Source organism: Pogonomyrmex barbatus, unplaced genomic scaffold (assembly GCF_055798465.1).
Source record: "Pogonomyrmex barbatus isolate J1 unplaced genomic scaffold, ASM5579846v1 scaffold1, whole genome shotgun sequence".
Lineage (NCBI taxonomy): Eukaryota > Metazoa > Arthropoda > Insecta > Hymenoptera > Formicidae > Pogonomyrmex > Pogonomyrmex barbatus.
In genome coordinates this window covers 10,630,754-10,702,842 of record NW_028297098.1, presented here as the reverse complement: position 1 = coordinate 10,702,842, position 72,089 = coordinate 10,630,754, and the positions used below count along the sequence as shown (strand labels likewise).

The following is a 72,089-nucleotide window of genomic DNA, read 5'->3' as shown; positions in this document are numbered from 1 at the left end:
AGCGGTACCATTTCGTCGCGTACGAGGAGGAGAGAAAAAGAAGAGAGCGCGTTGACATCAATTAGCGCAACTAAGTGTGCGTGCATATAATTATGTACTATAATCGTAATATAACTATGGATTGTATATATGAATATGTATGAGATTAAAACTAACCGCGAGAGATGGAGTTCTTTTTTCCTCGTTCGTTTGCATATCGCGGAGACGAGAGGCGGATTGGCGACGCGCCGGAAGTCTTCAATTTGCAATATCGAGGATGACGTTATATTATCGGGAATGTATGAGAGACGAAAGGTGGGAATCGCGCGAGGAGGAAATCACTCGTCGTACGAGTGTTAATAATAACGAGAGAATATTTTATTATTTTATTACTTTATTGTTGTATTATCTTATTATTGTATTATTTGTATTATTGTATTATCTTTATTATTGTATTATCTTATTATTGTATTTTTTATTATTGTATTATTTTATTATTGTATTATTTTATTATTGTATTATTTTATTATTGTATTATTTTATCAGGAACGTAAAAAGAGGAAAGAAATATTTGTAGGATGCTGCGGTTAGGCGCGTTCTGTGTCTAGACATTTTCCGCGGGATCTAGCGCATCCTGTTTTCGCGGCGACGGGAAGGCGCGCATTCTGATTATATAGAATACCGCGCGTCGCCTTAGTGTTTTTTCGCGGGATCTAGCGCTTCCCGCGTCTGGGGCGTTTTCCGTGGGGTTTAGCGCATCCTGTTTTTGTGGTTTGGCGCGTTTTTTTTACGCCGCTTTAAAGTATTTAACTAGGAGTATGGACGATATAGTGTTAGTTTGCGAGATGGAGAGTCAGTCTAATATTCCGGAGAGTCAATTGAAGGATTCGGAGATAATAACGCTCTTAGATGAATCGCTCGAGTTCTCGAGAGAGATGGAACGCGAGATTGTGGAACGGGAGAAATGCGTGATGACGATGGAACGTGAGAAACGACTTACGATCGAGCGGGAAGAGGAGGACGAGATATCGGCGGAGGCCGAGAGTGACGCGGTCGACGCGTTCGAATTGATGTGGATGTCTATGCGTTCGACGGCGTATGATTTGCGGCTAATGACGTTTCTGTCTGGCGCTTCGTCGAGGAACAGAGCTGATCGCGCGTATACGCGAGGCCGAGCGTATGAAGAATGCTATACGTATCGTCACTGATGTGTGGAGTCGGAAGGGTTCGTGGAACTCGTACTGTTCTGGGGAGAGCATGGTCAAGAGTTCCGCGACGCCGGACGAGCGCGCGTCGCTTATATAGATCGAGATAACGAGAGAGGCTTCTTTGAGTTGGATACGAGATTACTGGGAGTACTGGCGCGTTTGAAAACGACGAAGGAGGATCTCAACGACGAGAAGTATCTTGTGCGTCTGAATACGGCGAGGAGGAATGACGAGAGTTGTGGCAGTGATTTAGATACGTTATTCGCGTCCCTATCAAGGAGGAGGAGGCTGACCGATTCGTTCAGTACGTGACGAAGTTGAAGGATGGACGACAGCTCGAGGCGAAATCTCCGGGCGAGAAGGGGACCGATTGCGAATTGGTTCGAATGTACGTGTACAATGTCAAAGATATAATCAAGAAGAAGAGACGCAACTAGTGGAAATACGCGAAATTGAGAGTTCAATTTTGGAATTCCGCATCGGATCGAAAGAAGGAGTTGATGCGACAGTTGATAGATCGAGTCGCCGATGATCTGGGGAGAGTGCCCGGAGTGCGCGGGGAAGCGAGAAGCGTCGAGTGCGACAGCGAGTAGGGATGTATCGCTTTGACGCTCGCGCGAATTATCGCCAATCGATTGTGGTAAAGAGTGCAAATTTGCGCGAGTATATATCTATGTAAAAGACTATATATTAATATGTATACTAATTATTGATATGAATATATGTATAAGAATATGTATACGAATATATGTGTAAGAGTATGTATACAAATATGATGCCGAATAATAAAACAATGAATATATGTACGAGATATGCTGAAATAAAAAAAGAACAATGCGAATCGTCATTAATACGCATCGTTGTTGCGACGATTAACTAACCGCAAGAGACGGAGGTTTCCTTTCCTCGTTCATTTGCACATCGCGGAGACGAGACGCGGATTGGCGACGTGTCGGAAGTCTTCAATTTGCGATACCGTGGGTGACGTTATCGGGAACGTATAAGAGAGACGAGAGGTGGGAGTCACGCGAGAAGGAATCGTCGTAGGAGTGTTAATAATAACGAGAGAATATTTTATTAGGAATGTAAAAAGAGAGGTAAAGAGTGATGAGAAAAAAAGGATATATCTAGATGATTGTGCGATGCGTCATTTTCGCGCTCGTTACGCGTGACTACAGGAAGTTTGACCGTAACGGTGATAAAAGATTTGTCTATCGTTTTGTTACGTCCGGGGGACTTCACGAATTCTTCTCTTTCGAAAAAAAAAGAGAACGGCTGCTAATCTGTAAACGAAGCGCTTCGAATGATCTAAGGAAACTCTAAATAAATAAACAAAAATTCCTCTCAAGATATGTCTCACTATCAAAAAAAAACTCTTGGGATAAACAGCTTTGTCGGCACCGACAAGTTTATGACCTACCAATAAAAAAATTAATATTAACAAAAGCAAATCCCTAACGGATAAGAAACGCGTCGGATCGTTCGAGGGTGATACTCCCCAAATTGGAAGGGAAACTAAGGGAAACGCCAATCAAGAAGAAACGATTAGCGGCCGTTGGCGGCCACACCAATGAATGATTGAGGGTATGGAATGGCGGGAAAATTTTTACTAACTAATTCCATCATTCGCTAGGAAATCTGGAAATATAAAAATAACCACAATTCACAGAACCGCTCCCCTCCTTCCTCTATACTCACAATTTTCCTAAACTATCATTCGACAAGTCAACGCGGAAATCCATCATGCTCTCAGTTATTCCCATCCCTTCGGAATCCTTTAAAAACCGCGACTTGGAGCGGATCGCTCTCTTCCCGTTTCTCATCGCTCCACGCCTTCACGGACGGGACCACCATCCGAAGTTGTCGACAAATCTTTTTTATCAGTTAGAATCTGTGCGCGATTCTTATTTTTCGTGTAATTCGATCCACGATCCAGCCTAGTCATTATACTTCTCGACCATCACCAGCGGCCGCTACAATAAAAGTAAGTCCATCTTTATCACTTTTTCTCGCGGTAGACTGGCAGTTTGGTTCGCGACCTCTACATATTTGTCTCATTAAAACACTCCAACATTCCAAATTGGCAAGTTGCCGATTAACTCGGTGAAGCTGCCTCCCCCGATTCCACAACATTCCAACCTGGCAAGCCGCCGATTGATTCGGTGAAGCTGCCTTATCACGATTTCTCAATTTCTCTTTCATTTGACTCTCTTTTACATAGTGAACCAAACGAACGCCATCCCGAATAGACGAACGAAATGGGCATTGCGATACCGTAGGGAGAAGTCTAATAAGCGGATTCGTTGCAAAACCTGCCACGTCGAAGAATTCGCAGAGCAATTGATAGAAGTAGAACCGAGACTAGCTAACATCACCTTGCAACAGTACGCCACCGCCCTCCGTTCCGCGGCAGATTTTGAAAGACAATGTACTCCCGAGAACTTCGACGTGGAGAAGTTCTTCAATCTCGTCCGCCAATTTCCTCGCTCTCCCACCCATCCACCTCCTGACACCTTCTTCATTAAAAGAAGATTCAAACCCGACAGCCAGTTTTGGGATCAGATCTCAAAACACCAAATCACTGATACTATCCCCATGTATATTTCCCGTGATACTTTTCCCTACCTTGTCCCAGTCAAGACTTTCCGCAGCGCTCACCCTGATCCCCCGCCACACCTGCAACCCGATCCCATCAACACGCTCGCGATCACCAATTTTTTACTCCAATTGGAACAATTGGGTATATAAAATCCAGATTTTCTTTTGTTTGTTGTTATTTACTATTCAAAATTTATGTATAAAATTTGTTTTTTTCCTTTTTGTAACCAGTATCTCAACCCTTTAATGTACGCAGAGAAATTTCCGAATAACATTGTAATTCATTTTTTATTATTATTATTAAATTAGTTAACCCGAATTCCGTCTCAATTTCTTTACCTTAAAACTTGACCCCGAGTCATTCACGGCTCCCTGAGGATCGCACGAGGTCCATCCCTGGTAAAAGAGATTCGGTTTTCTGATCAAAAAACGGACCACCGATAGCGCGGGTAAAGGTAATAACGTCACCGACGCTGATCCGATTCCTGCCCCCTTAACGCGCGTTCAACTCGCGGATCGACTTCACGACGTTCCGTGAGAACAGAAAAGGTTCCGTGCGTCCACCCGAGTTCTCCTCCTCCTGACGAGAGGTATTATCTTTCCTCAAGAACCACGGACGTAACAGTTTATTTCATCGTTCTTTACTTGTTTCTATTCTATCGCTATTCTATCGTTATGCTTTTACTTTTTGTTCTCTATTATGTACTTTTTAATGGTATTGCGTATGAGATCTTTAGCGAGATTGTCATTCGTTGGCGTGTAATCGCGCTACGAGAGATCTTATATTTGGGCTCGTTCGACGAGAATAATCTCACTATCGCACAATAGAGGATAGAAATTAAGCGGTTGAAATTTCCGAATCGCGATTCAGATCGATTCATCGCGTTGGTCTCCGCCCTCTCGCGACCGATGGAACATCGATCAAGCGGTTCGCGCGTATTTCGGTCGCGACGCGCAGTGTCGATTCGATCCGGGCGTCTCGCGCGATGACGCCCGCGCGCGGGATCGTCGTGATCGCGTGCGCGATAGTCGTTATCGCGGCGACTCGCGAAATTGGCGCGTTTCAAGGATATCACATTCATCGCTAAAGATACGGAGAATATCTCGAGAGTCATACGCGATAGCGATGCCTTCGATTGTAACATTATCGATTGCAAACTCGTTGCTCTGTACTTTGGGATGTAAGATTGAGATGAAATAAAGTGAGATATATATTGTAAAAAAAATGTTTTTTTTGTTATTTGTATTTCCCCAAGCATATATAAGTGTAGTGAGTGATAAAAGAATCCGATTATAGTATAAGCAATGAATCTGATTATAATATATAAGCAATAAATGATATATAATAGTGTAAAACAATCTAATATATGACACAATAATTGAAAACAATCTGATATATGATATAAATCGTTAACGCGATATTACAGTTCGGTGATACATTCCTGTCATTTCGACCACCAGTCGTACAGTTTGCACACGTTCTCCATAGCGCAATACTTCGCGTGACGCTCGCAGTGGAATACTCGAACATCCAGGGCTTAGGCGCCCTATATCCTCGAAATCCGCGTCGATAATCTCGACGATCATGTCGTGGTCCGCGTCGCAGCCGAGAATCTCCTCTAACCTTCTTTTTCTCCAAGCCTTTGACGTACACTCGTTCAGGCGCGTCTCGCGATCGCAAACGCCGCTTTGAATCACGTGCTTCGAGAATCTGTATGCGACGTCGCCGTCGCTCCACTGCAGGCCGTGATAATTGGAGATTATCCAGCATGCTTTAGATTTTTCTGTCTTTGTAAGAAGATTCCAGGGAATCGCTTCTCGAAACATTCGATGAATCAGCTCTTTTCCATTTTTTAATATCGCCACTTCTTTAACCATAAATTTCTCCCGAACGGTAAAATCTTGCAGATCGACGAAGATCGGTACGTTCGACATCGTCGCGAGAATTCGATATCTTTGCGCTTCGCTCTTCTTTATACGTTCGTTATCGCTATCGGGAATCACAGAGAAAACCACGCTTTCCTGTTTTTTTACGTGAGTTTACGTACGACGTTCGTCAGCGGATTATATTCTATAACTCTATCGAGAATGATGAGACAATAAGCCGTTGTGTTAGCCGGAACGTTCTCTTTGCATTCGAATTCTACGCGAACATCGATGATGGCGCTCTTGATCGATTCGTTCTGGCGGGAGCAATCGATGACCACGAGCGGACCATATTGCAGAAATCTAGTGACAGTCATGAACGGTTCGCAGGTCTCGCACCCGTAATACGCTTTTCGAAATTTCAGATACATATCGTACAGCACTGCGAACTTGTTACGCTCGAAATCTAGATTCATATCGTCGTAAAAATAGAACTCGGAATTCAAATAGAGTTTTACATTAGTCAGTTTGCAATCGTCGAATTTAGAAACATCTTCCGACGGTATGTTTTTCCATCCGATCTGTAGCGCAAAGATCACGTATCGCGGTTTCTCCAATTATCGCCGCTTTTACCGCCCATGAATGCTTGGTCGTACTTTGCAACAGTGGAAATTCGTACAGATCTCACGAACGAAAGCCCATGTTCAGATATCGTCCGCTGTCCAGCGCAGAAGCGACAGTTTGTTAACGTCATTCAGTATCACGTGTGGCATTCGCCACTGTATTCTCAACAACATGATCTTCGGTCTCTGATCTGAATGCGCCACGACGCAATTGTTATCGTTGCGGGCGCGTATCAGAATGAGTTTGTGTCGCGCGTTTATCACTATGCGTTTGTAATCCTCGCAGAAATCGAGGAGTACGTTGAGAGGTACGCAAAAGTTGAAATCGTCCAACGCTATAGGCGGTATTTCCCATCCGGTATTCTGTAAAGCTTTGTCTCTCTCATAGCTTAATGCATAGTTTTTTATCAAGGTCGTTATCCCGACGTTTTTGTTCTTATCGATCTCCATGCCATTGAGCTCGTATCGAATCTCGTCGAACATAAACGCGACGCAGTTGTTGACTAGCTTCGCTCTCGTAACTTCCTTCGCCGTACCTTCCTTTGCCGTACCTTCCTTCGCGCTCTCTCTCGTCGCGAACTTTTCTTCGATGTACAGAAAACTTTTGCATGGCAACGTGTACAGATCCTGTTGTTGTATAGGTATTCGTATCTCGTCGCTGTATTCGAACGTGGTGTTAGCGTACGGATTGTAAGTGTGGGTTTCTATTCTCACGATACGATCGTCAAAGATCGGAGTACCTCCGATACTTAAAATGTCGCTGGCCATGTCGATTCTTCACGACGAAACCTAAAGATCTTAAAAATGCGACATTCGCGGTGTTCAACCCGTTCGCTCTTCCCTCGCGTACCTTCCTCGTCGCGTCGTTTTGCGGTAGAATCGCGGATGTAGCGTTTGTGTCTCCTTCTCCTCTTGCGTACCACTCGTTCAGAACGAGCATCTTTCGCTCTCGCGCATCTCTCTAATGCCTTCGTCATCGCACGTGAAGTCGCGCCGTTATCTCTTCTCCGCGAAAGTCGATCGGTCGCCCGTCCTGATCCACGACTCGAAGCGTGATATCGGTAACGTTTCGCGCGATGATCGGAAAGTAAATGATCGATGTCGGAGTTCGACAGTTTATATCCCGGAGGAACGTTCGGGGAAAACTCGTGTATCGTGTGAACCGGTTCGTTGTTACTGTACGCACCCGCGGTGATATTGCACTCCACCCGAATGATATTCACGCCCATGATATTCACGGGTCCGTCGGACGTGTGCCATTTGTTCGGTCGTAACACGCGCGACGAGAATCCCAGGAGCGAACCGATGTTGTTCGGTTTCGCGAAATCGATTTGATGCTTGCACCTGATCTTGCTTCTCATGATGTTCTCGTTGGCGCGAATGAACAGAGACCGCGCGTCCCTCTCGCTCTCGTCGCTCTCGTCGTAGACAATGTCGTCGCTCTCGTCATCGTCGCTCTCGTCCTCTTGCTTTCGTCGATCCTTCGCTTTTTAGAGATAGCGGCGTTCAGATATTTGTGTATCGCGCTCAATTCGTACGAACCCTCGGGAATCACGATCGTTTTGTCGTTGTAATAGAACTTATTATTTGCGGAATTCGGTATAGCGTTGTACGTCACGAAATTCGTGAGACCTAACTCGTAATCGTCGTCGCTCAGATCTAAGGCGGGAAAATAGTACGCCGTGAGGATGCTACTTTTACGGTGAACGGCTCAGCAACATCGCGACCGATCCTCGAGAGAAATTGCAGGCACAACTGACTGCAGATGCTCGACGTCTGATACGATCCGCGATTGTACGTTATATTTACGCCGCCGCCGAGATATCTTTCGAGTTCCTTCGGCAGTCGAAGATTGTTGAAACCGTCGAAGTAAATTGCGTTGTTTCCTCTCTTCGCATAGGCGACCCAGTGAGTATCCGAACCCATCGAGTCGTCGAGATTCACGATGCCGCTCTCGTTGCGTCGCGCCTTCGATGGTAACGTGTCACGAATAAACACTCCTCTGAAAAAAGGCACTCGCAGACGACGCGCCGAGCGGTTCAGTTGTTCGTTCGTCGTAATGCCGGAGAGCGGTAACTCGAGCGATCCTAATGTTTCCTTCCACGATTTTTTTTTCGTTCTTCTCGTCATACCGCTGCCACGTTTGTAAGGCGCTAGGTGCAATCCGTGACCCTCCATCGCCCGATTGTGACATTGCAACTCCTCCAGTTGACGTCGTGCGGTTTTACCGGCTTTACCGGTTCACCGCTTTCGCGACGCTCGCCGCGTCACCGATCAAAGAACCGAGCGCGCCTAGGATCGGAAAAATGGGTAACAAACCTCCGCGTTTCACCATTGGAAGTATTCTCCTCCTCGTTGTCGTCGTTTTTCTCTTCTTCTTTCTCAAACCCATGCCTAGCTTTGTTTTTGCTTTCATAGCAACCCATCGCGGCGACTCTCTCGCCGAAGGTGGAATCTCCGACCGTTATACGTTCGCGCGCCTTCTCGGCGAGAGCTCGATCGGCGTCGTGGCGATCGGCGAGTTTCTTATTTCGCGAATAGGCGATGTCGTGCTCGCGGCACGCCGCGTCCAACGGCCTCGATCGCCGCGCGCCAATCGCTTCGCGAGATGGGTGCCGGGTCCGCAAAATTGATACCCAGAAATATGTAGTTCGAAGGGCGTTTATCGTCGTATCGAGTAATCCTGCGCCGCTAAGCATTCGTTACAATTCTTGATAAGAGACGCAGGACCGTCTATATGCGATCTATATGCAATCGTTGCCACGGACGATTATAATGCTCTAGACATACGCGACAACATTGCATCTCGGGATTCGCTGTCAGATGATCAGGTAGTCTGTTCCACATATCTGTCGAAATCGCGCACGAGAACAATCTTCGGGACAAGTCGCAACTGTTCGACGGATAGATTGAGAATATCGCGTTTGTTCGTCAATAGGAGAAACATATCGATCACTGTGCGCGATCGAATCGCCGTCGAGTATAAGTGGAGCGATTATGGGTTGCGTCTCCTCGAAACGAGCGCGCGTAAATGCGATTCGTTCGACGGTCACCGGCTATAGGAGTGCCCAATCTCGACCGTAAGACTCGACGAATCTCGAGCGACGCGATCGGGAGGGTGCGCAGACACGGCCCTCTACTATCGAACACGATACGTTGCATCATTTGCGGCCCCTCCAACTGCGATAAAACGAACGTGTTGATAAGCATGCTCGAAAGTCCGCATGGCGCGCGCTTCGAGAATGCGTACGTTTACTCGAAATCCCTGCAACAATCGAAGTATCGATACCTGGTGGAGCTCGAGTCGATAGACGAGATCGGCTATCGCGCGTTCTTAAACAATAGCGACGTCGTGCCATCGAGCGAGGCGCTTCCCGATTCGATATTCGTGTTCGACGACGTGGCCTGTGACAAGCAAAACGCGATTAAGGAATATTTCGCCATAGATCGACACTCGATTATTTCTATCTTTGTCAGACATACGCTAAAATTCCGAAACATCTGATACGCGACAACGCGAATCTCTTGATTCTGTTTAAGCAGGATGGCACTAACCTAAAGCACGTTTACAACGAGCACGTGAATACGAATATGTCATACGAGAATTTTTATGCCTTGTGTCGCGCGTGTTGGAAACGCAAATACGGTTTCGTAGTCATCGATAAGGACAGCGCGTTAAGGAACGGTAGATACAGACGAGGATTTAACGATTTCGCCGTGATGTAGAGCGATCAGTTGTGTGACGAGGATAGATATCAACGCTGCTGCGAGTATAGATGTCGCTCGGCGGGAAAAAACGGCGCGAGAGATCGCGAAGACTCAGAATTCTATACGTAAAAAGTACAGAGAGTTAAAGACCGGAGATAGAAGAGGAGATCGCGCTGGAGAGGCGACTCAAGCCGATCGTTCAGTCGTTGAAACGAATCGCCGAGAACACCGCGCGAAACGAGTCGACCGAGAGAATCGACTCGATTGCGTTTGTCGACGCTAAGAGGAAAGGCGAGACTGACGATGACGAGCTGCCATCGAGACCGACGAAGAGACGCCTCTCGACGAGATCGCCATTGATTGCGACAGTGAGTTCCGCGACTAGAAACGAATCGGAGAAATTGATCTCGAACGCGCAATGGAAACAGTTAAATCGCAAATATATGGGCGCGCTTCTAAGCGGGGACAGACAGAGTGAGATCGATCACGTTTACGGGGTGTACTTCGACTTGGATGGCTCGATGGCTTGGCGACAGGCGATTCGACGTGGCCGCCGACGACAGCGTGATCGTGGGCGACACGCGATAGCCGGGTACCCTGGGCTTATACGAATTGATCTTCAAGAGACTTCCCGACGACGCCATATATAAGGAAAACGACAAGCAAACGTACAAGAGTATATAGTACAATAGTGTTGACTACGAACGCCCATCGGCGTGGTCACAACTTGCTTACTGTCCATTCTAGGAAACAAAGGTTACAAATACAAGCATATTAAGCATATCGAGCTATTGCTCGATAGAGACAAAAGTGACGCTGGTACTGGTAAAGCGAGAAAAAAAGAGATCGACTCTGTTTCATCCGCTATGCGGGTGAGAGACAAAGGAATCGAGTACGTTTACTGGGACGATCCCAACGAGCTAGTCGATCGATTGCTCGATGCCTCTCGACGCAATGGTCACAACGACAATGAGATTCTATCGATACTCGAGGAGCTTCGCGAGATCGACGCGATCGAGTAAAACGCGGCGCGCGCTCGCGGAGACCCGAGGTATTCCCGTTATGTTGGTGAACAAGTTCGGAAGACCATTAGAGTCGTTCGGCGGAAGCGACAGGGCACGCTCGCGACTGTCGATCGATTCCCTGCGTCGCTATGTGCGTAACAACGCGCTTTGTCTAAGTGATGATTATTACGACGCGAGAGACAGAATCATACGGCATTTAGCCGCATCTAGAACCGATACCGACGCCGCGAGGAAAAGCTATGTGGACAGCGCGTTTCGAGACGCGGAAACGAGAATCTCCGAAACGAGCGAACTCTCGGCAAGCACTCGAACGTTGCTCGGAGATGAACGAGAGCACGGCCAGATCGATCGGCGAATTAGAGGAATCTATAGCGCGCGTAGCCAGATTGTTTCTCAAATACGCAGATTGCTGAGGTTACAAGCAGATTCGTCACCCGCGAGGGCATGATGTCCGTGAACAAATTCGGGAAGTCTCTAGAGAGGCAGCGCGGCGTTGACGATCATTTGACGATCGCATCCCTGTAGGCGTACGTGCGTTGCAGTGCGCTCTGCCTGAATCTGGACGACTATGATGTCAACAGACGCAAGATATGCCATTTGGATACGCCGATCGATGCCGACGACCAAGAGTTATGTCGACGACACGCTTCGCGTAAGGAGCGAGGAGTTGAAAGTTCTAACGAACGAGTTACGAAAACAGCTGAAAGATATGAACAAGCGAATTCGGAATATTCTGCTACAGTATTACAACGTAAAAACCGAAGTGGACGTTCTGTGACACTTCGAGAAGAAGAGAGAGGCCTCGCTCGTCGATCACGACAAACGAATAGAGGAGACGAGAAACGCGATGGAACGAGAGCTCAAGAAACGGGACGAATCGCGAGAGAAAGATCTGATCGAGATCCGAAGGGTCATTGAGACGCTCGGTGACGCTCAGGAGAAACGAACGCGAAATCTAAAGGAATCACTGCGACAGATCGAGGAGAGGAGGGAGGCCTCGCTCGTCGATCTCGATAAACGAATAAGGGAAATGGAACAAGCGCTCGTTAAACGGAACAACCAACGAATTAAAGACCTGTCTATGTTTCAATGTACACTAGGACGAACGGGGGAAAAATAGGACAAACTGCGAGCTAGAGATTCGAGCGAGATCCGAAAGACCATTGAGACGCTCGGCGACACTCAGGAGAAACGAACGCAAATCCTAGAGGAATCACTGCGAAATCTAGAGAAATCCCTGCGAAACGAGCTCGACGCGTCGTCGACGAGCCGTGAGAGAATATCGACGAACGTGGAGAATCTCGCGCGTAGCGTGACAGATCTGACGAAGATCGCAAGAGAACTAACAAAGTGGTAACAAGAGAGACGCTGGACAAGATGTTGGCCTCGTTAAACATGGATAAAATAGTGACTAGAGAAACGATAAACGAATTACTAGTCGCACTAAAAATGGATATTCCAAATACCATGAAACACGCGATTAACGAGCGATTTGGAACGAGGAACAGGAGCGAATGCGCGAAGCAACGAGCACAAATAAAACCAACGCGAATCGCGTCTCCTCGTAAATCAGCGATGAGCGTCGAGAAGAGAAAACTCGTCGAGGAGCTTCACGCGCCCACGCGAAGAAACTTTCCACGTCGTCGAGTCGTGGTGCGCGGTTACGATGACTGTGGCAGGCCGATATCGTCGAGATGCGTTCATACGCGCGACAAAACAAAGGCTATAATTACGTGATGACGGTCATCGACGTGTTTGTGAGCAAGTATGCGTGGGCTGTGCCGCTGAAGAGCAAGAGCGGAAGCGAGGTAGCCGCGGCGTTGTCCAAGATATTTCGCAACGACTCTCGACATCCGCGAAATCTACAAACGGACAAGGGCAAGAAATTCTACAAAAGCGGTTACTGATAGTACGATATACGTCACTACTCGACATACTCAGTGATGAAAGCGGTTGTGGAGCGATTTAATCGCACGCTCAAGAACAACATGTGGAAGCTCTTCACGCTCAACGGATCATACAGATGGCTCGACACTCTACCGCGTTTAATCTCGGAATATAACAACCGCGCGCATCGAACGATCGGAATGCGACCGGCGGACGTAACTCTCGCCATTGCCAAGAGACTCCTCTCCACAGTATACAGTCATTTGAAGATCGCAGCCCCCACAAGATTCAAGATGAATGATCTGGTACGCATTAGCAAATTCAAAACGATTTTCGAGAAGGGATATACGCCTAACTAGACGACCGAGATTTTTCGAATCGCTAAGGTGTAATGCACGAATCTCGTGACGTATCTGCTGAAAGACTATCGTAAAGAGCCAATAGCCGGAGGATTTTATGAACGCGAGTTTCCAATCCCGATATCTATCTCGTAGAGAAAGTGCTACGTAGATAGAATTTTCGTCAAATGGTTAGAAATGGACAATACACACAACTCTTGGATTCATAAAACGGCTGTATTGTAATGAATAAAGAGTGTACAGTATTACTTATTCTACATTGGTAAAAGTTTTATACTACATTAGTATCTAATAACAGTATCTTATAATGATCCCATGACAATGTATCGGTGGAAGGTATTAAGTATCGCTTGTCGTCGTGAGAACTCAAAGCTAGCTTTAGTTCGGATACAGTGTAAACCTCGTGCAGTATCGAGTGTACGCACGCTTGACGTCTCGATTGCTGCGATGATTCGTTCAAGCAATGCGCGAAATCCTCAAACGTTATCGTTTTCGCGACGGTACTCCTCTTGACGCCCATTATTCTCTTCGTATCGTTCTTTCCCAGAACTCTCAGAGCGTACATCTTCGCCCTGAATCCTACAAACTCCGTCATGACCGCTCCGTTGTTCTCGTCTTTCATCAAATCGAGAACCTTGTTCGCACGCGATATATCGTACGCATTGTCGTCGGAATAATCGCTGGTGTCGAATCTCGCGATATCTCGCTTCATATTCTCGTAAACGTTCCGGCATTTCAGAAAATATATCAAGCTATCGGTACATGATTTTGTACATGATTTGTACATGATTTTGCATTTAGCGATAAAGCGGCATCATATAATCGTAATAAAAATCGTACAATCGCATCTTGGATATCTCTAAAATGTACATACCAACGTAAATTGATTTGTTAAACTGAACCTCGAGTTTGCGCAACTCGACAGCCATGAGATTCTCGTCGAAGACACTCCTACTGTGAAAATTCGGTTTCACGATCAGTGCCATATCTTCCGTCCCAACGCGTCACGAGCCTTACGTCTACGTAATCGCGCACGTTCTCCATTGCCGAAAACCGCGTTGTTCATCAGCTTATACAGATTTCTCTCGAACTCGTTGCTCGTGCGAGTTCTCCGTTCCGTATTGAGCTCGATGTACGCGCGCAGCCAAGGAGATTGCGCGAACCACAACGCGCGATAGACCTTCGTCACGCGTAAACCGTATCGCACGCACTGCTGAAGATTGCGATAGTGCGTCACGTAACACGACTTGTCGTAGAGCGTGGCAAGTAGTTTTTCGTTTCGATTTCCCGGCGGTCTCTCGCGCGTTGGGCAGAATGGAAGATCCGCGTGGTCGTCGTGAAGATATCGCGAATACTAGAGATCGATTTCTAGAATATAACCGATATCGGAGTCAGGTGGGACGGACATAATATCGAGACCCTTGACATCCTCGATCCACCGAAATTCTGCATACGGTAAGGGTTCGCACATGGCCCAGCCGTAGAGATTGTTTACATCGTAGTACATGAGATACGACGACGGTTGAGACGAGTCGTATGACGATTCATATTGGTTGTTAGCTCGCGCGTATCTGTTCGAGCATTGGCTCAAACCGCCGCGTATACCGCGCTCTACGAACATCACCATATCGATATTGATAAGTAGATCGAATCGAACGTTCGTGTATTTCAACATAGCGTCCCACGTGTAACCCGGTAATGTGAAATAATGCGCTGGATCCAAATCGTAACTTTCCATACAGGTATCCCGAAAATTTTCGAAAATATCCACCAAGCAGAAGCACATCCGTTTTCAAATATACATCGCTGTACTCGCCGAGAGTTCTCACGCGAAAACGCTCCCATACTCTTCGCGCGTGTTCGTAATCGCTAACGCTCACAGTTTCGCCAGTTAAAGAACTGTGAAAGGCTTCGATCAGCGATAACTCGGTCTCTAACAGTTTATCAACACTATCGATGTACTCGTACGAAAATACGCGTGAGCAACTCGAAATCCTCCGCAACGAGATCGGAAAATTCGAATCGCATGATCCTCAATTTTTCTCGATTTAGATACGAAGCTACTTTTTCTAAACTGGTATTGAGAAACTTAAACGAATCCACGAAACGTAGCTTAACACAATTTTTCCATTTTCCGTACGCCGAATCGTTGACGATTTTCGAAAACGCGATGTAATTCTCCTTAGTCAATGGTAACAGATCGACTCTATCCTCGAAAGCGTCGCTACAGCTTTGATAATGAAATGCGCGTCGTAACCGAATAGATTGTGAAAAAAAACGGGAATAATGAACGCGTTCTGATAGTTCAAATTGCAGCTCGCGTGCGCGGGTCCTCTGTACCGTCCGATAAGATGACAGTGATCGCGCACGCGAATATCGTACGACCCAAAGCTCCTTCCGCACACGTGACAATTTGTGGCCTTTTGAAAAGCGCTCCGTTTGTCCGGGGTGAGCTCCGACATCAGTACGCTCGCGCACAGAACCTTCCTCACGCGACACGCGAGAGCGCGCAGCTCCTCGACGAACCACCAAACGCAGTCGTCACCTCGGCGAGATCTATACGCGGATATGATTCCGTTGTACGTGCTGTTGTAGCCAGATCTACAACTAATAATAAAAATAGTCCGCATGGCAACAAAATTAGTTCCGAATGAAATTCGGAAAAAGTGTTTCGAAAGACGACACAAAGGCGTGATCGCCAAAATTGCGATCAGTCTTTCGAAAGACCGCAGAAATGCATCGCGAGAGAATATTGCGAAAAGTCTATCAGCAAATTCCTCAATTTGCTGATCGAATCAGGCATGATTTTGAGCAATCAATATCACGCGAGCAATCGACGCAACCGATCAGAATACTGATCGGGCATCGACCAGTCTATACAATCGATCATACAAGGCAGAGTCGAGAGAGTCAAATACTACGTGTCGTCCGGAATCGGACTTATAATAATCGCACGAGATATTACCGAATCTCGTAGCGAAGTTCCCGCGAGCCGTACTATCAACATCTCAGGTGATATATTCAGTCGTCGGCCGCCAGAGTAACGCGATACGCACCGAGTCACCCGACGACGTTTAACCGTGTGTAAAATATAATCGTTAATATATCAAGCATCTGTGCACTTGTGAGAATAAATCAAATAAATCAAATAAATCAAAATTAAAATAAAGAAAGTGTGTGTAAATGAATTCAAGAAGATCCCTACATTCTTTTGATCCTGCTCGGAGTCCCAACTCCTTAGGCTTAACGAATCCGATTATCCCTAATATTAACGTTGTAACCCATCCGGGGTATAACAGTGCTACGCAAATAATATCCCACGCTGAACGCCTTGTGGTGTTGATAGACGAATCTATCATCGAGATTCCCAGTGAACCGTTGATCTCCCTTTTCTAAAACGCACTCCAGATCGGCATACATGACGAATCGTAGTCTCTCCTTTTTGTCGTGATTGCGAAAAGAGAGCAACTTGTCGTCCTTGTTCGAAAGAATAACGGCGCAATCGTTCGCTCTTCCACACTCGACGCGACCAATTTCTCGTTCGAGTAAAAATAATGTAGACATCTGAAAAATACAATTTATAATTAATACAAAATTTATCTCGCGACGAGCATAGTTTCTCTCTTACTCTTACCGGTCACAAATGTATTTTTTTTCTTTATGCTTGTTTATTTGCGACGTTAACAGTCAAGGTGCTTTATCCATAAGTGACCGACGTTATCACCGCGCCGCTCGTTCGACAGGTAGATCAAATTTACGTGCGTAGACTTCTTGTTCCCTGTGAGCAACAAGGGAACGATTATGATACCGTTCCTCTTCCTTTTCTTTCGAATGGCAAATACGTTGATAGACACATCGTTAAGACATTCCAACCTAGCGATGTTTCGTAGCGTCATAGGAAAGTCGATACCATCGAAATTCAGCATCAACGAATAGTGAGGATACGACGACGGTCTGTCCGAGTGTAGATCAACGAGATATAGAGCGGCCATTATCGCCCACGCGAAGCACGCGTTGTCGTTTGAATGTACGTTAATTACGGTTCTCTTATATCTTATCTTCAGAGGAAGTGCCATCCAACATCCAGCGTACATAGGATTACACTTGTTCACATTGATCATCAAATTTAATATCCGAAGTAACGCCCAACCGCTGTCATGTTTCTGAAATTCCAGCGACGTCAGAACAATATTCATAACATCTCCGTCGTATCATTTTCGTAGATCGGACATACGTATAGCTAACGATTCCTCGTGAGAATGCTCTTAACAGCACTCTTATTATTCGCGACGAAAAGAACTCCCCGTGAAACACGGTGTTGATCTTTAAACACTCGTGCATATCGAGATCGATTCGCACTTGCTCGAGCACCGTGGCCGTCGCGTCCTCGGGAAACCGTCGGGGTTCGACATACTCGAAGTTTATCACAGCACCCGTTCGTATGCGATTCGCGAAGGCTGTCTCGATATCCACCCATTCGAATCCCTTCGAACCGTCGTATCCTGCGCCCAAGTAATCAAAACGTCAACTCAAAGCAAGTCTCGCACCCTCCAACTGCGCTATTCGAGAGACCAGAGAATTTATCGTTCCGGTAACCGTAGGATCGACTCTATTCTCACATCTATCTCTCAGACTTCGAGACACTCGATACACTCCCGTTACCAAACGCGATAGGCGCACATCCCTTCAACTCCCACCGCGCGCTCGAGAAGATTGCGACTCTTCTCTATATCCCAACTTCGCAACTTCCCACACAGTGTTATCCCAACCGTCCGTAGGAACAACGAATTTAACGTGTCGCAATTTTTTCTCTCTCGTTGTTCTCTCGTAGATCACCGCTCTGTCGTTCAGAGCGAGCACCGTTTCGATCTACAGTTTCTCTCGCGGGCTCTGTGTATCGATTTCCCGTCGCAAGTGATACGTGGCCACGTTCCAGCGAACGTCTTCTCTCACCACGATCCACTCCTCATTGTTGCCAGGTGCGATAGTCTCGTGACACTCTAAACTATCGTCACTCTCGATAATCAACTCGCAACGATCGTCGTCGAGATCGCGATGCATCACGTTACGATCGAACGCGCGTAAAAGCGGATCGCTCTCACTCGAAGACGAGCCGCCGTTAAGCGCGACTTTTTCCATATACCACGATCTTAACAATGGAAAAAAAAATGCCTCTCACGACTAGATATATGCTCCGAGGCAGCGTCGAAAAAATCGCGACAACCGCGACATACTGAAATGACAAAACGCGCGGTATTCTACATAATCAGAACGCGTGCTTTCCCGTCGACGCGAAAACAGGACGCGCTAAACCCCGCGGAAAACGCCTAGACACACGCCTAAGGCGACGTAACAAACCGCAGCATCCTGCAAAACAAGACGCGCTAGACCTCGCGGAAAACGCCCAGATGCGGGAAGCGCTAGACCCCACGAAAAACGCTAAGGCGACATAACAAACCGCAGCATCCTGTAAAACAGGACGCGCTAGACCCCGCGGAAAACGTTAAGGCAGCATCGAAGACGCGCCCGGGGTTATGCAGGAGGTGCTAGACCCCGCGGAAAAGTCTCATCTCCAGTTATCATGCGTTTCATCTTGTCCTGATAGTCAGAAATCATTGTTTCACACACTTCAACGTGACGCTGTTTTTCCAAAAAATTGAGTGTTTTCGGAACTAAACGAGATTTGACTCTTCTCAAGCACAAATGATCTTTCAAAATGATCTGGACTGATCCAAATGAAATGTTTATAGTATCGGCAAGTTCTCTAATTGTCAATCGACGATTTTAGAGCACCAAATCCTTGATTTGCTTCACGTGTTGTTCATCAGTTGATGTTTTTGGTCGTCTTTGATGTGGTTCGTTTTTTACGCCATCTTTCAACATTTCTCGACCATTTTTCAACATTTTATACCAATTAAATATTCTTGGTCTTGATAGAGCCTGGTCACCAAAAGCCTTCTGCAACATTCTGAACGTTTCAGTAGCAGAAATTTCATTCCGCAAACAAAATAAAATATAATTTCTTTGCCCAACAGAATCATCGTAAAAATAAAAAAAAATACTTTTGGATATTCACAAAAACGAGCGTTCACTATTAAACAAATGAAGAGAATGACATGAAATTTCACACAGATGTCAAAGACAGTACTACCAACTTAATAAAAAAAATATTTGTCAGAATCGATGAACCCGCACAGTTTAAATTTAAAAATCTCATTTATATTTGATCACAATAGTACTTGTATAAGACGAAAGAAATATTACAGCAATTATGGCTTGTTTGTAGTTACAATTTGGGAATTGCATGTTGTAAAACTATAATTGCTATAACAAAATATTTATTTGTAGCTAATGAATACTTTTCTTGTTATATTCAAGTACATATATCTTAATTTTTAATTTATTTCAGAGCGTTTCAATTCAAGAATCTAAAAAGATGGTGAAAATTATATATGTAAGGAAATGGATAAAAACAAGGATATATGGGATACTTGTGTCACTATTTTCTTTGCTACTTTCGCCGCTTTTTTGCTACTTTCATTTGAAAGAATTTTGCAAGATTATGTGATAATAACTAATTGTAAGCCATTTCCGTCGAAAAATTTGAATATTGGATTTTATCGACAAGAGTCGAGAAGTTTGCATTATTATCCATCGATATATTTGTCGATTGGTAACATTGATAAAATAAATCGATTACCATTATTCGTAAGATAAAAATCGATGTAACAATGTGTAATAAACGTACACTTCTCGTATTTATTGTTAGTCATATTTTATACTTTGTTATATAATTATGTAGAGACATATACTATTGCGAAAGAAGTGGCGAAGGATTCCATAAAGAATGATTACTCTTCTATGGTCAACAGCAGATGAGAACGTTATTAGCATGATACCAAAACCTCTAGGAAAAAGAGTAATCACAAAATCATTCTTTATGGAATCTTTCGCCACTTCTTTCGCAATAGTATATGTCTCTACATAATTATATAACAAAGTATAAAATATGACCAACAATAAATACGAGAAGTATATGTTTATTACACATTGTTACATCGATTTTTATCTTACGAATAATGGTAATCGATTTATTTTATCAATGTTATCAATCGACAAATATATCGATGGATAATAATGCAAACTTCTCGACTCTTGTCGATAAAATCCAATATTCAAATTTTTCGACGGAAATGGCTTACAATTAGTTATTATCACATAATCTTGCAAAATTCTTTCAAATGAAAGTAGCAAAAAAGCGGCGAAAGTAGCAAAGAACGTCCAGTCCAGAATAAATTGAAAAATTGAGAATTAAGAATTAAAAATGGGAACGGGATACGAATGGGCTTGGAAGGACGCAAATAGCTGTTCTCTCGAAGACCAAGCATGGAAACGTGATCCCTCGAGTTCGAGCACACTGATGAGTCTCGGCTAGATCAACGATATGAGAACGCTATGATGCTATTCCATAAACGTGTGCTGGTCGGTCATTTTCTAGTCAAAAAACTTAATTCCTATTACCATGTAAACCTCGTGCGATCAGATGGGGGAAATGAGACGAGGGATTTTATGAGAAATGAAGAGAAATTAAAATTAAATTAAATGTTTAATATGGTTGATGTTGTATATGTTTTGAAAAACAAGAGAAATGATATAAGCGAGTAGTGTGCACGTATGTTATCGTAGGTGTTCGGCGGCCATCAGGTAGGATTTCTAGTAAGGAGAGTGTGAATGTAAGAATGTATTAAACGATGATCCTACTCGGTAATACATTACAAAATATGTTTAGGAATAAACTTAAATTAATAAAAACGAAAAATTGACATTATTTAATTAATATGTATGTGTGTATATAATGGAAAATTAAGGAGGGGAAAGGCTAGGCTTGAATTTGTTCTGAAGGAGAGGTTGAGAAATCAAATAATTTCAGAAAATCTATTTCAACATTAGGAAACAGGGGTTCTCCGTCATTGGAGATTAAAGGACTGGGAGATAGGTGCGAAGTCGATAATAGATTCAGGATCAAATGCATAATACGGATTTCCAGCGGGACCGATAGAAAACTTGGGGAAAAACTGGGAAAATGAGTCGAGAGGAGATTCAGGAGAGATTAATTGAGAGAAAAAAAGAGAGGGAGATTCAAGAGGAATAATAGAAGAGGTTGATGATAACGATTCGATAGATTGTTTCGTAGACTGATTGTTTTGTTTCTTTTTCTTTTTTCGTTTTTAATTCTGAATGGAACCGCCAGGTTCCACCACCATAATGACGACGGGGTCGTTTTAAGACTTCGACGGTCAGATTTTCGAGTTTTAGAAGCCGGTACTTCTATTTGATTCATTACGGAGGGAAGAAAAAAATGAAATAAGCGAAATTTTGCACATAAGAAAAGAAACTAGGAAAGACCGAGACAGAGAAATGTGTAGATAAAGAATCCAGAAGCCTTCGAAGGCCTCGAAGGCCTTGGGAGGTCCCAAGTAGTCCGCACCGGAGAGAGAGAGAGAGAGAGAGAGAGAGAGAGAGAGAGAGAGAGAGAGAGAGAGAGAGAGAGAGAGAGAGAGAGAGAGAGAGAAGGAAAAATAAGAGGGAGGATAAAGAAAGACGAGAGATGTAGCTTTAAATAAAGTGAAATGAGAATTTGAAAATTCGAAAATTAATCAGATTACTTCAAAATCAACAAAGACTTACTGATAATCGATTAAAATCGGGATTGCTGAAGAATGAGCCTGGATATTCTTCTGGAGAGTCGACTTGCTCACTGCTTTTAATTTATTAATTGAATAATAAATTAGATAATGTTAAGTTGTTTCTGGATTAAGTCCTTTAGAGAATAATGCTGAATGAAATGAATGTATTGGATGAAAATTTAGAAAATAATACCCCGATAAATGGGCCTCTGTATTAATTGAAAAAATGAAAATGACTGCTTAATGTACTGGATAAAAAATGAAAAATGAATGCTGCGCGCCCTGGAAGAGCCCCGTTTTTATAAGTTTATATTAATCTGGGGTAGCTAGGCGAAGTAAGACAGGATCCGAGCTAGACAGAATGTTTACATTAGTTTATATTGTGTCTCGCTCGTTGTATGCTTATGCTTAATATACAGACTTGCAACAGATCCAATCTGAAGATTTATAATATTTAATAATATTCCTTTTCTTATTAAATGAAAACTCATTCTAATATTCTTAAATAGTTGCAGCGGTTACAATTCTCTTTCTCTTGCTTTTTATCTGCTTATCTTAGTAATAAAAGATCGACATCAGTATTCTAGTATAAGAAAAATATTATTAATAACGCTTTTGGGGAAAGAAAAGAATCGTGGAATCTACTGAACGTAACATCTCCCACCTTAGACAAATGTTGGGGTACACTTGCATATAAAAATAAAACTGAAATGAAACGATTCTTTTCTTTCTATCATTAACTGATAGAATTCATTAAATTGAAGGACCCTTTTTTAAATCCTTTTTGCACGCAGCGTTTATATATAATAAGAATAAAAAAAAAATTATGGATAAAAGAGGAAAGAAATGGCTTCTCGACATTCATCAGCTGATTTAATTGAAATTAGTGTTTTGCATGTCATATCTCCGCATATTGATTTTATATAGATATAAAATCAGATTATGCGGCACTACCAGCTTGTATTGACCTTTTAATTCAGCTGGCACGTTTAAATAACAGGCATAGTCTTAGTGTTATCGATTCGCTAGTAATAGCGTTCCCCTGCACGAGTAACGCATCAAAGCTTTGTTAGGAAACGATAAGTGTGGATTGGATCTCTTACTGCTATATTTGCTCGAATCTGAGTGAAAGAATTATAACCTGGCATTTGATATTGTAATTTATAATTATATATTTATTTGATAAAATGCTTTTATCAAATAATAATAATAATGGAAATAAGAAAGGAAAGATGATTTAATAGATTATATTAAACTTGTTATTTATCTATAAGTGTCTTTAAATTAAATGTCTTCAAATAGTATCATTTTTTTGAAAGTATTAATGTTTGTTTTAAAAGTATATAATCATATTAATGATAATATATTTAATGATAGTATTGTAATCTAAAATTAAATGATAAAACAATTCAAGGAAGAGGATAAAATTACGACTAAATAAACAATGATTAAATTTTCTTGTTATAGATAGATATTGTTACGTTTGGCGAATTTCACGATTCTTCTCTCTTTTCGGAGCGAACGGGCGAACTCCGATACAGCATAAAAAAATATAATTCTGTAAACTATAATAAATATACTATAAACTAAGATAATTTTTATTTTAAGACCGTTGAGGGCTTGCTTTTCGAACTATGAAAATCCCAAATAAGAAGGGAGGGTGTACGTCACGGCGGGGCCCGACCACGAACCAGTCGTGAAAATTCATAATTATTTTGCGAAAAAATATCACCTCAGCCAGGAATCGAACCTGGATCTCCTGCTTACCGGGCAGGCATTTTATCCTTTCGACTACCGAGGCATGTGGTGATATTTATCGCAATAACGTGTTTAGAACAACAAGTCAACAATACAATGAAACACACACATATACATATATTACAATATACATATATATGTATATTCTCTCGAATCCCCACGACCGGTGCTCCAAAGCGATATTGGTCTCTCACTCGATGGATGCAGGTCGGACTGCAGCAGCGACACCCTCCAACGCCATTGGCAAATATACAAATAATCCTCCTGGAGCACGACAGAAGAGATTGATATGAATGCATTGAACAAATAAACTATAAAACCCGATTGAATTGCAACTAAGCTAAGATAAGACTTGAGCCATATGCCGAACGCAAAGAAACCCTTAGTACACTGGCGATGACAGAAAATCATAAATCGCCCGAGTAAGTATCTGTTTTCCCTCATGGGAGATTGCGTATTCGAATAGCCACCTTCGTGGCGGTTATTTAATCCGCCAATCATCTATTCGGCCACAAATATTTAGATAATGCCGTATGTTGATAAAGGCTCAAGTCCACTACCTAACTATTATCCCTAAAAAATTCTCCTCGTACCAATCAGACTCTTTTTCCAAAATCTGAACTATGATAGGCTAACTCCTCCCACATTCCTAATGACTCGCTAATTCCTATTCGTTAAAGACTCGCGAGATATTCTTAATTCCGAACCGAAGCTCCACTCCGCGACAGCTTTTTACCAGGATCCTCCCCGGAGGGAATGCACTTCAAAAACGCACTTCGCACTTGTTCTTTGACCAATAATCTTCACGCGCTCTGATCCGTTAGTTTTTTTTACGAGCAATCTTAAAATTTTTTTTGGGGGCATTCGTGTACCTGCCCGTCAGTTCGCATTCACTTTTAACTCTCGGTTTAGTTTGTCGATTCTCTCCGAAGTAACCGCAGATTTAGTTAATAAACGGGAGATATATAATATATTTTAAATTAAAATAAACCTGTAACTTCTTTTAATTATCACTTTATTAAATTTGAGCGGGAGTGTTTCTTCTGTGCGCCCTTGTTTTTCAACTTCCCTGCACAGAATCATTGGCCGCTGGTTCCGACCCCCAGTCCCGACAATCTACCTTCTTGTTATCATCACAGTAAGTCGCTTGGATTAATATGATCTATCCATCACGTAAATACCGATTGTTCCCCTTCCTCCCCTCCTTCTTACTTACCTCTTTGAGCCTACCGTCCTTAAGGTTTAATACTCTTACACTTACATAATTGTTTGTTTAAAATATTCATTTTTTTGTTCAATTCTTTATACTGTAAAAACCGGGCATGGCCAATAAATATTTTAACGTAGAGTCTTACCCCGAATTGCCATGCCCGACGACCTCCGCACTTTTGTAAACACTCGCGTGCTACACTTACATGTAGTTTTACTCCACTCTCATGCGCTCATTCGGAATGATATTAATCGTGATCATTATCTATCAAGTAATCACTAGGCGTATCATTTCTTCTATATATATGTTAAGTATTTGTGTTTTAATTCTGTACTTTCTTCGTTTCATTTTAATTAATTAAATGATTACTTTAACGATAAATCAATTTATTCATTAATAATTTAACTCTCTCGTCACGCTCGTTCCCCTCTCCGCTCGCTCTCGGGGCTCTCGCATATGGTCCTATCCCAGGCAAAAGAGATTAAATTCTTTTGCTTAAATTAACGGACCGACGGACGTATGTCACGCAGTCGGAGTCATAGCGTCTTTTTCAAGACGTTTAAAACGCCTTGTTGTAGCCAAGCCTACAACCAATAATAAAAGTAGTCCGCATGGCAACAAAATTAGGTTGCACGAACCTTGAAAAGTCTTTCGAAAGATTACACAAATGTGTGATCGCCGAAATCGCGACCAGTCTTTCGAAAGACCGAAGAAATGCATCGCGAGAACGTTGCGAAAAAGCTGATCAACAAATTCCTAAATTTGATGATCAAATCGAGCGTGATATTGATTGATCAATATCACGCAACCGATCGACGCAATCGATCAGAATGCTGACCGGGCATCGATCAGACTATATAACCGGCTATACAAGGCGAAATAGTCAGAGTCGGGAATCAATCAAACATTACGTGTCGTTCGGAATCGTTATTATAATTATCGCGCAAGATATTACACGAGCACAGCGAAGTTCACGCGAGCCGTACTATCAACGTCTCAGGTGACATACTCGGTCGACGGCCGCCAGAGTAACGCGATACGCGCCCGCCGACGTTTAACCGTGTGTAAAAGAAATAATATAAGCAATCCAAGAAATTGTGCAGTTGTTAAATAAATCAAGTATCCTAAAGAAAGTGTGTTAGTGATTTCAAGATTTCCTTCCATTCGTTCGATCCTGCTCGGAGTCCCAACTCCTTAGGCTTAACGGACCCGACTATCTCTAAAAATTAACGTTGTAGCCCATCCGGGGTACAACATTTTGGTGGCAGCGGTGGGATAGTCAAAACCATCCCCAAGAACAACTTGAGAGGATCATTGTTAATCAAGCCAGCAGAATCAAACTCGCAATAAGCAGAAAGAAATAAGACCTGCAGTAATAGACAGGCAGAAGAAACCAAATTCTCAATAAGCAGAAAAAATAAGACCTGCAGTAATAGACAGGCAGAAGAATCAAATTCTCAATAAGCAGAAAATACAAGACCTGTAGAAAACAGGCGGACGGAAAAGACCCCGTCAAAAAATAAGCCGCCTACGAAATTGTGTCAAGTGTACAGTGCAATATTAGTAGAGTGCCGACCTACGACAACGAGTGTCCAGTGGCAGCGGAGCAACGACCAGAGAGTCCACGAGCACCGAGAGCCAGCCAGCGCTGACCGTGTACAACGATACCAGGCAGCAAGGACGCTTCACCGACACGCACTACTACACGCAGCCAATTGACGCACCAGCACAAGCAGCGAACATGCGAGCGTATGCGATTTATCTACTAATGTAAGTCAAAGAAATTATATTTTGAAAAAGGCGAATGTCCGCAGCGAAGGACAACGTAGCAAATGCGACTTGGCCAAAATCTCGGTCAATAAATAATTCTGTAAACTTCCCGCATACTATCTCCGCGTTAAATACCGCGAGAAACGCATTAAAAGAAATACGCGATAACGTGCGCCGCGTACTACAATACGATAGTGACGAAGACGTCCACGTAATAACAGAACGCGAATTTCCATACGACGAAAAAGATTACAGCTTGCTCGAACCGAACGACACCGACTCTCACACTAACACACACATACAAGCGCGAAAAAACATACATACAAACCTACGAGACGGAAGCTTATTCAATTCTTTTAATATATATCAATCGCTAATAAACGAAATGGCTCACTCACCTGTCGAACAACAGAATGAAATCGACAACGAAATTTTACAATTACGACACTCGGTCGAGAGACATGGACCGCAAGAAAGTCGAACGAACCGCCGCGTCACAATCGACGCACCGCCCGATAACAGTCTCATTCGAGAATTAATGGACGAAATACGTGATCTCCGTGTGCAAGTCAACGGATTAAGACAACAAACACAATTGCCTATGGGCGAACGAACGAGAATATCTCAGGATTTTCTACCACACCCGTTAGATCTAACTTACGGACGTTCGTATCAAGATATACGAAACCAGCCGGGAAACGCACTGGCATTCCTCACACTGAAAGACGCGCGTAACATGATCCCAGAGATCGACGGCACGTCACGAGGACGCGTATACGAATTTCTAAACGCAAGTACGTACGCGATAAAAAATATACATCCCGCGGATGAACATTCTCTATTAGAAGCAATTCTTTGCACTAAATTCAAAGGCAAGGCCATGATGGATTTCCGTACGCGAGATATAATAAACTTTGAACAATTGAAACGAGAATTAGAAAGAGAATATTTGAGCAAACGAAGCACCGCACATTTGCAACTCGAATTCAACTCGCTCAAACAAAAAGCAAATGAGAATGCACAAGAATTCGGCAGACGAACCGAAAATATAGCCATGGAATTATACGAATCCATGGAAGAAGGAAAAAATCATACGGTCGAACAGCAACGCGCGATCTTAGAAAATATAAAAGAGCAGGCGCTCCACAATTACCAGAATGGTTTACACGAAGAAATTAAATTAATTGTACGATCGCAGCGATATCAAACAATACAGGAAGCAATCGCAGGAGCAACCGCGGAAGAAAAAACGCGAGGACCGAGCATGCGAACGCTAACTTATCGAAACCGGCCAGTATTTAAAATGCATACACCTAGTCCGCGTTGTGAAAAATGCGGAAAAATCGGTCATAACGGATACGATTGTAGGACTAGCCGTTTTTCAAATAGATATACTCTGCCTAAGCCAGAAAGGCAACCACGAATAAATACAATTGAAAAACAGTGTAGCTATTGCAAAAAGATAGGACATTTACGGCACGAATGTTGGACATTAAATGGAAAACCGGAAAACAGCAAAATTTCCGGAAAAATTTTTTCGAATTCGCGAAGAGAAAATTCCGCGAAGAATTTTAAAAATAAAAAGAGCGAAACCGGCGAAGATAAATCGACCGTCCCGCGTCCCGCGTCAGAGTATCGCGTGGCACACGTCAAGGGGACACCGCTCGTTAACACTGGATTAAATGCAATCACATTACCGATTGCAGAAGCCAAAGGTAGAAAAATAAATTTCTTGTTTGATACAGGAGCATCAGCAACAATAATAAAACTGAAACATGTTTTAGACCACGTCCTAATCTATGAAGAAAAAACTAAGCTAACAGGCATAACAGGACATGAAATAATAACATTGGGCAAAACACATATTACGGTGCAACTGTCGCGAGAAAAGATACGACACCCCGTATACATAGTGCGAGATAATGCGCCAATGGAATATGATGCAATCCTAGGAGCAGATTTTATTTGGAAATACATGACTGCGTTCAATCCAAGAATAAATTTAGTACAATTTCAAAATACGAAATTCAGACTGTACCCATACAGGCGCGTAACCTTAGGGCCGCGCAGCGAAACAATCGTGCAAGTCACGACTAACCAAAATATAATGGGATTGACAAAACCAGAGGAAATGATACCTGGAATTTTTATTGGATGTTGCCTAGTCGAACCATGAAATTATACGTGCCCAATAAGCATAATAAATATTACAGAAGAAGAAAAAATTGTGCAAGTACCACAAGTAATAATAGAAGAAATAAATACACAAGAAAAAATAATACAAGAATCTGTAAACGCAATACAGACAAAAAATAAAGAGACAAAATCAATAGCTCGAGAAGAGCAAATAAACAATTCCTTGCGCACAGAACATTTAAATGAAGAAGAACGAAAATCTATATTAAAATTATGTCACGAATACAATGACGTGTTCCACCTAGAAGGGGATACATTATCATGCACAACAAAGATTAAGCATGAAATATCTGTACGAACAGATTCATCACCAGTAAACGTACGACCTTACCGTTTACCGGAAAAACACAAAGACGAGGTAAATAAACAGATTCAAGAAATGTTGAAACAAGAAATTATCAGACCGAGCGTCAGCCAATGGAACGCACCACTATTAGTCGTGCCCAAAAAAACAGATGCGTCAGGAAAAACAAAATTACGAATTGTAATAGATTTCAGAAAATTAAACGATCTCACAATCGGAGATTCATTTCCGTTGCCCAATATAACGGATATACTTGATCAGCTGGGCAACGCAAAGTACTTCACGACACTGGATCTCGCATCAGGTTACCACCAGATATCAATGACGGAGCGAGATAAAAATAAAACAGCATTCTCTACACCACACGGTCATTATGAATTTAATAGAATGCCATTTGGTCTGAAAAACGCACCTGCAACCTTCCAACGATTAATGAATTCAATTTTAACAGGGTTGCAAGGAATTAAATGTCTAGTGTATCTGGACGATATTGTAATATACGGTCCTAGCTTAATAGAGCATAACAAAAGATTAAAATTAGTTCTCCAAAGACTAAGAGAGAACAATCTAAAGCTCCAACCGGACAAGTGCGAATTTTTAAGAAAAGAAGTGATTTATTTAGGACACATAATTACGGAAAATGGAATTTCGCCAGATCCATCAAAACTGCACGCCGTAAAAAATTTTCCTATGCCCAAAAAAGTAAAAGATGTGCAATCATTTATCGGATTAGCCGGATATTACCGAAAATTTATCGAAGATTTCTCACGAATAGCAAAACCTCTAACAAAACTCACAAAAAAGGGAGAGAAATTCGAATGGACCGAAAAACAGCAAAACGCATTTGATACATTAAAAAATAAATTAACGACGGCACCGATATTAAAATATCCAGACTTTACGAGAGAATTTCTCCTAACAACGGATGCATCGGACTATGCAATAGGAGCCGTCTTATCGCAAGGCGAGGTAGGTCAAGACCAACCCGTCGCGTACGCCAGCCGTGTACTATCGCGAGCAGAACAGAATTATAATACGACTGAAAAGGAATTACTCGCAATAGTATGGGCAGTAAAACATTTTAGACCTTATTTATACGGGACAAAATTTAAAATAATTACCGATCATAAACCGTTAATATGGTTATTTAACGTAACAGATCCCGGATCACGTTTAGTCAGATGGAGATTAAAATTGGAAGAATTCGATTACGAAATAATACATAAAGCTGGAAAAGCAAATGCTAACGCCGACGCATTGAGCCGTAACGTAGCAACAATAACAGAAGGGCAGCAAACTGACGACGTCGCGTCAGAAAAACAATATAAAGAAGAAGAAAAGAAACAAATATTATATGAATATCACAACGCACCTATAGGAGGGCACCAGGGCGTTGAACGAACAATAAATAGAATACGATTACACCACAACTGGCCAGGATTAAAAAGAGACGTTGAGCAATACATCTCAAAATGCGAATATTGCCAGAAAAATAAATTGCAACGACGCGCTAAAGCACCATTAATGATAACAGATACGCCAACAAAACCATTTGAGAAATGCGCGTTAGATATTGTAGGACCTTTGCCTATAACAACGATGGAAAACAAATATGTATTGACATTCCAGGACAGTTTAACAAAATTTAGCAAAGGAATACCAATACAAAATCAAGAGGCGACAACAGTAGCGAAAGAATTTGTCACAAAAATTATATTAGAATATGGAATTCCAGATAAAATATTGACCGACCAAGGAACAAATTTTACAAGCGAATTATTTAAGAATACGTGCAAATTACTAAAAATACACAAATTACAAACGACGGCCTATCATCCAGAAACAAACGGAGCACTCGAAAGATCACATCGGACATTAACCGAATATTTAAGACATTATATTAATAATGATCAGACAGACTGGGACGAATGGATACCGTATGCGATGTTCGCATATAATACGACACCGCACACCGCTACGGGATTCACGCCGTTCGAACTGGTATACGGGCACCAGGCACCACTACCTACGGCCCTAACTAGCTCACCGAAATCATCGTATACATACGATGATTATGCGCAAGAACTCCGAGAAAGAATACGAGCCGCGAATCAGATAGCAAAGGAAAATATAAAAGAAGAAAAACAAAAAGCGAAGGAAAGATACGACAGAAAAACAAAAATACGCACGTTCGAAATAGGAGATAAAGTCCTACTACACGACGAAACAGTTCGGCGGGGGAGATCAAAAAAGCTAGACGCGTTATGGATCGGACCCTACATAATTCTAGAAAAACTAAGCGGATTAAACTATAAAATAAAAATGGGCCGCCGAACGATAAACGTGCACGCGAACCGAATCAAACCGTTCGTGGAAAATTAAAAAGGAAATAAAAAGAAAAAGCACACAATAAAATATAAAAGAATATAAGAGAAACAAGAAAATAAAAATAAAAACATTGAGACTTACTGAAGAAGAATCTCAGCAGGAAAATAAGCCAACATCCACAGGTCCGAAAAATAATAATCCAAGAGTACGAAAACACTACACTACAGTACTACACTACACTAAATAACTACACTACAAACTAAAGTATGATAGTACGAGGCGTGCACCACATCAGGCCCCAGGACAGCGGTCCCTCGCCTGCACGGGATCGTCCGGGTCCTCCACCTCCTCGCCCTCCACCTCCTCGTCCTGAGCAGCTATTTCGACAGGATCGTCCGGGTCCTCCACCTCCTCGCCCTCCACCACCACATCGGCAAGTACGGCGTCGGGCATCGAAATAAGAAGCTCATATAGCTCCACGGACCAGGGCAGTTCGAAAATCCTGCCGGGAGCCTCATTGGTGACGAACCATATACATTCGTCACAAACATGCAACACACCATTACAATAAAAGCGGTTGACGATCATCAGCCACTCACGCACACGTCGGAAATGGGCCTGAGCGTCAGGCTGGCCCATAAATTCGTCAACGTCATCATCGTCAATCTCAACATCGAAGCCCTCGTCATCAGACGAGGCTTCCACCGCGGCATCGTCATCGAAAACTGGCGGAGCACGATTAAAATTCGCGTTGTGACCCATGATGTCACAAGGAAAGCACTTCGACAACTGACGAAATGCAGCCAGAGAGCTCATCGCAAAAATGAAATATTAGAAGGATCACACCGATATAATAAATAAGACACCAAGAGAAACGATATACGTCGTAAAAAAGCAAGCTAAACAGATTCACAGGAGAATCGTTTAACTAAGATAACAAATTCAGAATAAAGTAATATTACACCTGGGAACAGGATAAAAAAGAAAAAACGCCGAATTCGAGCATCAAAAAATTTTTCATGAGAAATAAGAATTTTTTTTAACATTGCAGAATAAGGATATGGATAATCAAGGGAGAAGAAGAGAAAAAACTACCATTTGAGGTAGAAAACTTCAAGCATCACCCCGGAATATACTTCGAGGAAATAGGAAAACTAAACATAATCGAGTCGTTCTGGAAGATAATTATAAAAACAGATATTTCGCCAATTGAAAAGCGAACAGAACAAATAGAAGAATACATTCAAAAAACGCAAAATATATGCACAATGTTACACCTCACAAACAAGGGGTCATGTCAAAACTATAATGTCATAATTGAAAACAATTATCAACGTTTAAAACACTTAATAAAAAGAATAAACGTTCTGTATAAAACACGAGAGACAAAAACGAAACGAGGACTAATAGATGGAATAGGAACTATTGCCAAAACATTATTTGGAACAATGGACAATGAAGATAGAAAACTAATCAACGAGCAACTAAGTATCCTAGACAACAAACAAAAAACGACAGAGCACATAATAAGGAATCAAATCAAGATTATAAACGCGACAATAGCGCACATAAATAACCACGAGGAAATAATTCAGAATAACGAAAACATTTTAGCCAATGCAATCAAAAAATTAGAAATGACGTTAACAACAGAAATAAGTAACGAAAACATAAAAGAACACTTTATAATCACCAACGCAATACTTGCAGCAGTGACACAAAACGCGGAAGACACGCTAGAATACCTAACGGCGATAAAAAGTGGAATATTACACCCACGACTAATACCGTTAGAAGAAATAATAAAAAATCTTAAAGAAGCAATCACGCAAATACCACAAGGATCATATTTCCCATTTAAAATAAGGGAAGAGGATTGGCAGACAATAGAAAAAGTAACGACAATGAGCGCGCACTGCGACAAAACAAACGTATACACAATCCTACATTTCCCATTAATTACACTTCCGCTATATGAAATATTAAATGTAATACCACTACCGGTACCATACAAACAAAATATATCCGCATTAATTGAGACGAACAACCCATTAATCGCTTTGGATACTAACAGACACACGTACGCAAAACTAACTCACAAAAAATTAAAACAATGTAAGCAAATAAATACAAATTACTTGTGCGAACAAATCTTTCCAATAAGAAATGTAAAAACCGACCCACTATGCGAAATAGATATATATACAGAAAATGACAACTGTTATAATAATTGTAAAACTAAGTATGTAACAATAAAAAATAGCATATGGATAGCCTTAAGCAATTCATATTCTTGGCTATATTCCACACCAGCGAAACAAACTATTACAATTTCATGCAAAAATAGTAAAGAAACGCGTACAACCATTACAAATACAGGAAAAATAACGTTGTCAGACAATTGCAAAATAGTCACAGCAGACGCGACAATAAAATCTACAAGCACCAATAAAGGAAAAGAAATAAAAACATATCTACCGAAATATAATATTACGCTACTAAGCGAAACGTTCAAGACAAATAAGACAGAGAAATTAAAATTAAAAGTTATACAAGACGCAACAGACCTGACAGAATTAACAAAGAAATTAAATGACATGAAAAACGAAATAAACAATAACGAGACACCCTTTTTTCAACAAAAACACTTTGTATATCCTGTATCAATTAGCAGTTCATTAATAATAGTCATCGTTATCGCAACAATAATAATTGTATTAAGGAAGAAAAAACAAAACGAAACAATAACGCACGCAATGTAAATCGCGCCGTTAGAATAAGCGAAAGTATTCAATTCTAAGCAAACGATTATACCAAAAAATGTATCGGAAAAAACAAAAATTATGTAAGAAGCGAAAACCTCGTACCTCCGTTTTCTTTTAATAACAGGGGGGGGATGTTGTAGCCAAGCCTACAACCAATAATAAAAGTAGTCCGCATGGCAACAAAATTAGGTTGCACGAACCTTGAAAAGTCTTTCGAAAGATTACACAAATGTGTGATCGCCGAAATCGCGACCAGTCTTTCGAAAGACCGAAGAAATGCATCGCGAGAACGTTGCGAAAAAGCTGATCAACAAATTCCTAAATTTGATGATCAAATCGAGCGTGATATTGATTGATCAATATCACGCAACCGATCGACGCAATCGATCAGAATGCTGACCGGGCATCGATCAGACTATATAACCGGCTATACAAGGCGGAATAGTCAGAGTCGGGAATCAATCAAACATTACGTGTCGTTCGGAATCGTTATTATAATTATCGCGCAAGATATTACACGAGCACAGCGAAGTTCACGCGAGCCGTACTATCAACGTCTCAGGTGACATACTCGGTCGACGGCCGCCAGAGTAACGCGATACGCGCCCGCCGACGTTTAACCGTGTGTAAAAGAAATAATATAAGCAATCCAAGAAATTGTGCAGTTGTTAAATAAATCAAGTATCCTAAAGAAAGTGTGTTAGTGATTTCAAGATTTCCTTCCATTCGTTCGATCCTGCTCGGAGTCCCAACTCCTTAGGCTTAACGGACCCGACTATCTCTAAAAATTAACGTTGTAGCCCATCCGGGGTACAACAGCCTGTATCGGCTGATCTGTACGGTACGTTCGACTCGCAGGCATGCTTCAGAGCGACCTGCGAGAGAATATTCGATACGTTCTTCCCATTCCTTCGACCTTTAACTAATAATTCCGGGGTCTGGACGTAACAATATTTTATGTTAGTGGTTAGTAAATAAAGGATAGATAGGTCATTTGCTAGAAAAGTAGAACAGAGTCAGGCCCTTTCTATCACATTGTTATTGTGACTAGATATATGCTCTTATTAAATTACGGTTAGTCTTAACCTATTGTTAATTCTATTAATATTAATATTATAATTATACGTTACGGAGTAGATACGTTATTTAATATTTGTTCGGTATGTTGAGCATATCCTAACTCGATGAGTGTCTCCTTCACGTTCTTCTATCGATCTCCGCATTCATTTCTTATCTCTAATTTTATGAGCGCGGCTTTATCGGTCATGCTACCGAGGATTGTCATCTATCCCTTACGTCTTTTAATTAAGAATTTCAATTGTTCTTTGGCTCGTCGCGGCCATGTCACTTTTGCTGGGTTAGTCCGATGTAGGCAAGCCCACAAGAAATGACTTGCCACTCAAGTTTTTGAAATTTATCCTCGAGATGATAAATTTTGACAAAGGACCGTATGACGTTCCCAATCTCTTAGGGTGATCAAAATGGTGCTATCTCTCCTGATCTTAGTTATTAATCCGCGTTGTCATTTTCCTCCTTCTTGGATTCATGGAATATGATTTGTCGATAGCATAACGCGCGTTCCTGGCGTTTTCATTTGACGATTTAGTTCATCCAGTATTTTTTCAAAATCTTCCTTATTATTGTGTAACTGCATCCAGAATCTTGCTGGCGAGTCCATCTTTACAACTTCTACCTCTAAGGACTGCGTGGAAGTAGCGAGTGTTTGTACATGGAATTTCCATTTTCTTCTATAATAGAATTATTAAAGCGACTTAATGTCTAATTATTAAAAGCGACTTAATGTCTATATATAAAACTAAGCATGAAGAACTATGACTCATTCTTCTTCTTTCTCTGTTACTTCTCACTTTCTCACTATGATTCTTCTATATATACAAATAAAAATAAATAAATAAATAAATAAATATATATATATATATATATATATATATATATATATATTAGAACTTTTTTGTACACCTAATATATATATATATATATATTAGGTGTACAAAAAAGTTCTGAGTTTTTTTTTGTAAAATTCAATCTTTATTCAAAAACAAACAAAAAAATATTAATCAGCGAAATATTGCCCGTTTGCATCAACGACCTTTTGCCATCTTTCGGGTAGCTTGCGAATTCCTTGACGATAGAAGCTCACCGGCTTCGAAGCGATGTCATCAATGCATTTTCGTATCTCTTCAAATCTCACGAAATGTGTATCAGCCAAATGATGCTGCAGCGACCGGAATAGGTAGTAATCGGAAGGCGCCATGTCTGGGCTATACGTCGCGTGCGGGAGAAGTTCCCAGCCTAACGTAAAGATATAGTCCTGAATCGCTTTCGCAACATGTGGTCGAGCATTGTCATGAAGCAAGATCACTTTACGATGTCCTTGGCCAGTAAATGGCCTCTTTTCTTCTAATGCATCGCTCAAATTGGTCAATTGTTGTTGGTAACGGTCTACCGTGATTGTTTCACCCGGTTGTAACAACTTGTACAACACACCTTTCCAATCCCATCAGATACAGAGCAAAACTTTCTTGGCGTGGATATTGGCGTCGATGTCGAAGGTTGACCAGGGTCACCCATGATTTTCTACGTTTAAGGTTATCATAAAGAATCCACTTTTCATCGCCTGTAATGATTTTGTGCAGAAAATCTTTTTTCCGCAACTTTGAAAGCAAAGTGAGTGCAGTGTCTCGCCGACGATTTTTGTTATCTTCGGACAATTCATGCGGAACCCATCTGTCTTCCTTCTGAATCTTTCCCATCGTATGTAAATGTACGGAAATGGTTTGCTAACACTAAGCTGTTCTGCAAACTCCTTTTCAGTTTGTGCAGAGTTTATATCCAACAGTGCTTGCAATTCGTCCGTTTCAATCTTTTGAGGGTGTCCAGCATGCGGTTCATCTTCAAGACTGAAATCTCCTTGGCGAAATTTTTGATACCATCTTTTACATGTAGTATGACTTACAGCGTTCTCTCCATATGCTCCATATCATATGCAGCACAAATCATTGCAGTGGCTTCAGCAGCATTTTCCTTCAGATGAAACACGAAATGGATGGAAAATCGAATATGCTCTTTTGTTATTGCCATCGTGAACACTATGATTGATTTTTGAGGTTATGTGCATCAAACATCAAACCGTATGGCATTTTAGAAGGTCAAATGTCAACGCTTTAAAACCGCAAAAGAGCGGGAAGATATATAAAATTTAAATTGTTATTTCGGTTGTATGAAATCTGTCGCGAGCGCCGAGAACGCAATCACGCTCACCGCTGACAAAGCGGATTGCGGCAAGCGATACTTTATCCGACGAATTATTATTTTATCAAGCGATAGCGATTACCAACGCTACCGTGCTAATCGCGCAAATATTGTGTAATCGTTCCACGTGAAGCAACTGTTAACCGGGTTGCGCGGCCCTTACGCGGAAAACCGCCGCGCAACCCAGAAATATACCGCGAACGCTGACGAACATGTTGATGACACGGCAAGGACCGGCCGCCTGAAACAGGATAAAAACGGAAGACCGATACTAGGAGAGGACTCGTCGAGATCCGCCGTGCCGTCACGTCTGTCGCGGTCCGAATTAAAAAGGACAAACTGTATCAAGTGTTAATAAAATTTATTGAAATTAAAACGAAGTGGTGAGTGCTTCCTCCTCGCCGACTCCTTGACCGATCCACCGAAACGACCTGCACAACATTTCTGGTGGCAGCGGTGGGATCGTTTCGCAGCTACACCTAGTCATCTGGAAGGAACAAACGATCGGAATTCAAGGAAAAGGCCGGAAAAGAAGTCGACATCCCTGCGATGAGAAAGAGTCACGGTAGAGCCACAACGCAGAGCATATCAGTGACACCGGAGAAGCCACGACCTACCACAACAGCCAGCGCCACAAACATGCGAATTGCGAGCGTAATGTAAGTCATAGAAAATTAAGCCAAGCGCATTAGATAGCGAGAGAAGCGTGTAGGTAGATGTCGAACGAGGGAGTTAACCAAACTCCTGCCCAAAGAAACACGTCGTGGCTACATAGTGCGTCAGCCAGCCGAGCGCTCAGCCCGAGCCCGCCGAGCCTTGAGCAGAAAATTCACGCGATCCGAGCGATAATGTACGCCGCGATTTAAGTAATTATTATTCCGACGATAGTCTGATGAGTCAACCGGAATTACATCCGAACATTGTAATTGAACGCGTGTTTTCGCTTAGTGACATAGATAATAGCCTACTACCGAGTAGTGAGAGACGCGACGACGCTCTATTACAACCAACAGACGCAAGATCTGACCATAGCGACGGCACAAATGCAAGTAATCCTAGCCGCGGAGAGTTCTCATTGACATCTTACGATAGTAGCGTGTTCGATCCAATCGAATTTTACACCGCTTCACGAAACATAAATCCAGCGGAAATGGCAAATCAACCCTCGGGCACACCGTTAAAATCGATCGCGGAAGAACAACAAGTAGTAAACAAAGAATTGGACGACGAAGTAAAAAGGATGAGAGCTACTTTAAGCCAGGCGCACTGGAAATCTGACCCGGCGGAATCTTCGCACGACGCGCGAGATGCAATGTTGGTCGAATTGATAGAAGGCATGCGAGCACTACAGGGCCGCATAAGCCAACTAGAAGTCGTTAATTACGATCGGAGTGCAGAAAATGACGAACCGATAGAAATGACATACGGGCGTACACGGGACGATGTCCGAAATTCGCGAGATCCCGCACATACGTTTATGAAACTGAAAGAAGCCCATGATATGATTCCGGAAATGGACGGATCATCGCGGAACCAAGTTCAAAAATTTTTAAATGCAAGTACGCGATGAGCGAAATAAATCCTGCCGACGAAAAATCATTATTAAAAGCGATCTTGTGCACGAAACTAACAGGGAAAGCCATGCACGATTTCCAAACAAGGGATATACGCACGTTCATGCAACTGAAGCGCGAGATCGAGATGTGCTATTTGGCAAAGCGTAGCACTACGCACATTCAGCGAGAGTTTAATATAATCCGACAAAAACCCGGGGAAAGCGCGCGAGAATACGGACCTCGCGTTGACAAACTAGCAATGGAACTCTATCAATCTATGGTAGAAGGACGCGAGCACACCGCGGAGCAACGAAAGGCAATCCTAGATACGATACAAGAATTAGCCCTAGAAAATTTCCAACTAGGATTACGTGACGAGATACAAACAATAGTACGATCCAGGAACTATACGAATTTAACAGCCGCGATGCTAGGCGCGACAGCCGAAGAAAAATTAAAAGGTAGCCAACCTATAAAAATGTATAATAACGAGAAAGCTAGAAGCAACCAAGAACAGTATAGAAACCGGAATCAAAAACTGGAATGCCACAAATGCGGTAGGCTAGGACATTTGGCGCGCGACTGTCGTTCAAGCCGATATACAAATAAATATTCGCTACCGCGAGCCGAACGACCGGCGAATGTAAATAATATCGAGAAATACTGCTCATACTGCAAAAAGGCAGGTCATAAGCGCGACGAATGCTGGTCACTGAACGGCCGCCTGAGAAAGGGGCAGCCGAGACGCACGAGACAGGATAATGAAAAAGGGCGACAAATAAATACCGCTGTAATAATAAGAAAGAATAAGCAGCAAAAGGGGAGCGATGACCTATCGTTCACAAACAGTGGCGACGACGAAGAAGAAGAGAAACCGAGAACGAAGATAACGCGAATCGTACGCGAGCATCAAGTGACACAAGTGAATACGCCTCACACAAACGCCACGTTAGACTTGATTATCCTGCCGATGCGAGAGACAAAAAAGGGAAAAACAAGTTTCCTCCTCGATACAGGCGCCACTTTGACATTAATAAAAGTAGGAAATCTAAAGGGAAACACACTAATGCGCGAAGAGCGTTTAGCCCTAACCGGAGTTACGGGCCACAAGATACACACACTCGGAAAGATAAGAGCAACGATAACGCTAGGAGACCGAGAGATACGGCACACTATGTATGTGGTAAGAGATGACTTCCCAATAAATTATGAAGGGATATTGGGACTAGACTTTTTGAATAAACAGCAAGCGAAATGCGATCATGGGAAAAAACAAGTCCGTATTGGCAACACAACTTTCAAACTCTATCCGTACAAGAAAACCATGCTAACGCCTCGCAGTGAAACCATAATTCAGGCAGTAACCGATCGGAATAGCATTGGGATAGTAAATGCAGTCGAAACCAAACCCGGAGTTTTCATAGGAAATTGTTTGGTCATACCAGAAGAAAACGTATGTCCAATAAGTGTGATAAATACCACGGGAGAATCCGTGGAGATAACAACGCCGCTAATCACGGTGGACGAGATAAAGACAAAAGACGCCGCACACATGTATACCATGGAGGTGTCAAGTAACGAAACAAGCGACGAGCCCATTCAAGCTCGTAAAGAAAAATTGCACAGACAAATGCGAACCGAGCATTTAAATAAAGAGGAAAAGAAAACCTTGCACCAGATTTGCGAAGATTTCTGTGATATCTTCCACCTAGAAAACGACCGCCTATCGTACACTGACGCAGTGGCACATGAAATAAATACGCGAGCAGATAGCGCGCCGGTGAATGTCCGATCATATAGATTACCAGAGAAGCACAAGGCAGAAGTAAATAAACAGATAGCGAAAATGCTGGACGACGAGATAATCCGTCCCAGCACGAGTCAGTGGAACGCACCCTTACTAGTAGTACCAAAGAAAGTAGATGCATCTGGAGAGCGAAAATTACGAATTGTTGTGGACTTTCGGAAATTGAATGACTTAACAATTGGCGATTCTTTCCCGCTCCCGAATATCACTGACATACTAGACCAACTAGGAAACGCGAAATACTTTACAACATTGGATTTAGCATCGGGATACCATCAAATCCCCATGCATGAGGAACACAAACAAAAAACAGCATTCTCCACACCTTACGGGCACTATGAATTTAATAGAATGCCTTTTGGATTAAAAATGCGCCTGCAACATTCCAGAGACTTATGAATTCCGTACTAACCGGATTACAAGGCCTCAAATACCTAGTCTATCTAGATGACATCATAATATATGGACCAAATTTGAAGGAGCATAACAAAAGACTAATTGAAGTATTCAAAAAACTAAGAAACTATAATCTGAAACTACAACCGAATAAATGTGAATTCTTAAGAAAGGAAGTGACATACTTAGGACACATTATCTCCGAAAACGGTATAATACCGGATCCTGCGAAAATAACGGCCGTAGCAAACTTTCCAATACCAAAACGGGTAAAAGTTGTGCAATCCTTCATAGGATTGGCCGAGTATTATAGAAGATTCATCGAGAATTTTTCGAAGATAGCAAAACCACTGACAAAACTAACAAAAAAGGATGAGAAGTTCGCTTGGACAGCAGAACAACAGAACGCATTCGAAACATTAAAAGAAAAGTTAACGACCACACCAGTTCTAGCTTACCCGGACTTCACTAAACAATTTATAGTAACGACAGACGCATCCGGATACGCCATCGGAGCAGTATTGTCGCAAGGGCCAGTAGGCCAAGACCGACCGATTGCATACGCAAGCAGAATTCTGAATAAAGCGGAACAAAACTATAATACAACGGAGAAAGAATTGTTAGCCATAGTATGGGCCGTCAAACACTTTCGACCATACCTCTATGGAACAAAATTTCAAATAATTACAGCTCACAAGCCATTGATCTGGCTATTTAGTAATAGACCCTGGTTCACGATTAATCAGATGGAGGCTCAAATTAGAAGAGTACGACTATGAGGTGATACACAAGGCAGGTAAAGGCAATACAAATGCTGACGCGCTCAGCAGAAACCCGATCGCGCCTGACACACAGATAAACAGCATCGAGCGTGACAAAGAAGAACGCGAATATAACAAAGAAGACAAGGAGCAAATAATGTACGAATATCATAATGCCCCCCTCGGAGGACATCAAGGCGTAACACGTACCGTAAATCGAATACGACTAATGCACAATTGGCACGGACTAATACGAGATGTGGAAGAATACATCGCCAAATGTGAATACTGCCAGAAAAACAAACTAAGCAAGAAAGCCAAAATGCCTCTAGTACTGACCGACACGGCAGAAAAACCGTTTCAAAAATGCGCCCTGGACATCGTAGGACCACTCACGGTCACCATGAAAGGAAATAAATACCTACTAACATTTCAAGACGACTTAACAAAATTTAGTAAAGCAATACCGATATCAGATCAGGAAGCAAACACGATTGCCAAAGAGTTCACCACAAAAATAATATGCGAATTCGGAATACCGGAGACAGTACTGACAGATCAAGGAACGAACTTCGTCAGTGAAATGTTCAAGGATGTATGCACCCTCCTAAAAATAACAAAAATTCAAACAACCGCGTACCATCCTGAAAGCAACGGAGCCTTGGAGAGATCGCACAGGACTCTGATCGAATACTTAAAGCACTATATAAATGAGGATCAAACCAACTGGGATGAATGGATCCCATACGCGATGTTCACGTACAATACGACACCGCATACAGCAACGGGCTATACACCGTTCGAATTGATGTACGGGCACCAAGCAACATTACCTACGGCCCTGGCAGCGCCGCCGAAACCATATTACACATACGATAACTACGCGCAAGAACTAAGAGAACGACTCAGAGCCACACAGAAAGTAGCAAAAGAACATATTCGCGAAGCAAAACAAAAGGCAAAAAACTATGCAGATAAAAATACGAATACTAAAACCTTCAAAGTAGGAGATAAGGTCCTCCATGACGAAGCAGTGCGCAGAGGACGATCGAAGAAATTGGAAGCACTATGGATAGGTCCATATCAAATAATCAAGAAAACCTCTGATGTTAATTACAGGATTAAACAGAAACGAAAAATTATGACGGTGCACGCGAACCGACTCAAACTATTCATCGAAGATTAGAAAACAACGCATACGAATAATTACCCGCAAAAAGCAAAAAGCAAAAGCAGTAAAATAAAGACATTAATAATAAAGACAGCATAAATTAGAGTTAGTAAAAAGAAAAAACTTGTCCCTAAACTTGCAGGATGCTCCTTATGTGGAGAGGAGCAGTACAAGCGACACCTAATTCTCGGCATGCTATTGACTGGGAATTGTTCTCACACCAGCCAGGAATCTACTACGAGGAAATCGGTCAGCTGAGACAGGCTGAATCGGCATGGAAATTAGTGATAAAACTGAGCGCAAAAGAATTAGAGATCAGACATCAGCAATTGCAAGACTATATGGAGGAAACCGCAATACAGTGCCGAAAAGTAATAAGCAACGCCCAGTTAGGTTGCCGAAACATTATGAGGATAATAGAAAGAAAAAACACCAAACTGATCACGCTGTTGACACAAGTAGAAACGCTATACAAAACGACTGACAAACGACGAGGACTGCTAGATGCGGTCGGGTCGGTCAGCAAAATATTATTCGGAACGATGGACGCCAACGATCAGAAACTAATAGACGAGCAACTGCAAACGTTACGAATAAACGGCAAGGTACTGCAGCACGAAGTAGCAAATCAAATAAAAGTAATCAACGCCACAATAACGCACTTGGACGAATTGGAAAATACTCTAAATTATAATGAAAATCTGATAATGAGTGCGACAAAACGACTAGAACAACGATTGACCGAGTCAACACACAGGCAGACGTAGACGAACACTTACTAATCCTGACAACGATAATGAACGATTTAACGAAGGACACGGAAAATGTAATAGACTACCTGACATACGGGAAAAACGGAATGATACCAACACGACTACTACCCATCAAACATATAATAACAGCCCTCAAAGAAGCGGCCACACAATTACAAATGGGATTACACTTTCCTTTTAAAATCCAGATTGAGCACTGGCAGACCATACACACATATATCACTTTTAGCGCATATTCAGATGGTCCATACATATACATAATCTTGCGATTTCCGGTAGTAGCATACCCTACATTTAAACTAGTTAAAGCAATAGCGTTACCAGTACACGATCATGCCAATGTATTCGCCTACATAAAAATAAACCATCCCTTGCTAGCTATAGATAAAGAGAATCACCACTACAAATTACTAGAGGAAGTAGAGTTAGAACGCTGCATACAAGAAACAAACACATACACATGCGAACAGAACTTCGCGACATATTATGCGGAAACAACAGCACCATGCGAGGTGCAAATATATACACATACACCGGGACAGCTCAATTACTGCGAAAAGAATCATATGATATCTAACACACCGTTGTGGATAGCATTGACGGAGGAGCAAGCGTGGCTCTACTCCACGGCACACAAGCAAGAAATTAGCATTAAGTGCGAAAAGCAAATAGAAGAGAAAATTATATTAGAAGAAACCGAAAAAATAAAACTAAAAGATAATTGCAAACTAATCACACCAAACGTAATATTAAAAGCACGAAAAATTGAGGGAATAAAATATATCCAAAACTACCTCCCCGAATACAATATAACATTAGAAATAAAAAATAAAGACACCGATAAGAATAAGCTAGCGAAAACCGACACGTTACGACAAATAATTAAGAACCCCGTAGATTTAACCAAGTTAAGCATAAGTCTAGAAGAAATAAGAGAAACTCTAGAAGATAGCGATTATAACTTACTCAAAAATAAATATACTGTATACTCTATGGGAACAGGTACCTGCGTAGTCATAATAACTATAATAGGATTAATAACATAGCGCACAAACAAAAACAAAAATAAAAAGCAGAAGAAAAGCGAGACCGCACAGAGGCGCCGCGATGATGCTATGTTATATTAGTCATAAGCACACGATTATATTACAGTCACGCGACAACATATGTAAACTAACAAGTAAGATCACCTTCCATCGAAGGGAGGGAGGGATGCCGCGAGCGCCAAGTAAGGGACACATGGAAGCCGAACCCCCCATGGTTCCCTTCCACCAAAGGGGAAGGGATGTCGCGAGCGCCGAGAACGCAATCACGCTCACTGCTGACAAAGCGGATTGCGGCAAGCGATACTTTATCCGACGAATTATTATTTTACCAAGCGATAGCGATTACCAACGCTACCGTGCTAATCGCGCAAATATTGTGTAATCGTTCCACGTGAAGCAACTGTTAACCGGGTTGCGCGGCCCTTACGCGGAAAACCGCCGCGCGACCCAGAAATATACCGCGAACGCTGACGAACATGTTGATGATACGGCAAGGACTGGCCGCCTGAAACAGGATAAAAACGGAAGACCGATACTAGGAGAGGACTCGTCGAGATCCGCCGTGCCGTCACGTCTGTCGCGGTCCGAATTAAAAAGAACAAACTGTATCAAGTGTTAATAAAATTTATTGAAATTAAAATGAAGTGGTGAGTGCTTCCTCCCCGACTCCTTGACCGATCCACCGAAACGACCCGCACAACAAATCTAAAGCTCAGAACTTTTTTGTACACCTAATATATATATATATATATATATATATATATATATATATATATATATATATATTTCAAGAGAGCAGGTAGTGTTTTCCTTTGGGAGAAGAAGAGGGTAAGCATGATTATGCTCGATGTCACACGCGGAGCGTGTTTGTAACTCGAAGAGTCTTCTTTGGTTATGATCGACTTCACTCGGTGCAGTTAGGCTTCTTACTATCAGGTTCTCTCTTGCCTAGATATATTAAGAGATATGTTAGTGAGTCATATAGCCATATAGCTCCTAATAAAAATATTGACCATCCATATACGGTGTGCAAAGCGTAGCCATGCACTAATGTATCTAATATTAATTTTATTGCTCTAAAAGAGAGATATATTCCTATCGCTCCAGCACTAATGTTTCCGAAAATCAGAATTGTCCCAAAATTTTTGCCAAGCGGAGGGGTTTTGTCATCTAGGTGCTCTTTTCGCATATTGAGTTATCAGTGCCTTTCGGGGTGTTATGATGGAACGTCGCGACGACTCCTCGAGTAACAGTGATAGCAACAGTGGCATTAGTAGTTGTAGTGTAAGTTCGGAGGGTTCTCCACCTCTTCCTAGGCCTTCAAGTTACATCCGGTTGTTATTGTTAGCTAGGCAAGCTATTGCGGCGAGAGCGCGGGACCGGGTTCCTGGTCCATCGGCGCGACCTGACAATTGGTGGCAGTGAATGCCCGGTGGTGATCGCGGAGTGAGGTGTTTGGAACCAACATTTTCTCCATTCGTGAGGTTGCGAGGCCGCGCGGACCTGGGTTGGTTGCCAGGGTCGCTTCTCGTTTGAGATTAAACAATTTTTCGGGCCTTCGCCCGTCTTTTTTTCGTCGGTTGGCAGAGGGCAATATCGATGAGGAGTTCCTGGCTAGGGAGATTCTTCAACATTGAGATTGACGAACGTCTGTGCCTGAGGGGGGGGGTGACGATAGGTCAACAGGATCACCACCGTTGTGACATCCGGGTCGGTCCTCCGGTTCATATCCGGTTCATGCATGATTCAGTCGATGAATCATGCATGAGTATATCCATTTATTATCATTCTTCTCGAGTTTCTTCTTCTTTCTTTTTATCATTATTATTATTGTTATTATTGTTATTTTTATTATACTATCACTTGTTTGTATATTAGGCGTCGTTTACTCTTATTATTATAATTATTATTATTATTATAATTATTATTGTTGTTATTATAATCAATTCGATTATATATATATATATATATATATATATATATATAATTTTGCACATTATAGCATTCACCGACCAATAAAAATTAGTAATCATAAGGAATTCTTACCCGAATTGAGGGACAATTTATAAGTATATATATATATATATATATACTTATATAAATTGTATATATATATATATATATATATACACAATATATATATATATATATATATATATATATATATATATGTGTTAATTGTAAAATTTGGGGACAATTTTTGAGGTGTTTTGAAGACTATTTCGAAGACTTTTGGTGTCATTCGGGACCGTCCCCAAAGTTTTATATACAAATCGTATATTTTGGGTACGTCCTCAAAGTCTTTTTTTTATAAAAATTGTATACTTTGGGGACATATTTTTTCTGTATATTTTGAGGACCGTCTCCAAAGTTCTACACACAATAATTTGGTTATGTTGGGGACATTACAACGAAATTTTTAAGTGTATTGATTGATTATAAAATAGAAGTTTGAGATTTGAAAACTTCATTATTATGTAACTAATTAACACTTAAAACGGTCTCGCTTCGTCGCGGGCAGGATAGTCTCGATCGGTTCGCCAAGTGAGGAAGCGAGGACGTTTGAAGACGAATATACTTAATAATTTGTAATGAACGGGTATTAGGCTTAAGAAACAAATATAATTTATTTAATAAAATAAATGGAACAAAAAAAAATGATAATATCGTCGGCAGTGAGATGTTCGACGCTAATATTATAATACTATATACGAGGGTGGATCAATAAGTCCGTGACTTTTTGAATGAAAGATAATTTTTTCGGCAAAAAACGTTTTGTTTCTCAACTCAATTCTCAATTCAAAAAGTCACGGACTTATTGATCCGCCCTCGTACTTAACCTTTACTTATCTAAATCTTTACATTTATCTTATAGTTTAACTTATAAATCTTATATGTTTAAAGAATTTGCATTCAATCAAGATTAAAAAATAACAACAAAATTCTGTATTGTGTGTTTAAAATTTAAGAAATTTGCAAAATAAAAAATAAAAAGCATTCTACAATGAGTAGCAAGAGCGATCACAATCGCAAATATTTATTGCAATAATCAATCAGATGTGTCAATAGTTATTATTATGTTATGTTATGTTATGTTATGTTATGTTATTATGTTAATGTTTCTGATTGACTGTCATAATAAGTATTTATTACTTAGTAAGAGTGTAACGGAGCGCATTTCTAGCAGAAGTCTGTTGAGGACTCTTCAACGCGCCAGATCCGTCTGGCTCCGCTAACACCTAATCCGATCTCTATACGGCACGCCGAGAGTTGCTGAGGTCTTCCTCAGTGCGCCGAGTTCGCCTGCACCGGCTACACCATTACATCCTTTCGGCCCGAGTATCAGGCCCGCCGAGTACTCTCAATAATTCCGAAGATCCGAATTACGAGTTTCACTCAGCCGGTCGAGTTCTCTCGACAATTTCGAGCAGAGATATCGGGGTACATCCCGGTCCGCCGAGTTCTCTCGACTTGCCTTCATCTACACGGGGGGAGCACACTCGGTCAACCCAATTCTTCGCGAATTCCATCCGCGAAATCTCTCTCCTTATGCGCTCAGCTGATTGCAATACACGACGGCACGTGTAATTTAAAACGCCGCGGATTTAAAGGTCCGCGTGTACCTATCGCCCGCGCCGCGCGTGCCCCTCGTTACCGAACCGCGCCAGTATCGCGCGACGCCCGACCGCCGAACGCGACTCAATTGCGAGAACAGTAGACGAAGGAATTTCGTAAACAGGCACCGCGTTTCGCCGAATCTCGTGGCTGCGAAATTATATTACGAGGGCGGATCAATAAGTGACTTTTTGAGTTGAGAATTGAATTGAGAAATAAAACGTTTTTTTGCCGAAAAAATTATCTTTCATTCAAAAAGTCACGGACTTATTGATCCGCCCTCGTATTTAGGAATTTGGAAGCTAAAATAAAACAGCTAATACAATTAAAGTTTATACATTCTTTTTTTCAAAATATGTTTTATTTGATTCTTTATCTTTTAATGCATTATAAGAATACAAAATTTTGATACATTAAACACAAAAAATAAAACAGTCACATTTAAGAAAATAAATGTGAATACTTTACTATTTCTTTCAGTAAATATAAAAAAGTACTATCGTCAAACTGTTATAAAAATGCATTACTATTGTAAAGTATTAAAGTATTAAAGTAAATAATATTTGATTGAAATATATATCAATTCTAATATTAATTTCTTAACACAAAAAGAATAAATTTCTATGACAATATGAAATATAAACTAAAATTAAATTGCACTAAGTTTAATTAAAACTGAATTAAAATGAACCAAAATTGAACTGAAACTAAAACATAAAACAAAACTATTTGTCATATAAAATTGCTATTACATTTTTTAACTTGTCTTGAAAGATATCTTAAATATAATAAAATAAATTGCATATTTTGCATAAAAAAATAAAAAATAAATTGTTTAATAAAATCAAATGCATTTTTGTAAAACTTTTTTTTTAATAAATTTATTTTATAAAAGAAGGCTCCTTTCGTAAGTTAAATTTTAATACTTTTAATTTAATAAAATATAATAAAATATTTTTCTTGAAAGTGGATTCTACTAAATAGATTCAATATACAAAAAGAAATTCAGTAGTAAATTTTAAGAAAACATTTTATTATTATATCTGATTAAAAATTAAGTTATAAGAAAAGCTTTTATAAAACAATTTATTTAAAAGAGTCTTACAAAAATGATAAAATAAACAATTTTATCTTTAAAACGTTTTTCAAGATAAGTTACAAAATGTAATAGCTATTTTATAAACAAAAATTACTTTTATGACAAATAGTTTCTTTTTTCTTTTCTTTTATTTTAGTTTCAGTTTAGTTTATTTTTCATGCTAACCTTTATAGTAATTATTCTTTTTGCTTAAAGAAATTTATGTTAATAATATTAAAATTGATATATATTTCAATCAAATATTTATTTTTAATAAATTTTGAAATAAAATTTTTTTTATTTATTGAAAAAAATGATAAAATATTCATAAATTGACTATTGCCAACAATTTTTGCGTGATACGTAATTTATTTTGTGGCTAACAAGTCTAGTTTAAACTATTTTATTTTGTACTTTTTATTGGTGAGTAAAAAAAGTAGATGAAAATTTCAGCGAATTTTCACTTATTTTAGTATTCGAGATTTTCTTTGATTGTACAGCCATGTTTTAATTTGTGGTGCTGTTCGGCTTTTCAAACATGGAGAGTTCTGTATTACATTATTAATCTCCTTTAAAGAAGGCAATTTTTCGTTATCAAAGTATGTGGTAAATGCCGACAAAACAATATTCTTTTCCTCTTCATTCCAACGAATTCGCTTTGTGGGACCATAGGGAGATGCTAACAATTTTTTAAAAATTTACATTATTGCGGATATTTGAAAGAAAATAATGAAAAAACAGAACAAAAATAAAATGAATAAAAAAATATTATTCCTTATAAATCGCCTATTTACATAATAAAAATATAATAAAATCAATGTAGTATTTTAAATTTAAAGACTAATGTGTTATTTTTAAATATAATGTAGATGTAATAAATAAAATATAGTAAATAAGATAATAAATTATCAATGAGATAAAAAAGGATGCCAATAAGAGCCAAACACAAGATGTTAGCGTGTAAAAAATATATATTATAAATATCGCAGTAATAAATTACTGTGTAAAAAACATGTATTATAAATATCCCAGTAATAAATTGCTGCAACACATTCTGTGTTCGGCTTTTATTGGCTATTATTCCTTTTTTATCTGATTGATTTATTCGGAGAGCCTTAATATTGTTTTTTTTTGTCAATAATAAATTATATAATAAAGAAAAAATTTATAAAAGGAAAAATATGATATATATCTAATTATATTTTTATAAAATAGAAAATAAATTTTCTTATTTTTTAAATAATAATTTTATTACTTACTAAACCGACATTTTATTTTTGTAGGTTTATCTTTTGAATATTGATTTAACAATGTTAATCCTTTTTTGTCATCTACAATGAATATGTTAACGTTAAAAATGCAATCATTGTAATGTATTAGAAAATATAACATCTTAAAGATATAAAATATTGTAAGATGTCTCCCTAAACTATAAAGAAATGTCTTTAAGACATCTTATGATCCGGTTTATGATGTCTTTGATCTTATAAACATCTTTTTTAATAAATAATATCTTATTTGAATCTTTTAAGTATTTTATAATGATATAAAAATTAATTATACAGAAAAGCATTGACAACAGAGAGAATATGAGACAGAATTTGGTATTATCTAATAAATCGGTATATTGATATAATATTTACATAACAATTTTGACTATTTATTATAATTAGAATTTTGTTGAAATTGTGAAAATTGAATAAATATTAAATCATTGATATATCAGATAATTCTAGTTTCTGTCTCGTATCTTCCTTTTGTTAGTATGTTTCAATAGCTTTAAATATATTTCGATCAATAAATATGTAATCGCTTCTTGATTAATACGAGGGCGGATCAATAAGTCCGTGACTTTTTGAATTGAGAATTGAGTTGAGAAATAAAACGTTTTTTTGCCGAAAAAATTATCTTTCATTCAAAAAGTCACGGACTTATTGATCCGCTCTCGTATTAGTCAATAATGTAAATATGTTCAGAAATGTCATTTAGAATTTTTACAGATTGTATTGATGATAGAAAAGACGTATTAAGACGTCAAAAAACATTTTTTTATATAGTTTTAAATCTATCTTTAAAAGCATTTTTAAGACGTTTTTTTATGATGTCTTAAAAACATATATATTATGTTTAGTAAAGTCTTAATTAAAGATGTTTCTCATAAGACATCTTTTAGACATACATGCTATATGCTACATGTATTTAAAAAACATTTTAAAGTATACATCCTTAAGAATTTACCAAGAAAATCTTAAAAACATTTTTAAAAAAAAAATTTCTTAGAAAAAAAATTAATAATAATAATTTTGAATATTTTTTTACTTACTGCAACATGTTTTTTCTGACACAACATCTTTACAATTTTCTAAATCTTTGGATGATTCATATTCCTCTGAAATAAGTAAATGTATTAATATAGCAGATCTGATACTGATTATGTAACTTTTTTCCTGGGAAAAACGGAAAGAATAAAAAATTTTTTTATTATTTTCAATAATAAAAAATTCTCGCCTTTTGCTTTTGACGTTAGGAAAGAAATTATAAGAATATTTAAATATTGTAAAAGTAATAAAAGATATAATTCAAATGACATAATTCGAATGATATAATTCGAATAAAATAATATAGCGCATGCATGCATGCACGCATATACACTTATATTTATTTGAAGAATTATATATATTTAGTTTTAATATATTTAATCAGGACATGTCGAAGGATTAATTCGTTTAAATATAATTTAAATGAGTTGCTGATTAGAGGATAAAAAAAAATATGCTAATCCTTCTTTCAATAAAAATAATTTTTTAGTTACTTGAAATTAAGTTTTAAATAATTGATCTTAAATATAAAATTCTGCTTTCTATAAGAAGTTTTATATCTCTGGCGAAAATTTTTGTTAGAAATTTTATACAAATTAGAATACTTTTCAAAAATACTAAATAAATCTACATCATTCCTCAGAATATTTCATATATGTAAGTTCTGAAATATATATTTTAAGATTTCTAAGATTTCTTATTCTAAAAAAATATCTTAAACTTTTTCAAATTTCATAAAATTTTATCAAAAATTATGAAATGAGAAATCTTATAAATATTTTAGAATTTATATGAAGAATTCGAGAATAGATGTAAATTTATTTGGTACTTCTGAAAAATGTTTCAATTTGTACAAAGAAATTATTGAAAGGCTATAAAATTATATTGATCTTCTAAAAAATTCTAAAATTTACATGAAAAATTATATAAGAATTCTGAGATAAATTTCCAATAGAGATAACACAAACACGCTCTTACAATTATAGTTCAAATAAATAGAATTTTATTGTTTTTTAAATGTTAATTCACTTTTCTGCTTACCAGAAGAAAATTCGTCTCTCACGATTGTCTTATATGAGTCATTTTCAATGGATAATGCTTCCGATTCATCTAAAATATATATAAATAGACATAATTCTGTAATAGGTAAGTGACAGAAAATAATAATATTAATAACAAATTTGAACATTATCGCACTATATTTATGTGGTAAACGCTATTAAATATGAAATTACTGGAATGTGAAAGTATATAAATATTTCAAACAATTATATAGATAAATAACAACATTTTATATTTTAATATCTTACATTTTATATTTTATATACATCTTTTATAAATCTTTAAAATTGCAATATTTATTATCATTCTTAAAAATTATTAAAATTAAATTCGTTATATTTTGTAGTATTAGATAAATTGTAAAAATATGTGTTATAATTAATTTAATATACATTTAATAAGATAAAATATTAAAATTAAATTGTTATTTGTAAAAAAAGTTTAAACTTCTTTTTGATAGTTAATTGAAAATGACAGATCATGTTATTTTCACTAACGACAGATTTCTGAGACCATTTCAAGTTAAAAATCTTAATATCTATGAAATATGAAAATCCTCAAAATATCATTTATTATCATTCTTAAAAATTATTAAAATTAAATTCGTTATATTTTGTAGTATTAGATAAATTGTAAAAATATGTGTTATAATTAATTTAATATACATTTAATAAGATAAAATATTAAAATTAAATTGTTATTTGTAAAAAAAGTTTAAACTTCTTTTTGATAGTTAATTGAAAATGACAGATCATGTTATTTTCACTAACGACAGATTTCTGAGACCATTTCAAGTTAAAAATCTTAATATCTATGAAATATGAAAATCCTCAAAATATCAGAGTTACAATAATAGTTTTCAAATAAGAAATGTTTAATTAAACTATATGAAATGTGTATATCTAATGCGAATGACATATTGCACAATAATAAGTATTTTTAAATATCTGTTATTCTCTAAACTGAATAATTCTACATATATTATTGATGGAATCGCTTCTTAATTTTATTTTCTTATGCATGAGCTATTAATTAAGTATGAAAATAATAACAATAAAATAAAAAATGTATTGAAATGCGATATGCATCGAACTATCATAGTTGTCACATGTAAATATCATAAATAAATGAAATTAATTTCGAGAATAGAATAGATGTTTAGAATCTTTATTATTGTGTAATATATTCTAATATTGTGTAATAAGCCTGATAAATTTCAGAGCGTTCGATTGGTCAACTTTAAAAATTTTTTATTTTAAAACTACTGTAGTCTGAACATTTTAAGATTTTTGTTTTGATCTCAGAAATTTCAGGATTTAACTTATTACGATAAATTTAGGACATTCTGTACATATTATTTAATAAAAAATACACACACATACCATTATCATCACTGCTTTCATCTTCATTATTATTTTCTTCTTCACCTTGGGCATATTCTAATAGTTTTGATACTTGTAAAATATCTCGACTAGCAACAGGTAATCTATAATGTTCCTTATGAATTTTATCTGTATATCCTAAATGATTTGATAAGTCATCTACTTGATGCTCTAATAAATTCAGAGAAATACATTTAGTGGCATTGTGCTTTCTTGTGTTCCACGTAATGTGTGTGGCATACTTGCTCCGCAAGCTTCTGAAAATGTTCACATTAAATTGCAAGCCCTTAAATATTTATATCTCTTTTTATCACAACCTGGTATTCCAAAAAGATAAGGATTTTCATGATGCACTTTAGCATCTGAACGGAAATTTAATATAACATTGATACATTTCAATAAATCAGAATGAAGTAAGACAGGAACGGTACGGCCAAGTTTACCACGTATCTCAAAACGGATATATTTCTTTGCTAATCTTCTTCCTTCTGTTGACAGCGATTTGTAAATATCTCTATTCGTTTCTTCGTCAATACAATGATAATTTTTAAATTCTGATATTTGTATTCTTTCAGTCTTCCCAGCTCGTCGACGATTAAACAGTTGCATAGATATGAGTGTTGTTTCTAGCAAAATTAACCAATTTCTATATGAATATTCTTTCATTAAATTGTTATAAGCTTTTTGTCGCATGTCCATTAAATAATCATTCAATTTCCTAATATCCTCTGTCGATGGAAGTATAATCTTTTTTTGTCGCTTTCGTTGCATTTGTGTTTCTAACACTGTTCTATTAATGCTTGTTCCATAATCTTGTCTTAATAATTTTAAAAAGTTTTCAGCTTTCATTTTTATAGGATCGTGATTTTTTATACATTCAGTAATAAAAATTTCTCCGATATGTTTCATATACGTGCCGAGATTAAATGCTACAGATAATGTTTTATATATGTTTTTATTTTCATCAAAACCTGCTATAGAATTGACAGCAGCAATTGCGACATCATAAAATTTTGGATCGTATAACGAGGCAAAATCACTAATATTTTCACTTTTTGTTCTGAGAGTTACTAGATAACGTCCTAACAATCGTAAACGAGACCGAATTATGTCATGTTGATGCTGTAATCTGTACTTTAAGCAAAGCTTATTCCCATATAGAATTATTAACTGATCGTATCTTATTGCACGCGTTATTTCATCGTCTCGTAATACGGGGAAAACAACTGTTTTGAGAATTTTATTAGCTACTTCGTGAGTTCTTGTAACAATTGTACGACCCAATACCATTATTGATTTACTATGTTTGCTATTACGTCCAGTGCAACGACGAAAATGATGACGAAGAGATGATTTTGAAAAAAATCCTTTACATTCAACGCAAGGTAAGAAATTGCTTGCAGATTTACATAATTTTTTGTTCGGTCGCCTACAAACGATAAGTTCTCCATTGTTTATTGCTCTTTTAGTGTTAAATTGAAAATTACCATTTCGTCGAATTGTTTCTATTATTTTTTTTCTTTCGAAATTTTCTTTCGGTAATATTGCAAATTTTTTAACTTCCTCTTCATTATAATGCACGGTTTCTAAGTGCCGTGCTATTTTGCTCTGCAGTTTTTTGCAATAAAAACAACAATTTTTTTTTGTTTGTTTTCCTGATTCTGTGACATACATTTCGCTGTCGTCACACGTTTTCGTTCCTGGTGAATGAACATTGGATATGTCTAGGCCACTAAATGTATTGGATTTATTAATTGAAACTTTTTTTCTATTAATTTTTGTATTGTTATTTTCATCCGAGTAAGTTGATGAAGGACTTGCAGAACGTGAAGGAACATATTCAGAAGCTAGAAAAAAATAATACAATTGAGATTTAAAAGTCTATGCATCTTTTCTTCAAAACATGTTCTATTAGATTCTTCATTTTTTAATGCATTATATAAATATAAAATTTTTGATATATGGAATAGAGGCAAAACAATAGTGTTTAGAAAAAAGATAAAAAATGTAAACATTTTATCATTGCTTTATTAATATAAAAAAGTACTATTATATTATATAACATATTAAAAATAAATAATACTTGATTGAAATATACATCAGTTTCAACATTATTAATTTCTCTAAGCAAAAAGAATAAATTACCAAGACAGCATAAAAAATAAACTCTAAAATAAAAAAGTTTTATAAAATTGCTATTATTTTTTATAGCTTATCTCTCTAGAAAATGTTCTAGAAATAATAAGGATAGTAAACTGTTTTATCATAATTTTATTGTTATTTTATTAAGATAATCTAAATAAATTGTGCTATAATGAAAGAAATTTATAGTAAGAAATTTATAGAAAGAAATTCATAGAAAGAAATTAAATAATACATCACCTAAGATCTATAAGAAAGAATATGATTAGATACTCACGTTCATATTCATCAACATCAGCACTTGGTTTAGTCACATTTGACATATCTAAAAAACAATCTTTCTGAGTATCCGATTTTTTATTATTGTTTCAATATGCTCAAAATATAAATCAGTGGATGAATGTTATTTGTCGTATTGATTAATATGATTTAAAAAATTATTATCTGTGAAATTCAAATATATAAAAAAATAAAAAAGTTTAAGGAAAATACTAATGTATATGACATGTATAATGACTAACATTATATATTAGATATTAATTTTATAATATTTAAAAATAAATAATATTTGATTGAAATACACATCAGTTCCAACATTATTAATAATAATTTCTTTAACCAAAAAAGATAAAGTGCCAAGATAGCATAAAAAATAAACTCTAAAATAAAAGTTTTATAAAATTGCTATTATTTTTTGTAGCTTATCTTTCTAGAAAATGTTTTAGAAATAATAAAGGTAGTAAACTGTTTTTTCATTTTATTATTATTTTATTATTATTATATTATTATTATTTTATTATTATTTTATTAAGATAATCTAAATAAATTGTGCTATAATGAAAGGAATTTATAGTAAGAAATTTATAGAAAGAAATTTAATAATACATCACCTAAGATCTATAAGAAAGAATATGGTTAAATACTCATGTTCATATTCATCAGCATCAGCACTTGGTTTAATCACATCTGACATATCTGAAAAACAATCTTTTTGAGTATCCGATTTTTTTATTATTGTTTCAATATGCTCAAAATATAAATCAGTGGATGAATGTTATTTGTTGTATTTATTAATATAATTTAAAAAATTATTATCTGTGAAATTTACATATATAAAAATATATAAAAAATATATAAAAAAATAAAAAAGTTTAAGGAAAATACTAATGTATATAACATGTATACTGTTTTTAAGTTAACTGTTTTTTCATTATTTTATTATTATTTTATTAGATAATCTAAATAAATTGTGCTATAATGAAAGAAATGTATAATAAAGAAATTAAATAATACATCACCTAAGATCTATAAGAATATCATTAGATACTCACGTTCATCTTCAGCATTGGCACTTGGTTTAGTCACATCTGACATATCTGAAAAATAATTTTTCTTGAGTATCTAATTTTTTTTATTATTGTTTTAATATTCTTAAAATACAAATTAGTAGATGACTGAATGTTATTTGTCGTATTCGTTAATAGTGTACAATTTGTAAAATTATTATCTGTGAGATTCAATATACAAAAAAATAGAAATGCTAAGGAAAATGTTAATAATGCATATGACATATATATAATAATTAACATTATATATTAGATATTAATTTTATGATACTTTTTCTTTAGAGTTTATTTTTCATGCTGTCGTAGTAACTTTATTATTTTTGCTTAAAGAAATTAATATTAATATTGGAACTGGTGTGAATTTTTATCAAGTATTATTTATTTTTAATATAAAAGTACATAAAATTAAGTTTAGTGTCAATTCATTAGTATCAGTATAAATCTGCTAATTAACGATTGATATACATAAATATTTATAATAATATAGATATATAATAATATAGATTAAAAAAATTCTTTATTGATTCTTTATAGATTTTAAGATTCTTTATTGAAAAAATTATAAAAAATATATTTCTTATTTGAATAATTATCTTATTTATTTGACAAAGTGTAAAATATATTTTCAATAATTTTAAAACAATATATGTATTTACAAAAATATGGAGACTAATTTGATCAGTTAAAATGTTCAGATAAAACAGTATTGAATGCATACTCACTTTTATTCGTGTTAATACAGTCTAATTTGTACTCATTGCAGTTTGTATTCTCTGTATCAAGTAACATATTTAAACATACATCTTGTTTATCAGTAAAAGGTACATTCAAACATAAGGCATCTTCTAATTCTTTATTAAGAAAACCTGTGAAAAGAGATAAATTTACATTTTTGAAGTATTATATATAATTTTATTTTCAAACAGTTATTAAAAAATTTATATATCTAATTTTTTTAAGTCACAAAATGAATTATTATTATTTGTGTAATACAATTCAATATATATATATATATATATATATGTATATATATATATATATATATATACATATATATAATAAATATATATTATATAATTATGATTTATTTACTTCTATCTACATTGAGACAGTCTTCAAATTCATTTAAATTTTCCATATCATTGAGCAGCATATTAAAAGATTCCTGTTGATCCTGAGTAAAGGCTACTAATTCTAAAATATCTTTTAAATTTTCATTAAGAAAATTTGTGAAAAGATGAAATTTTATATATTCTATATTTTCTTGAAATATTCTATATAATGTTATATATAGTTGTCTGATAGAAATATTTTGCTAAAAATCTCCTTCAAGTAGCCCTTCACTATTATATATACAAGTATATACATCATATATACAAGTTTTCACTACATTTCATGATGTAATATTTCAAAAAATTTCAACAATATTCTTTAATTTCTCTTATATTACATTAAGTTTTATAAGGATAGATATTTTATAAGAATAGATAATTTATTATAAAATCATAAAAAGTGAAATGAAAGATATTAAAAAATGTCTAAATATATTTCAAAATAAATGTTAATTTATCTTATGAAATTTATTGTAATACTGTGAAATATAAAAAAGTTAAGGCATACTGTTGAAAAGTAATAAAACATTTTAAAATAATAAAATGGGGTCAATTGAGGAAGAATTTCAGTACAAAACATTTTTATCCAAAAATTTCTATTAAAAATTAAATAATTTACGTAAATATATTATGCCTGTTTTATATAAAAAATAACTTTTAACTTTATAAAAATTTATTTGTTTTGCAGAAAAGAAACGTTTCTTGTTTCTCTTACCTGAATTTTTATTCTGGTTTAATAAAACTTTTGATTTTTCTTGATGTAAATCTTTTTTTATTATTTTTACTTTTATAGACTTTAATATCTCCGATTTAATTATTTGAGGTTTCCGATTATCTGTTTTGTGTATTGAGTACAGATTTATATCTTGTAATTGTATTTTAGGTATGTTCCAATTCAAATTCCTTTTTATTTCAGAAAGATGTTCCATATTTTCTATAAACATATAAATAAATTTTAGAAATCTATATTTTTTCCTTCACACAGTGTTAAAAATATTACAGAATGTAATACTGAAAATATTACAGAATGTAATATTGAATGTAATACTTTTCAATGTAACAATTTTTAACATAATGAGAAAAATATTTATAAAAATATAAAGCAGATACAATTCTAATTAAAATATAATTGTCTTTTCTTATGCAACTAAAACAAGAATTATAAAAGTAATTAAAAAGTAAAAATTCATAAATTAAATTAACAAATAGATCTAGAAAAGCCCAATGAGCGTGGATTAAGTAAATTAAATTAACCGATTTTTAACACAAGTAAGATCTTAAGATTTTAACATAAGTAAATCTTATATGAGATTTTGAATTTTGTTAAAGCGATTTATGTACTTCCGTTCAGTCTTAAATAATATATTGTAGATCTTACTTATGTTAAAAACTGGTTAATTTATTTTATTTAATCCATGCTCGTCTCATTGGCCTTTTCTAGATCTATTTGTTAAAAATTATAAATACTAACAATTATAAAATATTATTTTATTAAAATTAAATATTGAACAAAATGACTGATCTTTAACAACATATTAAAATCGATTTTGGATTAATTTTCTGTTTTCCTAAGATAGATTGACAAATCAAAATAACACTTTTACAAGACATTTTTATAATAATAATTAAAATATCTAAAAATGTTTAAAGTATTAATAAAGAAATTATACCCTAAACAGTTAAAAAACTATATTAAATATAATATTAATTAAATATAATATTAACATTGTCAAAAAATATATATTATCCCTACAAAAACAAAAATAAAGAAATTATCAATGAGTCCTATAGCAACAATAGTGCTAACAGTATACGCACTTACCGTTAATAGCCACTATAAATGCTTTTATCCGCGATTGTGATTTCTTTAACATGCACTTTTTACCTCTTCTAGCATAAATATCATTAATAAACACACATGATACGTGCCATCAGAAAGCATTAATAAAGCAAACATTATTGCGATTTATATTTTACTTAGCTTACTTAGCTTATATTTAAAAGCTTTTTCTTTTGCTTTTGGCTTGATCTAGCATTGAACAGGACACTTCTTTGCGAGTTCATTTGTTATTACGATAGACTGTTCTTTTTACTGAATCTCTTGCAGAGATCATTTCTTCTTTTTCTCCCTCCTTTGGAAAGAAAAATAGAAAAGAAGAACTGTGCAAAAAATTTAATTAAAAAGAATGGATATTTTATCACGCAATGTACATGAAAAATACAGAGTTATTTTGAATTACGAGCGTCATGAAGTGCGATCCAGTTGGTTCTACAAATGCTTCCAAACGTTTGATTAACCAATCCGAACAAAATTCATTAAACATCAGCCTAGTTTTCTTCTTCTTAATTGGTTACATTTTAATCTATCACAATCTCAATTTCCAGTATGAAACGGCTTTAAGGTTATATCAAACTAGTGGTTGCACGGCTACGGCTGCTGATTGATGATTCCATTTCAACTAATCACAATGTAGCAGGCCCTAGTTACAGACAACGTGATTGGTAATAGTAAAATTGTCAATCGGCAAAAGTAGCAGCGCAATCGTCTGATATGGCCTTTAGCTTCTTTAAATACATGATCCAAAGATAGAATATAAATAGTAAAGACTTATGATAACATCCTGCAAGATGTTGTTATGACGTATTTTCTAAACTCTGCAGATCTTTGCACCTTAAAACAATCACTATTTTTCTATCACTATTTTTATCATTTGTTTGAAATTCTTCGTTTTTATAATAAATTGCATATATTCGATACTGTACTGTCGAAAAGCAACCGCAAAGAATTTATAACGATTTGATAAAAACAATAATTTATTATATGGTAGTACATAAAATGTGAGAAAGTATATCATACAACAACGTTTGCAAGTAAAAATGCTTAATACAATATGATATGATTTCATGTGTGTTTTCTGGTATCCTTGAATAACATATCTATGAAAACATTATTTGAATGTACCAATATGTAAAATTCTTATACTGTATGCTATATGCTATACTATATGCGGTTACAATTTTTTCCGCGTTATTTGAGATATGCAATTCTATTCTGCGAAACACATATGCGTTGTATGTATAATTGTTAACTTCTTTATATTTGATACTTTTATCCAGACTATTTTGAAGTTTGATGTGTGTTTATGCATGTGTATACATAGATATCTATCCGGTATCATACTGGGGATTGAGATTAAAATTAGATTGAAATTACCCAATCAGAAAAAAAGAAAACCTGTTTAGTAAACCTTGTTCTGATCGGACAAATTCACTTATCTAAATCTCAATCTGTAGTTTGATACCGGCTTAATTAAGTGCATTATTTCATATATAAAAAATTTTAATATATATAAAAATACTAAATATTACACTATGCATGTTGTTACGTTATTTTCATCAATATTTCAGAAATAGAATATCATTCTGCAATATAGAGTTCCAATATATAGGATAAACACAATCAATGTTACCATAACAAAGAACATACATGATAATTTTTTAATATTATATTATATAATATAATTTTGTCTTGCAAATGTTGCTATGATATATTTTCGAACATCCGATTTACTATCAGATAGTAAATTATCGATCTTATCTAATCACTGTACATTCTTTAGGGTTGCATTTCAACAAGACAGTATTGAATATAGTATGGAACAACAAGACAGTATTGAATATAGTATAGAACTTATTATAAAAGCGAAGAAAGAGAATTTACAACGACCTGATAAGATCAATAACAATTTTATTTATATAAGATGAAAAAACATAGAATATTATTTTGCAAACTAGATATTCATGTAACATATGTTAATGAATTCCATATTTGAAATGATACTGATAAAAATAATGGGACACAGCGTGCATGATAAAATATTAAGTATGTTTATACAGTAAAATTCTTTATGTATTGAATAATTTTATACTCTATTAGTTTTTTCATATGTATTTCATTTAAAATTGAATGTACGTAGTAAATACGTCATAGACGGTTCTGCATCTTTGCCATCTTTGCCATAATATGACATATTTTCTAACCTCTCTAGATTTTTCATCTTATGATAAATTGTTATTGACCTTATCAGATTGTTATTAATTCTTCGCTTTTATAATAAGATGCATGTATTCAGTAGTGTCCTATTGAAATGTACCCATGTAGATCTTACAGTGATTAGATAAATTACCATCTGATAGTAAATCGGATGTTAGAAACTATATCATAACAACATTTGTAAGACAAAAGTGCTTGTATAATATATAAAACATTATCATGTGCGTTTTCTTGATATCCTTGAATAACTGGCCTATGGTAACATTGATTGTGTGTACCCTATATATTGAGGACCGTATATACAAATTTTTTACGTTGCACCATGTACGTTGCTACAATTCCTTCAACATTAGTTGAGATATAAAATTCTCTTCTGCAGAACACATATGCATTTTATATGTGATTATTAACCTTTTTGTGTTTAATACTTTTATCAAGGTTACTTTAAATATAAGTTTGATGTGTGTTTATATATATATGTATACACATGCGTTACATGAATATGTAGTTTGCAAAATAACATTCTATATTTAAAATGATACTGACAAAAATCGTGGGACACAGCGTGCATAGTAAAATATTGAATATGTTTATACACAGTAAAATTCTTTATGTACTGAATAATTTTATACTCTATTAGTTTTTTCATATGTATTTCGTCTAAAAATGGAATGTACGTAGTAAATACGTCATAGACGGTTCTGCATCTTTGCCTCGCCATAATATGACATATTTTCTAATCTCTCTAGATTTTTCATCTGATGATAAATTGTTATTGACCTTATCAGGTTGTTGTTAATTCTTCGCTTTTATAATAAGATGCATGTATTCAGTAGTGTCCTATTGAAATGTACCCATATAGATCTTATAGTGATTAGATAACATCGATAAATTACCATCTGATAGTAAATCGGATGTTAGAAACTATATCATAACAACGTTTGTAAGACAAAAGTACTTGTATAATATATAAAACATTATCATGTGCGTTTTCTTGACATCCTTGAATATCTGGCCTATGTTAACATTGATTGTGTGTACCCTGTATATTGAGAAACGTATATACAAATTTCTTACGTTGCACCATGTACGTTGTTACAATTTCTTCAACATTATTTGAGATATAAAATTCTCTTCTACAGAACACATGCATTTTATATGTGATCATTAACTTTCTTGTGTTTAATATTTTTATCAAAATTACTTTAAATATAAGTTTAATGTGTGTTTATATATATGTGTACGTACACATACGTTACATGAATATGTAGTTTGCAAAATAACATTGTATATTTGAAATGATACTGACAAAAATCATGGGACACAGTGTGCATAGTAAAATATTAAGTATGTTTATACACAGTAAAATTCTTTACGTACTGAATAATTTTATATTCTATTAGTAGAACTAAGAGTTGGGGATTAACAGCTTATCAACAGCTTTATTATATTTATTTATATTAGTTTTTTGCATTCTTAGGATCGTTACACATTCTAGGTCACAATAAAAAAAATTGACAATATAGTAAAATTAAATTTGCAATCATAGTTCTGTTGCTGTAAAAGTAATATAAATTTTTATAAACTTTCCTATAAATATAATTAATATTTATACTTGATTGATAATATTTGATAGATAACACATTATCTGATTTGATTTTTAACAAATTTTAGGTTTTTTGACAATTTTAAAAATTTATTCTATAATCTTAACGTTAAACGAAAATAAATAGTTTCCAACGTATACATTGACAATAATTGTTGAAATATACAATAGACTAGTAAATGTTTGCCGACAATTGTAGAAATAGCCGAAAGTTGTTAAAGTATTATCAGTTTATAATAAAAATTCTTGTCATAGTTGATTAACGAATTGATATACATGTTAAGAGATAAGTAATATACTAGATAAATAAGATTAAATTTATATATAACAAAATGCAAATAATTTTAACTACAAAATTACCCAAATATTATTAAAAAAAAGAAGGTTTAATCAAAAATTCTCAATCCATTTTATTTCTTATTTGTTAGTATATTGTCCTTATATTTTCTAAACTTCGATAATAGTAATAATGTCTTAAGACAAATATTACCTAATACCTAATATTACCTATAATACCTAATTTTAACGCAAAAAATACATATTGATAATGTCCCTAATTGAACATTATATATCTGCAAATGTATAAATGTACAGAGTCTCTAAAAGTAACAATTCCTTATACATTTAATATAAATGTATACAAACGAAAAAGTCATACTATGTATACTTCAGAAAACGATTTCGCATTGATGTATACTAAAAAAACAGTGTGTTAGTGAATGTCTCCGAAAACTACAATTAACATATATATATATATATATATATATATACTTATAAATTGTCCCTCAATTCGGGTGGGAATTCCTTATGATTACTAATTTTTATTGGTCGGTGAGTGCTATAATGTGCAAAATTCGCAGTAGATTAGGGTGCACCATTCGACTATTCTTTTTAATTCGTATCCTCACGTTATTTCTATTTAGTATTTCTAGCACTTTGTGAGATTTTGTGAAATGATCTCTGAATTTCTCCAGTTTAGGTCCTTTTAGTAAGAATACATAATCTCCGGGTTTAAAAATTTTCGGATGAATTTTCTTATCGTAGTATTTCTTCGATTTTTCCTTTGCTTCTACAATATTTTCTCGGGCATTTCTTTGTATGGTGTGTAATTGTGTAATTAGGTTTATTAAATATTCGTCGTAACTTGTTAATTATTCTTCTGGAATTAGTGGTTCATGAGATGGAATAGCTATTTTCCCGAAAACTAATTCATACGGAGTGTGTTTAGTAGCTTCATGTACGCTAGTGTAATTAAACATCGCGAGTCCGATCATCTATCCCATTGCTTCTGCTCATTGGCATACTGTTTCAAATATTCTTCGAAGGTGTGATGTGATCTTTCTAGCGATTCGTTAGATTGAGGGTGAAAGGCGATCGTGCGCAGTTTACGGATTTTAAAAATTTTAGCTAGTTTTTTCATTCATTTGCTGATAAAATTTTTTCCTTGATCCGTTAGAATTGCCTTAGGCACACCTATCAGATAAATTTATTTACAAAAACTTCTGCTATCGTTTCTGAAGATTGGTTAGACAAAGGTATTCCCATACAAAATTTAGTTAGTTGATCTTGTAAGATTAAAAGATATTCATTTCCTTTCTCGGTTTTTGATAAAGGTTCTATGATATCCATTGCTACTTTATCAAAAGCAGGTCCTGGTGTATCGGTAATTATCATCGATTGTTTTGTTTTTACTAGCTTTTTTAACTGACACTGCAAGCATTGTTGTATGTATTTTTGTACATCAGATTTTAAATTCTTCCAGTAATAATTCTGTTTGATTCTATTATAAGTCTTGGTGATGCCTCTGTATCCGCCTGTTGATAAATAGTGCATCTCGCTGATTATATCTGAGCAGAGATCTTTGGGAGGATATTTTATCCAGCAAATAATTAATTTGGTGGGCACGTTAATAAATATTAGTTGTATTCTTGCTTTTATATTACTCCGCGGTACGTTATTAATCATTTCGATTTTCGCAATGCTTATGGTTTCTAGTTTCAATTCATCGATTAGTTTACGTAAGTTCATCAAGGCTAAAGTTATCTGAGTTAAAGTTATTGTCGGACTTTCTCGCTGTTCTTCACTGATCGTTAGAATTAAATGATAATAGTTTTTATATTTTATAGCTCGAGCTTCTCCTAGAGTAAGATTGCTTAATTTTGGTAATTCATTTCGCTCGAATAATTTTTGCGAGCCAGAATCTAGTGGTTTGCCGCTAATGTTAACAAAATATGTTAAGTTATCCTTGCGTAGAAAAAATAGTTCTCGCGAGTCAATAATATTATTCTTTACTATCTGGTCTCTAATAATCATAGGCTTGCCTTCTCTTGCTTCATGGCTTGGGTCATCATTAATCACTTGCGCCATCCTCGCTGTTATCTTCTTCGTCATTCTCTTCCTCTTCTTTTTCGGTTTTTTCTCCTTTCTTTCTGTAGATGTATCTTTATCCGCAAGGCCGGATATTTTTTCGGTTTTTATTTTATTTTGAGGTTTCTATTTTGTATTTTTATTAAAACAATCAATTTTTTCTTTCGTCGTTTGGCTTGTCGTTTGTATTCTTTGGGACGTCATTGAATTATGAATTATTGCTTTTTCGGTAATTTGTAATTTTGGTGATTCATTTAATTCTTGTTGAGTAAACGGTATTAAATCTGCGTTTTTGTTAATTTCAATAATTGTGTTTTCAAATTGTGTTTTCATTGTTCGTCCTCTGAAAGACGTAATTCAAAATCTTCATCTTCGGAACTTTCGTCGTAGGAAAAATGTAATTCAAAATTTTTATCCTCTTCTTCGTCGGATTCTTTTAATGTTTCAATGAGTTTTCTTGCATTTTCAGGATCATTAAAGAATTAAAGAGATTTTCATTAATTATTCTGCATTCAATTTCTTCCAAATTTACGGAGTTTCGTGATAATGCGTCGGCGTTTACATTTGTCTTTCCGGCTTTATATATGACATCATAATCATATTCTGCTAACTTAATCTCCATCGCAAGATTCTCATGTTAGCGTTTTGTGTGTTTTTAAACCATAATAAAGGTTTATAATCGATTACTAGGATGAATTTTCCATATAAATACGGACAAAAATGTTTGACGCAATATATTATCGCTAAAGTTTCCTTCTCATATGTATCGTATTTTAATTCTTATCTGTTATCTGTTAGAGTCCGGAAAGCATAAGCTATCGGTTGATCTTTATTAATTTCTCTCTGTGATAAAATTTCTCCTACTGCTATTCCGGAAGCATCGGTTGTTAAAATGAATGGTTCTGAAAAATCGAGGTATTGTGATACAGGTTCTTCGCATAATTTATTTTTTAACATTTCAAATGAATTTTCTTGATCTTGTTATTCAAAACGCACATCATTTTTTAATAAATTAGTGAGAGGTTTAGCTAATTTTGAAAAGTTTGTATAAATCTTCCATAATATCCGGCTAATTCTAAAAAATGTTTAATATTTTTCAGTGTTTTTGATCTAGGAAATAATCGCACAGCTTCTAATTTTTTAGGGTCTAGTTTAACTCCATTTTTGCTGATAATATGTCCCAAATAGATTACTTTTGATATTAAGAATTCGCATTTATCCGATTGTAATTTCAGATTTGTTTCACATAATCTATCTATTAAAAGGTGATATTTTCTTTCCTGCTCTTCTAGTAACGATGCATAGATAACGATATCGTCCATATATACAAACAATTGCTCGCCTTGTAGGTCGGATAATACTAAATCCATCAATCGTTGAAAAGTAGCGGGTGCGTTTTTTAATTGACATTCTTTCAAATTCGTAATGTCCGAAAGGGGTTGTAAATGCTGTCTTATGGCTATCTGAAGGATTCATCTTTATTTGATGAAATTCGAAGGTTAGATCATATACTGAAAAATATCGAGCTCCTTCCAGGTGATCTAAAATGTCAACGATGTTCGATAGTGGATACGCGTCTCCGACTGTCTTATCATTAAGAGCTCTGAAATCTAATACCATTCTCCATCTTATTTCTTTTTGAATCTTCTTTCTTTGGCACGATCCATATGGGCGTGTTATGACACCTCCTTCTAGCAATTCTTCTACTCGTTTATTTATTTCTTCTTTATGAATTTGTGGAAATCTATATTAAGTATTTATCAGTTGATTATCTCTTGTCGGTATTTTATGTTGCAATACGTTCGTCGCTGTTAATTGTTCATCAGGTATATGGAATCTATCTTGACTATAAGATTTATTACAATTCATTTTTTTTGTTATTTAGTTGATCAAGACGTAATAATCCTATAATTTGGGTAATTCTAGCCCTTTGTTTTCCTTCTGATAATGGTAAACATCTGGTGGAGATAACTTCTTCTTGATATCGTCGCGATACAGGGTTTTCTTTATATGTTGATTTATGCTTGCGTATACATTTATCCAATATTTCCTGAGATTGATTTTGTTTTAACGAAAAAATTCTGGAAGACGTTTTTTATCTTTCATTTTAAATTTGTAATTATTTATTTTATTATTTAAATTTGCTTTTCCTATAAACTCTTGGACAGTAATTTGAGAGATTTTTATTTTATTATTTCTTTTCCTTGAAAACATCTTAATTCTTGGAAATTTAACATTTTTTAAATAAAGTGAGGAATTCTTATTTTTAATTTCCTCTGGATAGGATTGTGTCGAATTACATAGTGAGATTTGGTCCCTCCTTGCAATTGACGGAGCTGGAAATTGCCAGAGGAGTACGGAAACTTGTCTCTGCAATTCCAGAATTAATTTTTGAGATGGTTATATTTTCCACTCTCAGGATTTTTTGAATTACTTAAATTTTCGGACGAGGTTTGGTAACTTCCCTCTCCAAGGATTTTGAGATGGATAGATATTTTGGTGGAGGTTTGATAACTTCCCTTTCGTATCTAGATTGAAATTTTTATATTTATTTCCTCTCATTTTATTTTTATTTTTGTTCTTGATTTGTGATTTTTTGCTTATTTCATCTTCTTTGATGGTACTTTCTAGCTTTTTATGATTTATGTATTTAATTTCGTCTTCCATTATCTCATTTTTTTCGTTTTCATTTTTAATAAATATTTCATCAACTGTATTATTTAATAATTGATTTCCCTTTTTGTTTATGTTTTCATTTTTATTATTATCTTGCGATTCTTGGTCAAAATTGTCATTATCAATTTCAAAATTTTCGGAATGTAAGTTTATTTGTAATTCAGTTGATTCTTCTTGATTATTTAAATCGCGTTTTCCTTTCAATTCCATGGTTTTCGAATATTTCGTTCAATGATTTGAGATTTACAGTTGGCATTCTAATTTCTACTTCTTCATCCAGAGTGCTTATGATGTCTATGCTTTTCCTGAAACATTCTCCACAACTGTGTCTCCTAGGTGAATTCCGTGGGCTAATTTTAATTTTGGAACATATCCTACTTTAATATTTGGGTTGCCCAAATTGGGTTCTTACAAAAAACAATGATTCTGATCTTGGTGGCCTATAGTTTCAGGCGAGAGAAATGGCATGATGACTTCTGATACATTTATATATCCTTGTGCATAATCAATTTTCAATAACGTTTGTTTAAAGAAATCGTTCCTTAGTATACCGGATTGTGAAATCGGAAAATCTTCTGATACTACTTGAAAATTTACCGGTTTGTTAAAAATTGTTAAAGTAATTTCTCCGAGGGTACACAGGATAATTATTTATAGCATTTAGTTTTAAGATATTTTTATAATTGATTCATTTTCCGATATAAAATTTTCCTTAATTATATTTGGTCCGGAGCTGGTATCTAACATTAGAGTTACGTCAGAATCTATATCATGAATATTAACTTGAACGGTAGGCACGCGACTATGCTTATCAAGGTTTACGGTTACTAGGCGTATCTTGCTGTCAGCAATCTTCTGAATTGCTGTCAGCGTACCTTCCTGTCTATTTGATTTCTTGAGGCATCGTTGGGTGTGAGACCCTTTTGGCTCTCTTTTGCACACCCGTCTTTGAGGGGCCGTTGAAGTTTTCCGAATTATTTAATTTTCTACGATTGTTACTCGATTCTTATTTGGCAATCTTCGAGAAAATGCCTTTGTTCCTTACAATAACGATAAGTTAAAGTATTTTACGACTCGGACATCGATTGATTAAATTTTGAACAATCTTTAACAAGATGACCGAAATTATTGCAAATTTGACACGCGATTTTATTTTTATTATCCATAAATCGTTGTTCGTTTTGTTTTTTTCAATTATTCGCGGTGTGATCGATTTATCGCACCATTGACAAGTAACGATTGTTTATTAAATTGAGATTTTACATTATTATTTGTCTGACATGTTTTTGCATTGTGGCCAGTTTTGGAATATAACTGGCAAACGATAATATTTTCGCGTATTACATTTATTTGTTGACGTTGTTGAAGATCACGGAGTTTGCATTTATCAGCGCTATGTCCACGTTTTTTGCAAATTTGGCATATTAGAATTTCAGTTTCCAAACTGCGGAGTTGTTGAGGAATCAGATTTAATTTTCTACAATTAAAAGCTGAATGACCTTCCTTTATCTGACCCGTTTCATGCGCGTCTTGCTCTCTTTAGTTAGTCTGGTTTGGTCGGAGGCCACTTTCTTGTCGTAAGCCTGTTATCGCTCAAAGTTTTCTTTCTATCCTTAGTGCGTCAGATACAGTCTCTTGCACGTTTAAATCCCGAGTTATTCTTTGCTCAATTTCGGGTTTCAGGCCTCTAATGAAGCATTTGCCTATATCTCTTTCCAAAGATGTTTTAATATTTTGAGAGAGTATTTCTCGAATGTTTGTAAGCTTCTAATATTTGTTTTTCTAATCATTTTACTCTATTAGCATACGTTATAACATCCTCATCATCCTCATTTCTTTGAAATGCAACCTAGTACTCTTTGAAGTTGATAAACGTTTTTAGTTGATCCGTAAATTTGTTTTAAATATTTTGTTAATTGAGATACGCTATTAAAATTTTGATCTTGAATAGTACGACGCGCTTCACCGACTATTCTAGTTCTGATTATTTTTATAAATTGTGGTTCGACTTCATCCGGCAACATAAATTTAGCTTCTTCACAACTTTCGATAAAATAATTTACTGGAATATTTATACCGTCAAAATAAAGTCGGCTTCTGTCGCGTATTTTAGAGTAGCGAAATGAATTAGAATGAGCCATTTTTATATCTTCAATTTTATCTTCTTGATTACCGTTTGTTATCCCGATTTTATTATTTTCGAATATATTTGCCTGTAAGATCGTCAGAAGCAGTGGAATCCCCGAGCGACCCGAGAATAGTCGCGAATTTATCTCC

General features: G+C 36.8%; 2 protein-coding genes across 2 annotated transcripts; both read right to left on the bottom strand.

The window, feature by feature from the left end:
• Positions 1 to 49,859: 49,859 nt before the first annotated feature.
• On the bottom strand, positions 49,860 to 57,626 carry LOC148938103 (uncharacterized). Its single transcript, XM_089078429.1, has 7 exons — positions 57,542 to 57,626; positions 56,929 to 56,976; positions 54,510 to 54,680; positions 53,107 to 53,175; positions 52,071 to 52,136; positions 51,007 to 51,078; positions 49,860 to 50,426 (listed from the first exon to the last, which is right to left on the bottom strand). Exons 2-7 carry the CDS (start codon positions 56,972 to 56,974, stop codon positions 50,212 to 50,214), a joined length of 639 nt encoding a protein of 212 aa, XP_088934555.1. The 5' UTR covers positions 56,975 to 56,976; positions 57,542 to 57,626; the 3' UTR covers positions 49,860 to 50,211.
• On the bottom strand, positions 56,338 to 61,662 carry LOC105423284 (uncharacterized). Its single transcript, XM_089078437.1, has 6 exons — positions 61,350 to 61,662; positions 60,932 to 61,269; positions 59,825 to 60,043; positions 58,720 to 58,863; positions 57,983 to 58,027; positions 56,338 to 57,626 (listed from the first exon to the last, which is right to left on the bottom strand). Exons 2-6 carry the CDS (start codon positions 60,981 to 60,983, stop codon positions 57,538 to 57,540), a joined length of 549 nt encoding a protein of 182 aa, XP_088934563.1. The 5' UTR covers positions 60,984 to 61,269; positions 61,350 to 61,662; the 3' UTR covers positions 56,338 to 57,537.
• Positions 61,663 to 72,089: the final 10,427 nt, after the last annotated feature.

Excerpts from the sequence above, each read along its gene's own strand:
- LOC148938103 (XM_089078429.1), bottom strand. The coding sequence starts at position 56,974 with ATGTCAAATGTGACTAAACCAAGTGCTGATGTTGATGAATATGAAC. Across the intron at positions 52,137-53,106 it reads GAGAGACGAATTTTCTTCTG|AGGAATATGAATCATCCAAA; the intron begins GTAAGCAGAAAA and ends TACTTATTTCAG. Across the intron at positions 50,427-51,006 it reads AAAAATAAAATGTCGGTTTA|CATCTCCCTATGGTCCCACA; the intron begins GTAAGTAATAAA and ends AAAAATTGTTAG.
- LOC105423284 (XM_089078437.1), bottom strand. The coding sequence starts at position 60,983 with ATGTTAAAGAAATCACAATCGCGGATAAAAGCATTTATAGTGGCTATT. Across the intron at positions 58,864-59,824 it reads AAACCAGAATAAAAATTCAG|GTTTTCTTAATAAAGAATTA; the intron begins GTAAGAGAAACA and ends CTCTTTTCACAG. Across the intron at positions 58,028-58,719 it reads CTGTATTAACACGAATAAAA|ATATGTCAGATGTGACTAAA; the intron begins GTGAGTATGCAT and ends ATTATTTTTCAG.